Source organism: Quercus suber, unplaced genomic scaffold (assembly GCF_002906115.3).
Source record: "Quercus suber isolate HL8 unplaced genomic scaffold, Cork oak 2.0 scaffold_786, whole genome shotgun sequence".
NCBI lineage: Eukaryota > Viridiplantae > Streptophyta > Magnoliopsida > Fagales > Fagaceae > Quercus > Quercus suber.
Window position 1 is genome coordinate 120,198 of NW_027070222.1, and position 72,089 is coordinate 192,286.

At 35.0% G+C, this 72,089-nt stretch overlaps 2 protein-coding genes across 3 annotated transcripts in view; both read right to left on the reverse strand.

The window, feature by feature from the left end:
* Positions 1 to 46,304: 46,304 nt before the first annotated feature.
* Positions 46,305 to 54,943, reverse strand: LOC112018850 (transcription factor UNE12). Its single transcript, XM_024051416.2, has 7 exons — positions 54,031 to 54,943; positions 52,826 to 52,927; positions 49,870 to 49,986; positions 49,258 to 49,323; positions 48,244 to 48,309; positions 47,649 to 47,726; positions 46,305 to 47,070 (listed from the first exon to the last, which is right to left on the reverse strand). Exons 1-7 carry the CDS (start codon positions 54,427 to 54,429, stop codon positions 46,840 to 46,842), a joined length of 1,059 nt encoding a protein of 352 aa, XP_023907184.1. The 5' UTR covers positions 54,430 to 54,943; the 3' UTR covers positions 46,305 to 46,839.
* Positions 54,944 to 66,573: 11,630 nt separating this feature from the next.
* Positions 66,574 to 72,089, reverse strand: part of LOC112019354 (sec-independent protein translocase protein TATA, chloroplastic) — a 7,012-nt gene continuing 1,496 nt past the window's right edge. The window contains exons 1-2 of one of the 2 annotated variants that reach the window (XM_024051910.2): positions 71,142 to 71,638; positions 66,574 to 66,944 (exon numbers count right to left, since the gene is read on the reverse strand). In XM_024051910.2, the coding sequence (XP_023907678.1) occupies positions 66,810 to 66,944; positions 71,142 to 71,486 (480 nt within the window). In that variant the 5' untranslated portion in view covers positions 71,487 to 71,638 and the 3' untranslated portion in view covers positions 66,574 to 66,809. Of the gene's footprint in view, positions 66,945 to 71,141; positions 71,639 to 72,089 lie in introns of those variants that run through there. The other variant, XM_065767255.1, reaches the window with a different exon arrangement.

A 72,089-nucleotide genomic window follows, 5' to 3' on the forward strand; every position in this document is an offset into this window, starting at 1 on the left:
TAAGAAAACATAGACTATCCTCCAGACAACTTATGAAGGGACTAAGGCTGTCAAGGATTCAAAATTTCAAAGGCTTACCATGAGCTTTGAAGAAATTAAGATGGAGGAGGATGAGTTGTTGGATGAGTTCTATGCCAAACTGAAGGACATAGCAAACTCTAACTTTAATCTTGTAGAAACCATTCCCCAACCCCAGGTTGTATGAAAGGTGCTCAGATCTCTACCTGAGAGATTTCAAGCCAAGATCACCATTATTGAGGAATCGAAAGATATTGACAAAATTCCTTTGACAAAGGTGGCTGGCAACTTGCAAACCTATGAATTGGGTTTGACTAGGATAGGGAAATCAAACAAGAGCAAAAGCATGGCTTTGAAGGCCAAAAGCAGTGATACTGATGAGTCTTCTGATGATAAAGATTCTAAAATGAAATCCTATATCTCGAGGTAGTTCAAAAAGTTCATGAAGAATGTCAATGCAAAGGGATTTGGTAAAGACCGTAAGCAGTCCAGTTCGTCTCAGTTCAATAACCAAGACAGAGGAAAGAAGGCTAAGGAAGGTGGTCAGTACATGGTTCCCTCCAGACCAAAATGCTTCAGATGTCAAGGTTTTGGACACATGAAACAAGAATGTCCAACTTATCTCAAGACTATTGGGAAAAGCAAGGCTCTTGCCGCTACCTTGAGTGACACCAAGCTTGAGGATTATTCAGATGACAATGATGACGAGGGAATCTTGAATGCCTTCACTGCTATAGTTGATCCTATTGATGGGGTTTCAAAAGCAGTAGGTGATGAAGAGGACTCAATGGACTCTAAGTTTGAGAAAATGGATGATCAAGATGACATCCATACAGCATATGAAAAATCGCACAAGGTTTTTGAGAAGCATGAGAAACTATACAGGCTGGCCACTAAGAAGCTGAGTGATGTGGAACTTGATCGAGAAGAGCTTTCCACAAAGTTTGACGAAGCTAATTAGACTATTGGAGCACTGTGGTTTGAGAACAATTTCTTGGTTGAAAAGACCAAGAAACTTGAAGCGGAGCTGTTTTAAGTTAGAGCTCAATTGGAGAGGACTTCCAGTGCAAAAATTGATGAGATGCTTAGCTTTTAGAAATCTACTTCTGATAGAACCAGTTTGGGGTATGATTTCTCTTCTCCTAATATTGCTTCTTCTAGTACCACTGTGTTTGTCTTACCTGCTAATAATGTTAATTCTATGAACAATGAATGTAAAATTGATATAGCTAGTGAGAATGTAGACAAGGGCAAATCAATTTTAGGAGCACCCACTAAACTTGACAAGAAAAAGACTAAGAAGGGTAATAACCAAAACTCTAAATAGAAGAAGCAGCATCTCTGTCATCACTATGGAGCTTCAGGGCATACTCGTCCAAATTGCTACAAGTGGTTAGCCACTCAACAGAGCAACAGTATGATCTTATTTAGAAACCAGAATCAGTTTCCATCCTTTTTTGCTCCTCTTGGAGATCTTAACTTTAACAGTTTCAATTCTTCTCCCTCACCACCGGATCAAATGTTTGCTCAACAGAAAGGTTCCTCAAAGATGTGAAAGGAAAAAAGGCTCAAAGTGTTTTAGTCACTTTTTCTCTTCCTCCCTCTATTTTTGTTTATGCATTACTTTTGTGTTTTGCTTTCTTGTTTTGAGTCAATCTAGTTTTATGCTATGCTTTGCTTAATATGTTTTTGTTTGTTTATTTTCTGTTTTGCTTTATTTTGTTTTTCATTAAATTTTTTTTTTTGAAAAATCAGAAAAATATAAAAACATTGTGTGTTTTGTATACATTGGTACTTGTGTACTTTGGATGGCCATTGAAACAAAGTTTACTATATTTTGTATATTTTGTAGCTTAGATGAGCATCTCAATGCACAACTAAGCAAGTGAGCTTTGTGGCTCGTGTTTGTGATGAGTACGATTAAGTAAACTCTTATATTTAACACTCATTTTACTTTTTTTTTATGGAAATGACTAAAAAATCCTAAGAGAAAGACATAAACAACCATCTCACCACTAAACCTCGCCAATCATGAATAACATCTGTGTGCTTCAACATGGCAAAATTATGATATTTAAGCTTAACATAATTGGGTGTTTCTTCTCTCTCTTATATGTCTATGCATGATATGCTCAAAAGAAAAAATATGCAAAGAATAACAAAAGCAAAAAGAATCAAAATGCTTTGCATGCGTGTTTCTAGGAGATGTGGAAGTTATAAGATGTACCTCGAAGGTGATAGTCCCCATCAAGCAGTTATGATTGTGTGTGAGTCAAATTGATTTTCTCATATCTCAAATCATCATAACATGAGACACTTATGCAATCTTGTGATATTTTCACACACAACACGCAAAATTCTTTGCTACTTTTGATACATGTGCATGTACAATGTGATTTAGCCATCACAAGGGATATATGTGTTAATGTGTGTTCACTAAACTATCTTGACTTGTTTTTGAAATATAAAATTGGTGAGACTTGTTTAGTGTGTGTGTGTGTGTGTTTGGATCTTAAATGCTTTGCATTTTTCTTATTGATGGATGTTTTTAACAGCTTAATATGTTGATTGGATCCTTGGTTGAGTAGCTTGCTTGATTGCATTCATTTCTGTGTTTTTCCTCTCTTTGAAAAACCTTTTCTATCAAGCTCGATAGCTTCTCGATAGATCTCGACAACTAGCTATCTATCAAGACCCTTAGACTATGTTTCTCGACAGATCTTATTGCATCTTCGATCCTTCGAAGCTTTCTGGAATTAGTCCCGATAGCTTCTCGACAGATTCTCGATCCATCGAGAAAGTTTCTATCTAGCCGATAGCTTCTCGACAAAACCTTGACAGATTTATCTATCAAGAATTAGTGCTCGATAGAATCTCGATAGATCCTCGATCCATCAAGACGCGATTTCTTTAAATAGATCTAGCGCGAAATTAAATTCATTTTTCTCCTATCTCTCTCAACAGAAACTTGCCCTTTCACCTCCCAAACACTCTCTACTCTCTCTAAACTTCAAACCCACTTGGATTTCGGCCTAGTGTGATCATTTCTTCTCTAGTATGATCTCTCTTTCCTTCATTCTTCATGCATTCCACACATTTAAACCTAGGTTTTGGGTTTTCCTAAAATTTTTAGGGTTTTGAAAATCTTTGAATATTTTATGAAATTTTTGGGTTGGGTTTTACTTATATGTTGTTATATGCTTATGCATTGCATTACATTTGCATTTTCACAATGTTTTATGCATTTAGATGTGTGTTTATATGTTGGAAACTTGTGTGCTGGTAGGATTGGATTGGGCTGAGCCCATGATGAATTTTTCTTTGCACGTCACATGCTCATGCATTATTCATGCATACGTACCTTTTCTCTCCCATTTTTGGTACTCCTTGTTGATGGTGCTTTTCTATTTGTCTCCCTCTCTCTCTCTCTCTCTCTCTCTCTCGCGGATAGTCTGCGCATGGCATCCAAGCGTAAAACCACTCCATCCTAGAACCGTCTTCGTTCCGAGGTATCATCTTCTGATTCTACTCCTCTTCATGTCAGGGTCTGTGATGAGAAGGCCCATCAAGACTTCTCGAACAACTTCTCCAGACGTGGTGTTCATTCGAAGCGGTATGTGATTCTATCGGATTTTTTCGATACTACTCTACCCACTATCATTCACAGTCAGGGTTGAGAATCTCTATGAGAGATATCTGTAAAATGTCTCTCCCTAATCATACATGAGTTTTACTCCAATATGCACGGTTCTGATTCTTTTGTACCTCGGTTTATTACTTCTATTCGAGGTACACGTATAGTAGTCACTCCGAAGCTACATGTTCCGAGGGTATCGCATCCTGATTACCTCGGATGTCCATGTCTATGGACTGTGTCCAAAGACGAACTTCTGTCTCTCTTTTGTGAGACACCTTCTTCATGGGGTGATCTTCAAAACACCTCATGCTCGAGCTTTGCAAAAGGTCCGGGGTTCCTTAATATGGTGATGACATTTGTTCTCAATCCCTTGTCTCACTATAACTCCATTACAGAGCCTCATGCTCGGTTTTTGCTTTCCCTCATTGAGGACCTTACTATAGACTTCTCTCTCATTTCATACTCTCCCTTATAGATGTCTATAAGGATACGACGACCCGTAATAAGTTTATCTTTCCTTCTACTATCACGAGGATCATTCATCATGCCTCTGTCTCCTATCTTGAGTATTTCACCGTCATGGGTGCGATCAGCATAGTGTCTGTTCGATAGAGTGAGGCCCAGCTTCAATTGAAGCGGCCATAGACCTAGACGACAACTCCTCCAACCCATTCTGCTCAATCCACCTCCGTTCCTTCCTCTTCTTCAAGTGGTGGTATGACTCTTAAGGTGATTGTGGCGCAGTTTCAGCGCATGGATGCTCGCCTTGACATTTTCACTGATGAGATGAGTCATGTGACCACAAGTATGGGTCGTATTGCACGACGTCAGGCTCGCCTTCGTGGCTTCGTTGCTTCTCCCGAGGCTTCTAAGGATGAGGATGTCGATGACGGTTTTGGTGATGATGAAGATGATGCAGATGAGGATGCTAGCTCTTCCAATGATGAGGAGATGACTACTTCTCAGTGACTTGCCCTTTGTCATTTGTGACAAAAAGGGGGAGTAATTTTGGGTATGAAAGTAGTCGTGTACTTAGGGAGAGAGTTAGCATAAGACTTTTTGATAGGGGGAGTTTTATTTTTTTTTAGGGATGTAGTGAGGATTTATGTATCTTTTCTTTTCTTTCTTTTTAGATACATTATCTTTTTGTATAACGGTCATGTGACCATTTAGTGATAGCAAACATTGTACTCAGTTATATATATATATATACACATATATGATGTTGTTATCATTTTCACCTATCTCTCCATGTGTTGTTTCTTTTCTCTCTTTATACACATGTTTCTTCTTATGTATGCAATCTTTTATTTCTGTTTCACACTAAGTTGCCTTGATGTGTTTTGTTTAAAGTGTTTCAGAAATACAAGTTATCAAAATCTATCATGCCATGAACTCTCTTCTTGCAAAGTTTTTCAAGAGTTTTTGTTAAGATTAGATTTTATTGTATTCAACAAGTGATTAGGAGTTGAGTGATTTATGACTTCTCTCATACTTCATTTGTTTGTTGTGGTTTTGTCATGGATTGCCAAAAAGTGAGATTGTGAGGACATATGTAGAACTTGTTAAGAATATATATCACATTGAATTGGCTAATCCTTTGACAAAATGCACTTTATCTATAATTGAGTAAATCTAGGATGTGTTTAATACTTCAAAGAACAAGAGTTCAAGTCTAGTATTGAAGACATGCAAGTTTATTCCAGAATCAAGTGAAGAAGTGATGTTCATTAAAGCTCGACAGATAGCTCGACAAATGTATCTATCGAGATTTAATATATGATTCTCGACAGCTCTCGACAGAAGTTGTATCTATCGAGAATTATAAAATTCAGATTTCCAGATCTATTTTTCATGCATATCCAAGCTATTTGTGTAGGGCTTCTTTTCTCACAACCCTAGAAATATATAAGGATTATTTTAAGGGCCGTCTAAGGTAATGTAACTTGATGCAAAGTGATTATTCACTCAAATTGTGACCGGAGACAATTTGCCCTTGTTCATCTTTCTCTTGAAGAAGCTACTGCGTCTTTGCGCTAAGGGTTTTGTAACCAAGGAGTTTCTTGATCTTCATCGTCTGAATGAACTAAAGAACTTTGCAGCCAACATCTTTCTCAAGTTGGTGTGTTAGTTATGTACTAGGATCCGTGCATCTATTGGTTAGTCTTGTACTTGGAGCCATGCATTGAAAGGAGAGATTGTCACTACATTACAAGTCCAATTATGTATTGGGGTAAGGGTTCAACTGTAGTTTAGTAAAAGGTACTAGGATTCCTTTACTTGTAACCACTTATTTTGATAATAGTGGATTCTCGGGAGTAGTGACCTTAAATTCACCCAGTAAGGTTTTGCCTCCATGGTTTTCCTCATTCGTAAACAAATCACCTATATCAAATTTTTATTTTTCTGTTGCATTTAGTATATTTGGTGAATTTTTTGTGCTATCATGCTTATTGCATGTAATTGAATTTAATTAATTTCACTTGTCTAATTAATTGATTAATTTACCAAATTGATCAATACATTCTTGGCCTATCACACACATACTATGCCTATGTAAGGCTCTTTATTGTACAGTGTTAAATACACATAATATACATCAATATATAGACTATTCAGTTTCTATTTCTCACTTTATATCTTTAACATGCTATCAGATCCATTGCTCTGACCTTCTGGTACATGTGGTCTTCTCTAGTGTCCTCCTACTACCCTTGCCTTCATCCAGTACACATTGTCAGAAGTGAGCTATCACTACCAAACCTCCACCAAACTTTACATCCTTTGCAACTCTCAAATCTAGTCCTTTTGTTCATCAAATTGCCAAACTAAAGGCATAGATTGATAGATTGGACAATCCCGAGAAAAACCCAACTAGAGTTAACTCAATTTGAAGCTCAACACGTCCTCATGCACCACCAGAAGGTTCAATATCACAACACACGCATCCATGTGCCACCAACCACCTTCACGTGCCTCACGCCTTTGGATTTGCTATGTCAGCTCTAGTAACATCATCACAGGTCAGCACTGTGACATCATCACTCTTTCCCTTGCACTCTTATATATAGTAGGTCAGGGATTGAGATCAAGTGCAATACTTAGAGTATTGCACCAGAAGCAATTACTATCAATGGTTGAGATTAATAGTTACAAAAAGTAACTTTCAATCTCAACCTTTAACTATTAAAAAAAGTTAAGAAAAAAATTAACAAAAGTAAAAGTTTAAAAAAATGAAATGTGAAAAAATTTTGTAATAGAGAGGATGGTAAATTACACCCGGTGCAATACTGCAATACTTAGAATATTGCACCGGATCTTAGTCTGTAGGCCAGCATGGTTTGTCACAATCCCACACGTTAATCACCCTTTCTCTCCTAATCACCAAGCAATAATGTGTAGTCACGTTGGGCAACAATGCACGATAGCCGATAGGGACCAGTGTTTCCACATGTTTATCGTTTTATTTGACTCTAAAAAGGTCAAAGGAAGACTTGCTTTAATTTCTTCTAAAAAAATAAAAAGGAAAAGATGAAGACTTGCTATTAATTTGTTAATCATCCTTTCTCTCCTAATCACCATGCAATAATGTTTAGTCACGTCGGGCAACAGTCCACGATAGAAAAATAGGGGACCAGTGTCTCCATATGCTTATCTTTTTGTTTGACTCTAAAAAGGTTAAACGAAGACTAGCTATTAATTTCTTCTAAAAAAATAAAAAGGAAAAGACGAAGACTTGCTATTAATTTGTTCGTCAGTCATTAAGGACCATTGCCATTGTGTTTTAAGGAGCCAGGATAATAATTTGTCACCTTCACAGGGACTGAATAATATTTTAATAGGAGTAAAAGTACAAATAAACATATTTATACAAACCAGTATTATTTAGTTAAATTTTAATAAAATATTAAAAAAACAAGATACAACTAATTTTATTAAAAGTTTACAAACTAATGTGGTATTAAACATAATTATTGCCACGTCAATAATATAATAAATAAATAACACCAAAGTTACTACCAATTTTATTAAAAAAATGATTAAGAGTTTTGTACCTCAGCGTAATGGAATGGTCATGGTTCACATTCTCCCTCCTCAATTGTTGTAACCACTGATTATTAAAAAAAAATTGCTACCAAATGTTTAAAATTTGATATGACAATAAATTAATGTGATTAACAACATAATAAATAAACGAAAAAGTTATTGGTATCCTTAGGTCATTAGTTTTAGAAAATATTTTTATAAAATTTTAATGGAAAAAGAAAAAAGAAACTAACTTTTTTTATATTTTTTATTTTTTCTATAAAAGTGGTATTAAAATTTTTCTAAAACTGTCAATTAATAGATGCCCTAAGGGCACCCATTAACCGAACTTATAAATAAATTTCTTAATTACATTTTAGTTGTATAAGTCATATGTAGTAAAATTTATAAAATTTGTGGCATCATTCTAAATTAATTTCTTGGACGAATCAGTTAATGAAAAGACACAAAATAAAAGTTTTTGAATTATTTTCATTTTCTTTTGAAGAAAATAAAATATTGTAGCTAGCTCGGTTTCCCAGAATTCACAAATTGAATAAAATTCATATTTATCATCTAATTACATGTCAAATATTTTTTGAACTAAAAAAATAATTAGTGTTAGCAAGACCAAAAAAAAAAAAAAAAACCAAACTTTTAATTATGGGTCCCTAACGATGAAAAATTCAAGTCAAACAACTTAACAAAATAAGTCATTTGAATAATAATAAATAGTCGCTAACCCGTGCAATGCATGGGTAATTAAATAAAGAGTAATTAAATAACCTCACATTAAAAGAAAAAGCTAAAAGAATCAGTGAGAGAGTGATTTTCCCACCATGAAAATGAAAAAATAAAATAAGAGATTGAGAAAGGAAAAAAAAAAAGTGTAATGTTGGAAACTAGAGCAACAAAGACAATGGGGAAACTATTTGCAAAGGATTGCAACCTTTGTATGTTTACTTGACTCAAAGCCAAAATGCCAATTCAATTTTGCAAAAAAAAAAAAAAAGAAAAAAAGAAAAAAAGAAAACAACAACAACAATTTACAGCAGCCTCACTACACAAATCCACATTTTGCTCTAATTTATTTTGCAAATCAAACACTATCAAGAATTTCAATAAACACTATTGCCACAGCTATCTCTGTTTTAGGCATTTAATTTAAACATAAGCCATACAACAATAACTATCACAGTTGCTCTGCTGTGACAATAGTGACCCAAGCATTCTCCTTCTAGAATCTTATCTTTTTTCTTTAAACTTGCATGTCAATAAGTAAAAAGGTTTTCAAAAGTGAATTCAAGTAAAAGTCACATTTACACAAAATCTAAGTAACCTAACTCTTTAGGTCTTATAATTAATTAAAAGAACAAAGTTTAAATAGATTAATAGACCAAAGGGCCAAATTGGATGCAAAAACACAATTTCACTCCTACTAACAAATAAAAAGAATATGTAAGAGGGAAAATCCTAAAATTAAAGTAAAAACATATCTAACCATTTTGAAAACTCCAAGTGACGAAGAATGGCAACTCCCCAATTCAACAACATCTTTACCAAAGAATGCCTATTATGACACATAAAAAAATGTACCTCCTTCATCACAGAAAAATTCAAATAAAAAACCCACCAAAAGGTACCTCCTGCTCAATCATAAAAGGATTTTTGAGCCAATCATAGCCTCACTCTCAAAACAATTTTTGGATCCAAACATGTTCCAATTTTTTCAAAAAAAAATTAAAAGTCTTTTGCTAAGGTTCATGATATGGAAGAATTATAGCAGGTACCATGAGCTTAACCCGTCAGCTCCTGCTTTGGCTAACGGGTCAGTCACGACGGACGAAGGCATGCTGACGGGAGCAAGAAAAACCGATGGGCTGAAGGCTCCAGGTCTAACCAATGGCAGTTCGAAGCTCCTGGGCTACTCATAGTGTAGCAAGAAGCTGACGCCAACTTGGCTGAAGGAGAGAATGCAAGCTGACGGTTTCAAGGCCGACGGTTCTATGAAAACCATGACTTGGTCACCATGCATGGGTAATAGGGAAGTTGCTTGTATTCCACGCCCAGTATCAGAGTCCTATAAGGAAAGGATCCCGCAATCTACGCTAATGAGGAGTCCTATAAGGAAAAGACTTCTGCTCCAAGGAAAAAGGTCAATCCTCGACTACTATAAAAACCCCAATACCCTCACAAATCACGGTACGCATAATTAACCCCTCTCTAGCACTCTAGAGTTGAAAGAAGTTCTAACTTGACCTTCGGAGGGTATTTGGCCGGCACCACACCGGTGCTCTCTGTTAGGCCTTCTCTTTTTTGTTGTGCAGGCGTCGTTTTGAGCGTACAAGCATCGTGCAACTCACTGGTGAGATTTTCGGCATCATCAGTTGGCACCGTCTGTGGGAAACGATTCAAGGATTAGGCCACACTATCGTTTCCCGAACTAAAGGATTGCATGGTACTCACTCGCTCAATGGCGACTATTAATGACGTACAAGAAGAGGAACCACCCACGACTGCCCTTAAGAGGCAAGTTCGGACCCTCAGTGCCGTCATGGAGCGTCTCACCAAACAGAACCTCGACTTGGAGGGACAGCTGCGCTAGAAGAATGCAGCACTAAATGATCGACCAGAAGATCAGGAAGGGACTAGCGCTCCAAACAGGAATTAGGAGAGACCTGAGGGCAGCCACGCCCCAAGCAGACCGGAAAGGCAGCACGTGAACACGCCATCCATCACGGATGCAACTCCGCCATATATTGCCACCGAGATGCAGGCAATGAGGGAACAGATAGAGGTCATGATGAACGCCCTCAAGGGGTGAGTCTCCAGTGATCTTGACGATCTGGTCAATCGTACCGACTCGCCCTTCACTATGGCCGTGAACTCCTACCCCCTACCCCACAAGTTTCGCATGCCGAGTATAGATAGCTATGACGGGGTGAAGGATCCTTTAGATCACCTGGAGACTTTCAAAACCCTCATGCATCTTCAGGGGGTGGCAGATGAGATTATGTGCAGGGCCTTCCCCACAACACTCAAAGGCCCCGCAAGGATATGGTTCAGCCGGCTGACGCCCAACTCTATCAGTACCTTTAAGGAGCTAAGCACCCAATTCATTACACACTTTATTGGGGGACATAGGTATAAGAAGTCCACGGCATGCCTAATGAGTATCAAGCAAAGAGAGGACGAGACGTTACGATCCTACATAACGCGCTTTAATAAGGAAGCACTATCGGTTGACGAAGCCGACGACAAAATACTTGTAGCGGCCTTCACAAATGGGTTGCGGAAGGGCAAGTTTTTGTTCTCTCTATACAAAAATGACCCAAAGACCATGTTGGAAGTACTCTACAGGGCTACTAAGTATATGAATGCTGAGGACGCGTTGCAGGCCCGAGAAGAGAAGCCGAGGAAAAGGGAAAGGCAGGAAGATGCGCGACCAGACCAAGGGAGAAAGAGGCCCAGAACAGGAGATCGAAGAGACGAAAGGCGCTCTAAGCCACTAGGGGGAAGATTCACAAGCTTCACCCCGCTGACCGCCCCAATAGATCAAGTCCTAACGCAAATTAAGGACGAAGGGGCTCTGACTTTCCCTGGAAAACTGAAGGGGGATCCTAACAGGCACTCCAGAGACAAGTACTGCCGCTTTCACCAAGACCACGGCCATGACACAGCCGACTGTTACGACTTGAAGCAGCAAATCGAGGCCCTTATAAGGCAAGGGAAATTGCAGAAATTCGTAAGCAAGGAAAGAACGGATCCAGCACCTCCAGAACACCCTCCCCGACGAGACAACGACCGTCCAAGACCTCCCGTTGGTGACATACGAATGATTGTAAGAGGGATCACTACCAGGCCGTCCAAAAAGGCTCGAAAGACATACCTCCGGATGGTCCAAAACGTCCATTTGACGGGTCCAGTGCAAAATGTAGCCCATAGGGAAAGCCCCGTTATCGAGTTCTCGGAAGAAGACGCGCGACGCCTTCACCACCCGCACGACGACGCGCTTGTTGTCAGCCTACGGGTGGGGGACTACAACTTGCATCGGGTGTTGGTTGACAATGGCAGCTCGGCAGACATCTTGTACTACCCGGCATACCAGCAGATGAAAATCAGCAGGGAACAGCTGGCTCCAACGAACGCCCCACTTGTCGGTTTTGGAGGTGCAAAGGTGTTTCCGCTGGGCGCGGTTACGCTGGCTGTGACAGCAGGCGACTACCCTCAGCAAATCACAAAGGACGTAACGTTCCCCGTGGTTGACCATTCGTCCGCCTATAATGCTATCTTAGGGCGACCCACCCTCAATGCGTGGAGGGCGGCGACTTCAACTTATCATTTAATGATCAAGTTCCCAACAGAACACGGAGTCGGAGAGCTACGTGGGAATCAGATTGCCGCACGCGAATGCTACATAGCCATGATGGAAATGGATGACCACCTCCAAACTATGAGCATAGAAGAGCACCGGAGCGCAACGGAGCCAGTCGAGAAGCTTGAAGAGATACCCCTGGACGACTCCATGCCTAATCAGACAACAAGGATTGGAACCCTTGCAAGCCCCACAGTCCGGCAAACACTTACAGCATTCCTCAAAGAAAATCAGGACGTCTTCGCCTGGAGTCACGAGGACATGCTAGGAATAGATCCTTCCGTCATGGTGCATAGGCTAAATGTATCACCATCCTTTCCGCCCATCCGACAGAAGAAGCGAGTCTTCGCCCCAGAACAAGATCAAGCCATAACTGAAGAAGTCCGCAAGCTACGAGAGGCAAATTTTATTAGAGAAGTCTACTACCCCGACTGGCTAGCAAACGTAGTGATGGTCAAGAAAGCTTCCGGGAAATAGAGGATGTGTGTAGAATTCACCGATCTAAACAAAGCGTGCCCTAAAGACAGCTACCCCCTCCCGAGAGTCGACACTCTAGTAAACTCTACGGCTCAACATCAGCTGTTAAGCTTCATGGACGCTTTTTCCGGCTACAACCAAATCAAAATGCACGATGAAGATCAAGATAAAACGTCCTTCGTAACTAGCCAAGGCCTATTCTGCTACAAGGTAATGCCGTTTGGTCTAAAAAATGCGGGCGCAACTTACCAAAGGCTTATGAACAAGATGTTCGCACGGCAGATCGGAAGAAACGTCCAGGTGTATGTTGACGATATGCTGGTTAAAAGCCGAAGGGAAGAAGATCATTTAGAAGACCTCAGGGAGACGTTCAACACCCTTCGCTCTTACAATATGAAGCTTAATCCAGGAAAGTGTGCCTTTGGGGTGACGGCAGGAAAATTCTTAGGATTCATGGTGTCCCAAAGAGGCATCGAGGCCAATCCTGACAAGATCCTATTAGGCTGAATGCCATCTCATACAAATAAGAGGCAAAAATACAAGAAACTTACATGATTGCAAGCTTTTGTTCTAGGAGATGTGGGAGTTATAGGATGTAACTCTTTAGGTGATAGTCTCTTTTAAATTCTATGTGATGAATTGTGTAGACTTTATGATTAATTGCTATTCACATATCACCTCACATGTATCTCAAGCTTTTGCTAGTTGCACACACTACACAAGTTACTCTTTGCTAAACTTGGTACATTATATTGTGTGTGATTTTGTTGTGGCCATCCAAGATTAAAAGTTCCTTGATTTTGATGCAAAATATGTTTCAAGTTTGAAAATTTTGAAAATATCTTGAGATTTGTGCACAACATATTTGTTGCTTAAGAAAATTTCAATGGGAGAATGATTGAAATTTGTTTTGAGAAAATTGGGTTCAAAATTTTGGGTTTTGAAAAAAAAAACATTCCATCTCATACTCATGCATTTTGCTTTCATTGGTTAATGCTTTGAGGAGTTGTTTTTCAAAATTAGGTTTGTGTCTTTCAAAATTGTGATTTTTCTCAAATTTAGTGAGTCTCTGCCAAATTCGATCGATCCAGTGTGTTTTTCGATCAATCGAAAAAGTGCTTTAATTTGTTTAAAAATGACTGTTTCATTCGATCGATCGAATGTATTTTTGATCAATCGAAAGTCGCGAATCAGGTTTCTAAAAAGGGTTTGTTCTTGATCCGAATTGGGGCTTTTGTGAAATTGAGTTGAATTTGATGAAATTGGCTTGTTGTATTGATGAAATTAAGCATTATACTCTGTGNAATTCATCAATTTGTTTAAAAATTTCAACAAGTGGTTTTCAATTTTTGGGTTTTTGATAAAAATTCTCTGCTCAAGCCAATTTTGTCAATTTAATCTCAATTGAACTTAATTGCTTACTGCATTAGTACATGCATCATGGCATTGTATTTGTTCATGCATCATATAGATTTTCATTCTCTTGTTTTTGTTTTTTTTTTTGCTAACTTGCAGTTTGCCATTGGTTTTTTTTTTGTATTTTTTTGGTTTTCTTTTTGTGTCTCTGTCCTTTCCTTAGCATCATGCCTAGGAAGACTAGAGCCCGTAGGACTATTCCCTCCTCTTCTCCATCCCCTCCTTCCTTTGACCGTGAGAAGTTTCCGAATGAGAAAAACCAAGAGATTTTTGAGAAGCTAAACCTTAGGAGAAAGATTTAGGCTGAGCGTTCTGTTCTATTAGATGAACTTGATCCTGCCATTAGGGAAAACTTTGAGCGTCGGGGCTAGTTACCCTTGGTGGATATTTCTGATCCTCCTCCACCTTCTTCCTTGATTAGAGAGTTCTTTTCGAACATCTCTATACGTATCTATGATTCCAACACTTTCGTAAAGAGTTGGATATGAGGCGTAGAGTACACCATTACTCCTCAGGTAGTGGCTAATGCTCTAGGGTTACCATTGGTCCGGAATCCTGTCTATCCGTATGATGAGTCTCCCGAGTTGAGCGACGTTTTGTCTTACATCACTGGGACTACTGTCCAGTGGGTTTTGATCATAGGATCACTTCTGCTGAGCTCTCTGGGTTGCACTATCTGTTCTTTAGGATAGCTTGTCATTCTATCTGGCCCATTTCTCATGTTCACACCATTCCTCTTGAGATGTGTGTGTTTTTGTACGCCTTGGTTACTAATACTCCTATTAGTTTTCCCATCTCTTTCTTTGTTCTTTGAACGATGTTTATAGGAGTTCATCTACTACTCATGCTCTTGTTCATCCTATTTTCATTCATAGGATTTTGCTTTATTTTGATCTTAGTGGCTTCCCTTCCTCTGAGCCCGTTCATGTGATAGCTCCTATAGGTGCGTCTTTCTTAAACAGAGGGCCGCTCATCTTCGAGCTGGTTCTAAACACCCTAGGTCTGAGCCGTCTACTAGCGCACCTCTTCCTTCTTCTTCTACAGGTCTTGCTGGTGAGGATGTTCCTAATCCAGTTGGTGATGATGCTGCTGCTGCTGATGTTCCTCCACCTCCTTTGGTCGACTTTGATGTTCGTCGTACTTTGGAGACTGTCATGACCGTTCAAGCGGCTCATGGTCAGATTTTGGTGGACTTACAAGATGAGATTCGTGCTCTCCGAGCCGACTTTGCGCGTCTTCATTCACCCTCACCACCTCCTTTTGATGGCGACTTGTGATTGCCTTTGGCATTCCGTCACAAAAAGGGGGAGTGGAGTTTTGACTTGTAGAAGAGTTTTTATAGTTAGGGGAGATTTTTTTTTTGTTACTTTTTGTTTGTAAGGAGCTTGTGGAGTTTTTAAATTGTATCTAGGTGTTTCACTTTGTATATCATTTTTGGGGATATTCATGTTAGGGGGAGTAACATTGATTGATATACATGTTATATTCATTGATTCTTGTTGCTTTGTGATTCACTGCTTATTGATTTATATTTATAAGTTATTCATTCATATATGTCTTTATTTTGTGTTGTATGAATCTTACAAGAATGTTATACCTGTTGTTTTACTCTTTTCTGTCACACATGCGTTTATGCGTTTGTTGAGTATTTCAGGAATATACAGGTTGATTCAACTAAGCTGCTGTCTACACTTGCAACCGATGGATAGTAGTTAGGGTTGAATTTGAGTTTATGAGCATTATCTTTGTAAAGGGCCTTTTACTTGTAAAACTTTGAGCTTTTAATTAGGGTTTTGTCACGGATTGCCAAAGGGGGAGTTTGTTAGGTTCTAAAGGTTTAGGAATTTATGTATTTAGAACTCTAATTTGTAATATTGACAAACCATGATCAAAACGATATGTTTAGTCTTGTTATAGTGTGCTCAAAGTTGTTTAATTATTGTAAAGTTGGAATCGAGAGACTGTAGATGCATTGGAGCATTTCGGTCTGGCTCGATCGATCGAAGAATAGATTCGATCGATCGAAAGTCGACTAGATTGCGTTTTCTGCAGAATTTCCAACTCAGCCCTAACTCATTAAACGTTTAGGGTTTTATGTTTTTGCCCTAGGTATATAAGGCAAAACCCTAGCCACATTTTTAGAGTTGCTCCAGTTGTATTGTTGCTCATACATTGCTGTTTTGTGTAAATCTTTTGTGAGATCTAGAGGAGCTTTCCTTTACACAAAGTTTAGGGTTTTCAAGTTAGAGATAGTATCAACATCTTGATGATCAACTTGGTTGCTACCATTGAAGCTTAAAGAATATCAAGCGTGGGTGCTTGTAGCTGATTAAAGAATTCAAGAAAGAAGGAGTCCGTGAATTCGGAACTTGCACGTGATCGTGTCAGTAAGTTCTACTTGTGGGTAGCATTAGGAAGTCGAGCGGGGAGCTTGTAGTCCTTTTGTATGAACTTCGATTCTTTCATAGTGGATTCAGGTTTGCCTTGAGGATCGGTGGGTCAAATCCCCAGGTTTTTACCGTATGGTTTCTTGGGTGATCATATCATTGTGTCTTTTATTATTTCGCTACTTTATTATTATTTTTTTTTTGATATGATTATTTGATTGCTTTAATCTAGAATTGCATAATTTGACTAAGTAACAATTTGGCTAATTAATCTAGGCTAACCAATCTGGTTGTCTAAGGGGTCTAAAACTGTTCAATAAGGGTGATGTTGAGATTGATCCACAACAGCAATAAGAAAAGCTTTATTCAATTGCTAAAGGTAGAGAGAAATGGGTTCACAAAGCACTACAGAGATATGGCTTTGAAGATATGGTTAACTTTGCTCTCATAACTAGCAGTGGAGATCCATTGTCTTACAGGGATGTAACAGAGATGGGGTCACTACAGAAGAATAAGATTTGGGAATCCTCTAGTATGTTGACAAAGCCAGTTCCAACAGACAAGTTCAAGCACTGCTTGGAATTGATTGGTGTTTGCAGCTTGTGAGCCCTTAAGGGCTAAGGTGGAGGTGATGGAGGAGTTTGCTCGTGTAACTTGATCAATTCAAGCCAAGGTGGAGATTTATTGATGTGGGCCGTGTGGCTTGTATTGCCAAGCCCAAGTCAACATAAGTTGATAGAATTCCATTTGTAATAGGAATCTCATTAGCCGACTTAACATATGTATCTTTATATATGTGATTAGGTGCGGCAAAGTTAATTGAGTAGGGTAATTCCTAAAAACCTAGTAGCAGCCACATAAGAAGAAGAATAGCGTTTACTTGTCTTATGGGTGAGAGAGAGTTAGGGTGTATTGGGATTTGGGTTTCTTGAGAGTGTTTTTGTGCACTATTGTATCTCCATATTTTATAGTGAAATTTCTTCGTCGTCCCGTAGAGGCAGGCAGTTTGCCAAACCACATAAATTCTTGTGTTTTTTGTATGTGCTTGTTATTTGATTTCTACTTATTTACTGTTATTAATTTGAGTCCTAGGGTGCTATTTGCACATCAATATATTTGAAAGAAAATTTTTCTTCTTTATTAAAAAATTAATATTCCTTATTAACCACAAAATATATTTCTTATCCACCCAAAAAATAAGTATGAAAACCACTTATATATAACCAGCATTGCAAGAGTGTAGTTTAACAACAATACTACCTCCCCAAGGGTTTTAAAAACAAATTAGTGCAATGGCTGCTAGGTTTACCTTAATGGAGCTAAGCCCAATCAAGAGTTGGACCCAACCCAACCATTGGTTTTTAGAATATAGACTTGGTGATCAGCCCCACCCAAAAAGAGGCCTGTTAGCCCCCTGCCCCATTCAATTAGGATAAAGCAGCCACAAGGCCCACAATGCTACGTGGATAAATAAAAGTTAGGGTAAAATACTATTTTGATCCCTAAATTTTAATAAAAGTTTGTTTTTCATCCTTAAATTTAATTTTTTTAATCCCTAAACTTTGTTAATTAAGAGTTTTTTCAATAGTTTAGAGACAAAAATAGAGATGAAAAAAGAATTTTTTTCAATAGTTTAAAGATGAAAACAAAATTTTAGTAAAATTTAAGGACATAAATAAATTATTTTTAATTGTTTAGGGATGATAGGGATGAAAGATGAATATTTTTAATAGTTTAGAGACAAAAAATGAACTTGTTAAAGTTTAAGGATGAAAAACAAACTTTTAGTAAAATTTAGAGACCAAAATAATATTTTATCCCTAAAAAATAAATAAGATGGTTATGAACACAGATCTTCTAGCTGAAGTTAAAATATTGCTTAGACCAAGTGTGAAATGCAACATAAATGAGCTTTAAAAATTGACTAACATGGTCAAGACTCGTGAGCTTTGTAACTCATTGACGTTAATTGATCTTGGTCAAAAGAATTAGGTTTAAATCTCTCTTCCCCACTTGTTAACAATTTTTAATTTGACATTGATTGATCTTCTTTGCTTAGAGAATTAGTTTAAAATTTGTTACGAGTGGGTGAATGGGTTAGCATTGTAGTCTCCCCCAGTTGTTAACTATTTTTAATTTAAAAAAACTGACCAAGATAAGATTGACGATTTTTGCTAAAAACAACACATACACCCATTCTGTCAACGCAACTTTGTTTGTTTGTATTTTTTTTTTTTTTGTTTGTTTATGAAGATTACAAGATACAACACATCCAAAAGGCCTAATCAACCTTTAGGGCCTAGAATGCAATCAAGAAACCAATACAAGCACCCACTTCATCTCGACACGGACTTTTTTTTTTTTTTTTTTTTTTGAAATGGAAACGATAGAATTTTTATTGAAGAATCTTAACACCAAGACAAAGGAAAAAATACAAGCACCCACTTCATCTCGACACGGACTTTTTTTTTTTTTTTTTTTTTTGAAATGGAAACGATAGAATTTTTATTGAAGAATCTTAACACCAAGACAAAGGAAAAAGGGGACCTGGGTCCAAACGTCCAGTCAATAACATGCAAACCCAGACTTTCAAGCCGCCCGTAGTGCTTAGCTGGGAAATTCAGGGTAATAAAACAAAAGAAATACAATACTCAGAAAAATCAATCCCTGTTCTGAGTTTCCATCAAACTCTGATATTCTGACAGCAAGGTTAAAGCACCTCCAGCAATAACTGTCGGCTGCAGCTGCACCCTTTCAAAATAGTATTTGTTGCGCGCATTCCAAAGAGCCCAGGCAGTGACTGCCCATTCCTCAACATCTCCACGTTCTAGCCCATACCTCAACTTGCACATAGGTCACACGGGCTCTTACATAAGTTGTTTGTGATTCGTTTGTATCACCGTTGGATAAAAATTCATCATGGCAAAAATGCTTATTTAAACAATCTCAAAATTTGGAATGTTGTGTATCAAATATATGACGATCGCTCCTAAAAAGAGTAACGGTATAAACACAACAATTTTCCTAATTTTTTTACATTAATTGAGTTAATAAGCTTTTAGATTTTTTATCTTGATCTACTATTAACATCATTTTTTTTCATCTACTATTAACAATTGCAGTCTGGTCGGTTGTGAGATATTTTGTTTCGATGGCTTTAGGGTTATTGTAAAAGTTGAAGCGAATAATGGGCAAAGTAGCAAACGTGCCATAGGAACATGGGTGTGTTGCCATGTCCCGGAAGAAACAAAGATGGTTTAGGTATGCAAGACCCAATTGGAACTCTTGGAAGTGCATTAGATAAGTGCACCACATTAGGCTGCATTTACTGGACACTGACCCGACCAACCATTTAGGTTTGGAGTAGATGATCACGGATGGCCTCATCATGTTGCGACATTTTTTAGCCTTCCAATTTTCCCCTCCCTCTTTTTTGTCAGAGGTAGGTTTGTGTTCTCTGGAATGTGTTGTATTTGCCATATTTCGGAATAAAATGTCATTTTGTTTACACTTATTTACACCTTCTATTGTCGTTTATTGTTACTAAAATTTAAAAATCTATTCACTTTGTTCTTTAGGTAAAATATAGGGAATGATCCTTGATTCCGTGCTTACTCTCCTTTGAAAGAGGGGCAACAAGTCCAAACTTTTGAATATAATCATAATGCAATTAATGGTCTACACGATGGTTGTAGAAGAAAATATGACATCTTTTTCATTAAAAAAAAGATAAGAAAAAAAGAAAGATATTTTGTATCTTCTTTTTTTCGTTTGTCATATAATATTTGTTTAATTTAAAGAAGTTTCAGAAATTCTATCTCACAGGATGAGATAGAGAGAAGACTTCTATATCTTATATAAACTCAATTACAGAGTGTTTGTGGTCCATTTTAAGGACTTGTACAGGGCGGCTACAATCAAGTAAATAGACAACAAATATGGAATACTGCATCTTAGCTTTCTTAGAATTGATAGAGTGATTCCCCTGAAAAAAAGAATTGATAGAGTGATATGCACCTCTATTTAATAATTCTAGAATCATGGAGGAGCCTTTTCTACTACAGCTGCAATTACAGTGCATGATTTGCTGGTCTACTCATTGCTAGAATTATTGCTAGGGATCATGCTCTATGGGTGTAATTCTAGAGAAATTATTATTTATATTCGGAGGACTGCTGATGTGGTTCTCCCTGACTAATTAGATGATGTCATCTATGCAAATGTATGTGTTAACTTCCTAATCAGCACAAGAAATAAAAAATAAAAATTATCAGATGATGTTACATTTGCATAAATAACAGTATTTTATTGGTTGAGAGGTCAGAGAAGACCATGTCACCAATCCTCCCACTGGACGACATAATTTCTCGTAATTCTACCATTGTTACCGCAAAAGAACAACTACCATGTGCATGTAGTATGAAATAGGTTAAAAAGATGGTCCAGAAAACTGAAATTATTGCACAGTTCGTTGATTCAGAGCAATCACTGTCTAGGACATGCACTAGCTCATCACCGAATAATATAAGTATATAAATATGGACTAATTCGGTAAGCATGGACTTAGAGTTCATAGAAAGGGTACAAAATATGTCTCTGACAGAAGAAGAAGGGGAAGAGATTAAGGTAGGGGGAACACACAGGAACAAAACTCTTGAAGAGTGCTCACTCAGCTTACTGGGACGTTTCCTCACATCCCGCCCTTACAACCAAACTGCCGCAAAATCACTTCTAAGGTCAGTATGGAAGATGGGATCTGACCTGAGGATTGTGGACGTAGGGGAAGGCTTGTTCCAATTCAAATTCACACTCGAAAGCCAGCTGAATTGGGTTCTCAACAATGGTCCATGGAGCTTCGAAAATCACCCTTTGGCCCTTCGGAGGTGGGAGAGGGGTATGACAGCTAGAACAGTGGAATTCCAACACATCCCATTATGGGTGCAAGTATGGGGACTACCTTTCGATCTCATATCCGAAGAAGCAAGTAAGGACATCGGTGGAGGACTGGGGAAAGTGGTGGAGATTGACAATAAAGTGTTCTCATCTGAACAAGCACGGTTCGTCAGAATTCGAGTTGAACTACCTATAGATAAACCGATACGTCGGAGTGCAGTTGTTGTCAACCCGGAGGGAGACAAGGTTCGGGTGGGTTTCAAATATGAAAGGTTGGTGGGATTCTGCTATCAGTGTGGTATAATTGGGCACGAAGCAAGGGAATGCCATGGTCCAAAAACGCATGATCACGGTGAGCTTCCTTACGGCGAATGGCTGAGGGCGGGTTGGAAGGGATCGGCGACCAAGTTTAGAGGAAGAAACACCAGACTTGATACCGAGGGACACCTGAGCACTAATAGTTCGCCGTCCACCAAGTCTCCGGCGGCAGGGAAGGGCGATGGCAACACAGCTGGCACCGGACCTGAACAGCCACACGTTACGGTTAATCCGGGTGCGAAAGTAACGGAAGTAATGCATGAGGTCAGCGATGCAATTATGGATATAATAAATACGGAATCAATGCCCCACAATCCGGAAATAATCATTCCTCAAACAGAAACTGCATTAACTCATGATGAGTTGGCTGGGAGAATGAAACCGTCCAACCATGCAACGGATGGGATAAGAATGGAAACCCAACATGAAACGGATCAGTTGATCAACGTTCCAGTCAGTTATGAAGCTGAGGAAGTGGACCACGACACACCACTTAAACCTTCACGTGGGATAGCACGTGAGACTTTAAAATCCAACGCGGCTAAAACATGGAAAAAAATTATACGTGCTCAAAACCCTACTACACAATCACAAACAGAGGCGGCTGTCTTGGTGGGTTCAAAGCGGCAATTCCATGGGGTTGAAACTGATATTGAAGGGGTGCTGGTGAACGGGCAGAGTAGGGGTGGAAAGCGTGGAAAGTTTGTAGTGGCAGACAATGTAAACGTTATCCAAACGGCGGAGGCTGATGAACAGCCCCGCCGAGCACAATGAATCTCCTAAGTTGGAACTGCCGTGGGCTTGGGAACCAGACGGCAGTTGAAGTACTCTCTCATTTAGTGAGGGAGAAAGCTCCTAAGGTTTTGTTTCTAATGGAGACAAAACTATCTGTAGTCGAAATGCGGAAAGTACAGGATGATTTACCCTATCGGTGTATGGTGGCTGTCCCAAGTGTGCGTAGAAGTGGTGGTTTGGCTCTTTTATGGATGGAAGAGGTGGAGTTGCATGTCCAAACCTACTCTCCCAACCACATTGATTCCTTGATAAAGTCAGAAAATTCAGTTTGGAGATTTACCGGTTTCTATGGGTGGCCAGAGGAGCAAAGGAAGCATGAGTCATGGACTTTACTTAAACACCTCCATTCCAGGAGTACGGCACCATGGCTGTGCTGTGGAGACTTCAATGAGATTTTAACAATGGAGGAAAAGCAAGGAAGGCGCATACGACCTCTAAGGCCAATGCAGGAATTTAGAGAAGCACTTCTACAATGTGGGTTAGTGGACTTGGGGTTTCAAGGTAATAGATTCACGTGGAGTAATGGTCGAGAAGGTGAGGGTTTTGTCCAAGAAAGATTAGATAGGGCTTGTGGAACTATTGAGTGGAGGGACCTATTTCCACATGTGCAAGTCACCCATCTCCAGGCTACATATTCGGACCATGTGCCCATTCTTATTTCAACACATCCACCAACAGGTCATAGGAGAAGAAAAAGGCAGCCAAGGCGTTTTGAAGAAAAATGGTCCACACATCCGGAATGTGAAGGCTTGATCCGTGAAGTTTGGGGTAGGAGTACACGAAATGGGAGTCCAATGTTTAAGCTTTTTGAGAAAATCAAACAGTGCAGGGTTGCATTAGTGGAGTGGAGCAAAGCCACTTTTGGAAATTCTAAATCCAAATTACAGGTGATGCAAGCAGAACTTGAAGAGCTTTCATTGCAAAATAATGCCAACAATGCCCAACGCATTAGCACATTGAAATCTGAGATAAACACTATCCTACATCATGATGAGCTTTCTTGGAGACAAAGGTCCCGGTCCATTTGGCTACCTGCTGGTGACAAGAATACAAAATTTTTCCACCAACGGGCAAGTCAACGGCGGAGGCGAAACCATATATCAGGTGTTCAGGATGCAGATGGTGGTTGGAATACATCGGATGAACAGATTGCCCAAGTAGCCGAGCAATACTTCAAGGAGCTCTTTACCACAGCAAACCCTACAGATATGGGGAGTGTACTAGATGCGGTGGAGAGACGTGTCACCCCAAACATGAATAATGCATTATTACAAAGGTATACACCGGACGAGGTTAGGAGAGCCCTATTTCAAATGCATCCCTCAAAATCTCCTGGTCCTGATGGTATGTCACCTTTTTTCTTTCAAAAATATTGGAATATAGTTGGATCTGATGTAACTGAAGCTATCTTGTCAGTTTTAAATTCTGGCCATATGTTGCGAAAAATGAATTTTACTCACATTGTACTAATCCCAAAAAAGAATGATCCAAAGCAGATGTCTGATTACAGGCCCATTAGTTTGGGTAATGTGGTAGCTAGAACTCTCTCTAAAGTCTTGGCGAACAGGTTGAAGACTATCTTACCGACCATAATATCGGAGGCCCAAAGTGCATTTGTTCCAAACCGGTTGATAACTGACAATACCACTGTGGCATATGAACTGTTGCACAGGATGCGAAATAAGAGAAAGGGCAAGGTGGGACAAATGGCGGTGAAGCTTGACATTAGCAAGGCCTATGACCGAGTGGAGTGGGGTTTCTTGCGGAACATAATGATAAAATTGGGCTTGGATTGCAGATGGGTCAATATGGCAATGGAAACAATCACCACAGCATCTTATTCCGTTATTATCAATGGGGAACCTAAAGGTTTTATCTCTCCCTCAAGGGGAATAAAACAAGGGGACCCGCTTTCGCCATATTTGTTCCTATTATGCGCAGAAGGACTATCGGCCTTATTGAGGAAAGCTGAAGAGGTCCGATCTCTTAAGGGAGTTTTGTCTAGCAAACATGGGGTACGTATTTCACACCTTTTGTTTGCGGATGATAGTCTTTTGTTTTGCCAAGCAACAGTTGATGAATGCCACAGACTGCTCGAATTATTGGGAAAATATGAAGGTGCATCTGGACAAGCAATAAACAGACAAAAGACTTCCCTCTTCTTTAGCAAAAATACGAGGAGGGAGGTAAAAAATGAAATTCAGCAACTATTGGGTGCACGAGTCATGACGGAATGTGAAAAGTATTTGGGCCTCCCAATGCCAAATGGGAAGTCGAAGGTGGGAAATTTCAAGGAGTTACAAGAAAGGATCACAAAGAAAGTAATGGGGTGGAAGGAAAAGTTTATCTCAAAAGCGGGTCGTGAAATCCTTATCAAAACGGTGGCTCAAGCTATTCCAACCTACTCCATGGGTTTATTCAAGCTCCCTAAATCCATTTGTGACAACATAAACTCTCTTTTGGCTAGATATTGGTGGGGCCAAACCGGTTCGGAAAAGAAAATCCATTGGATAAGTTGGAACAAGTTGTGTACATCAAAGAAGAGAGGAGGGATGGGGTTTAAAGACATCCATGCTTTCAATCTTGCGATGCTAGCCAAACAAGCATGGCGCTTAATTCAAAATAATGGGTCCCTATTCTATAGAGTTTATAAGGCAAGGTATTTTCCAAACACGTCCTTTTTGGATGCCGAGTTGGGGAATAACCCATCCTTTGTATGGCGCTCTTTACTGGCTGCTAGAGATATCATACATGCTGGCTCTCGATGGGAGATTGGGGACGGTAGGAAAATACAGGTGGCCACCCATAATTGGCTACCTCACCCCCCGGTTTTTATCAATGCACCACCAGTGAATATGACAGTTCATGATTTGATGAATGGGGAGTCTAAGCAATGGGATAGGGGGAAGCTCCTTGCTACATTTGATAGACACACCTGCGAGACCATTCTCACCTTGCCTCTCAATCACCAAGTCACACAAGACAGGTTAGTATGGATGGAGAATAAGGCTCACACCTTCACTGTTCGATCAGGGTACCAGGTTGCTTTACGCCTACAACAGCCAAATCGTGCCGAACATTCATCGGTGCAAGCTCATGAAAACACATGGAAGAAAATATGGAAGCTGAATGTGCCACCTAAGGTCCGCACTTTTCTTTGGAGGGCATGCTCTGGTTGTCTACCAACAAGGCAGAATCTGCACAAGAAACGAGTCAGAATCGAAGAACACTGCGTGCTGTGTGATCACCAGACTGAGACAGTCAGCCATATATTATGGGAGTGTCCACTGGCGCGGAATGTATGGGCGTTATTCAAAGGAAGTATCCAGAAATGCAGCAATGAACCCATTGATTTCCTCCTCCTTTTTCAGAAAATGCAGCAAAGGCTCAGTCTAGTGGAGTTGGAGAAGTGGGCAACAACAGCTTGGATGATTTGGCAGGCTCGAAACAAAGTAATCTTTGAGAAGGTGCAGCTCCACCCCAAGGTCATCTTTGAGAGTGCACTAAAATGGCTTGGGGAGTACCAACGTTTAAATGATGCACAACGGGTATAACTGGGACGTAGTGCAGGAGTTTCCTCTTTTCCTCTATAGATTCAATGTAATTGTATTGTTTGTGAGCCATCACAACATGGTTCAGATTGTGCTGATGGCCCACCCAAAGGCTAGACGTTCTGGTCTAGTTGTTACACTGTATACTTGCTTGTGAAATAAAATTTCTATCGCTTTTGGTTTCAAAAAAAAAGAGAAATTTTTGCAACATTCTACAATATATAAGATTTACATTGTACTAACTCACCACATCCAAGATTGCGTGACCATGGAATTATTGTTTGATATATGGTTTTATACTATTATAAAGCTTTCAATTTGCATACAAACACGCTCGTTTTCACACCGAAATTCACTTGGATTTCAGCACTTTCACAAGAGTTTATCATATGTACTTAAGCATGTTGTATCAACTTACACGCTAATCACAAGTTGACTCTTAAATAAGATATAAATTTAAGTGTGGGAAGGGTTGTCCCTAATTATTCTAAATATTTTCATTCAATTTTCTTTTCAATTAACTAATTAATAAACAAAAGCCCCTATATTTCACTAGAATAAAAGGGAAACCGTAATTAAAACAGAGAGAGACACAGATAAAGACCAATATGTGCTTCTGTGTCAGAGTGGACTTGGGGAGTGATGATCTCTGTCAACTGGTATATTTCATTCACATTCACATATGGAATTCACAGTTTACACAACCAATACGGAAGTAGGGATTCGCAATAAAGGGGGAAGTAGGGATTCTATCTATTCGATGTGCCAATACGGAAAGTAAATCAGTTTCTAAGGTCTTAAAAAATAGGAATTTAAGAAATACAAAACAAAAAAAATATTTTTACTAGATAAAAATCTCATCTCAGTCAGAAAGTTTTGAAAATCTTCATGAAGAAAATTCCTTAAGCCTTCAAGGACCTTTCTTTTGTTGTTTTCTTTTTTCCCTTTCTGACACCATTCCAACAATGAATAAACCTGTTAATTAGCAGTCCATAGAAATCTTGCAGATATCTTTTGCCAATTGGGAGCATGTATATACGAGCTCCAATAATTGCATCTTTTCTTCTTTGTTTTTTCTGTTTCTTTTTTTTTTTCATTTTCTCTTTATATTAGACAAAATAAAGGCGCAATAAACTAAGAAGCGCAGAAGTGGGGATTAGAGAGATTGCTTGAAATATATATAATATTCCAAGATTTCACAACCAAATGCATATTGAATAATTGGATTGAGCTTCTCTAGAGTTTCTAGAGTACTCTATCATATAGAATTCTATTAATCTTAACCATTCATTTATAATAAAAAATCCAAATATTTCCATGTCATTAATCCACTAACAAATTCCCTAAAATAATGGTTTAAAAAATAACTACTCATCAATGATAATTATTGCCCTACCTCTTTTACCTAAATTAGGTCTCTAAGAAAACATGAAGTCATCTTCTCTTTCCCCTCTTCATTTTTCAATTTGTTCCACAAATCCTTTTGGTTGTTAATTTCAAAGCATAGGTTCGAGTCGTTCAACTGAAATGGGACATAGAGAAATCATATTTTATGATCCTAGGTGCCAATCATGTACTTGAAAAAAAAAAAAAAAAAAAAAAACGTGCATATGCTTAATTATAATAAAATTAATAGATGTGAGTTCTAATTAGCTCAACTGGTAAAGTCTCTAATGTTTGAATAAGAGATCTTTAGTTCAATTCCTGCCTACACCAAAAACTTATTGATGTCTTTGTCTAATGATAAAGAACTATCATCAAGAGTTGACAGAATAAAAACTCAAGTGTCTCTACCATTCATAAATGATATATGCTTCACGGTCTACGTGCATAAAAACTTTTTTTCATTTTCCATAAAAACTTTCTTTAAATTGATTATTAACGAGTGCCCTAAGGGCACTCGTTAGCATTTCCCTTGATTATTTTGCATTTAAGGTAATAACTATCATTTATGAGTAGTTATTTTTTAAAATCATTATTTTTGTAGATTTGTTAGTGGATTAATGACATGGAAAAATCTGGACATTTTGTTATAAATTTTTTTGAGAATGAACAGTTAAGATTAATAGAACTCTACGTGGTAAAGTATTTTAGGAACTCTAAAAGATCTCAATCCTGAATAATTACAAGTTCACAACCATACAATGGTTCATATGCAATATTCCAAGACTAAAAACAAAAATATATCTCAAAATTACACAACATTAGCAAGAGACAGGCAAAGTCAACACAACTATAGCTCTCCAAGCTAGTTTAGCTTCATACGAAGGGATAAGCAGCATTATTGGCTTCTGAAAGGGAAAGATAGTCAAGTGCAAGTCATCAAAAATAAATTTTAACCTAATCACTAATAAGTGTATCTAATCTCTCAAAAAAAAAAATTCGTGTACCTAATCTCTTTTTGTTTTTGACTCTAAAATGCAAATCTATTTTAGTTTTTGACAATTTAATTAGAATCATTTTTTTTAATGTACTTGAAGGAAGGAAATAAAAACATTAAAACTCATTCAATGAACTCTTAGATTTAACAAATTAATTTGTAGACTTGGCGGGTCCCTCGCCTCCACTTGCCGAGCTTTTGCTTTCTTTTTTCTTTTTCATTTTTCTTCTTTGGTTCTTACTTTAAGGAACAAGAAACACGTGAATGCTAAAGTTTGTTCTTAAATTATTTAATTTTTGAACCAATTATGATACACGCATCAAAATTTTCGTAGAAAATTTCACACTCTCTCGCATGCACTTACTAGTTACTACTCACGTCACTTGAGTCTATCATACAAAGGTTAAAAAAATAAAAAATAAATATTTTTTTTGAGAAACAAATAAAAAATAAATATGGATTATGTGAACAATTCGATGCCTATAAGCATATTATTGGGTTCAATTATGACTAAATTGCAATTTGTACACTTACGGTTCAGAAATTTTTTGATTTTGTATTCTAAAATTTTAAATTTTTGATTCATACTACTAACGTTACAAATTGTTTCAATTTAAGTCTTTTTGTTAATGTGACATGATGAGGTGTCCCTAAATTGTAATTTACACTCTTAAAATTTGAAATAATTTTTTTATTTTGCCCTTTAAAGTTTTGAAATTTAGATTTATAAAACTATATTATTGTGAGTTCAAGTAGCATTTAATAAACATCTCATCACAATACAAGGACAGAATAATTTAAATCCAAATGATATATAAAGTTAAGAATATATATTTGAATTTTAAAACTTTAAGAAATAAAGTCAAATTTACTTCAAATTTTGAGGGTGTAAATTACAATTTAATCTAGTACTAGCCTCGAACTCGCAAGTGATAATTATTTTATGGTGGTTTTATTAATTTTTTTTTTTTTTTTACAATTTAAACTAATCTAATAATGAGTAATGTATTTTGTAATTATATTTTTTATTTATTATAGGAACAATGATAAATGCAATATAGAAACAATCCAAAACACCAAAAAAATGTAAACTAAAAAAAATTAATAAAACTTAACAATGATTAATTGAACCAATATTAGGATAAAATTTTGTTTTTGATAATCTATTAAGGTTATTTTCTTTGTAGAAATTATAATTTCGGCCACCCAAAACATATTATCAAATAAAAAATTATTAGCAAAATCTAAGAATTAAATTTCTAATCATGCACTGTTATAAAATAATAATAATAATTAAAATAAAATTGCAAAAGTTAAAATTTGTCACCTCTCCGATTATTTTCGTTTGGCTAACCTTTGCTTTTCTTTAAATGAATGACATTATAGAGTACTTTTAATACAGCTATTAAGAGTACTTTATCCACCATAAAGGATTAGAAAATAAACAAAAATTAGTAAAATCTCATAGTTTAACATCTAAATTGACCACTATAAAAAATCATGCATGTAACAAAATAAATACCAAATTATCAAAATTATGCTGTGTAATAGAATAATATTATATTCTTATACGTTATATTTAACTCTTTAGAACGCAATAGGATAACATTTAACAATCAAAGAAAAAAAATTTAAAAAAAAAAAAAACGACAACAACAATTTAAAAAATAAAACTAAATCGCATTAACCCAAAATAGAGTTTTAAAGAATATAAAAAATTATCAACCTAAAGTAGAGATGCAAGAAAAAAAAAATCCACCAAAAAATTTAGAAAGAGAGAGAGAGAGAACCTTTTTTTTTTTTTTTTGTGAGAGAAAACTATGCATAGAATAGAAGAGATAATGACAAATTTATAGTAAAAATGTGTGAATAAGAAAAGACAAAAATAAAGGAAGATAAAGGGAAAGAGGAAAAATGGTATTAATGTAGAGAGTAGTAGGGAGATGAAAAGGTAAAAAAAGGAAAAAGATTGAATAAGTAGTGGGGAGATGAAATGATAAAGGAGAGAGAAATGTTGGAGAAGTGTAAATATTATAAAAAAAAAAAAAAAAAAAAAAAAAAAAAAAAAAAAAAAACCTAAAGCTTGAAAGGCTTCAACTTTTTTTTTTCTTCCTTTAAATTGAAAAGGCTCACACCCTAAAGCTGAACTGAAAAGGCTTTGGGTTGGGCTTGATAGTAAAACTAAATAAATAAGAGATGAGCTAGATTAATTATATAGATTTATTATAGGATAATAGTGGAAGTAAATAAATAAGTAGTTGGCTGGATTTATTATAGGGTGATAGTAGAAGTAAATAAATAAGTAGTGGGCTGCATTCATAGGACTGAAAATTGTAAAAACCATTTTAAAATTGTAGAACAAATTATATTTATAAAAAAAAAAATGATGTGGCAGCTGATGTGGCGTAGCGTTTAATGCTGCGTAACGTGAGAGCAGCAGCATTAAACGCTACGCTTCAGCTTTTAGTAATATATAGATTATTGTACTTTCCATTATACTATACGTGACAAAACTAAACGTGGGCTTTTGGGGGGCCATGGTCCACCCTCCCCACAAAATTTGAAACCAAAATTAAGAGTTTGTCTCCAACAAAGTAAGAAATCCACCCTCCCCACAAAAAGGAATTAACCAGCTAGCTCATTAGTCTCTAAAAACTAATTTCCCAAATGGCCTCTTATTAGAAAAGGTAGTTGTTTTTAATAAAAACAGCTATCCATGTTCTTGTTATAAATTAAAATGAACATTAAGACGATAAAGAAATGCATAAAGAAGATAGTATATAAACTTTATTCTTTCTTTTTTTTTGAGAGATTTTCAACCTATGGCGTCCGCTCCTGATGATAGCTCTTTATCATCAGACTAAGACACCAATCAGTTTTTGGTGTAGGCGGGGATTGAACCCCAGATCTCTTATACAACCATCAGAGACTTTACCAGTTGAGCTAACTGGAACCCACAAAACTTTATTCTTTAAGTGGTCATCCACATAAATTATTATCAATCTTGAATACAATTGTATCTTCCTTTGTAATTAGCTCACACACACACACACACACACACACATACACATATATATATACACACACGTTAAGAATCAAATGGAGAGAACTCTTAAGAATGCAACGCCATGCATTAAAGAATATAACTCCATCCCTTTATGAAAGTAACATCACAAACTCTTATAACTTCATACATTTACAACACTCCCCCTTGGACAACCGCTCACAAAGAATATGCCTCGTTAAAACCTTACCAAAGAAAAACCCCATGGAAAAAAAATTTTGGCTAAGGAAAAAGAGTACAATATTCTTGTATAACTTCTAGTACCTTCGGATTGCCTCATTAAAACCTTGTAAAGGAAAACCCAGTAGGAAAAACCTTAGCGAAGGAAAAAGAGTACAATCTGCACATATCCTTTAAAAAATTTACTCCCCCTCATGAGATCATAGAACTTCCAATGTCCATGATAAAAATATCTTTAAGTCGACGTGTGCCAATGTTGTGCACCATTTTCTTAAAAGTCACAGTTGGTAATGACTTAGTGAACATATCAGCCAAATTATCACATGATCGTATCTGCTTGACATCAATATCACCACTCTTCTAGAGCTCATGTGTATAAAAGAATTTTGGTGCAATATGCTTGGTTCTATCGCCCTTGATATAGCCTCCTCTAATTTGAGTAATACAAGCGGCATTATCTTCATATAATATTGTTGGACTATTTTTTACTGATGATAATCCACAGTTCTCACAAATATGTTGAATTACCAATCTCAACCAAACACATTCAAGACTTGCCTCATGAATTGCAATAATCTTTGCTGATTTGAGGAAGTAGCAGAAATTGTTTGCTTAACAAATCTCTATGAAATAGTAGTATTTCCATAAGTAAATAAATATTATATTTGTGATCGCCCTTTGTGTGGATCAAAAACTTAACTTGCATCAGCATATCCAACTAATTGTGGATTTGATCCATTTGGATAAAATAGTCCCAAATCAGTTGTCCCATGAAGATAACGTAATATATTCTTAATTTCATTCCAATGTCTTCTTGGTGCGGAAATTTACCTTGCTAGTAAGTTAACTGTAAATGCTATATCAGGTTTTGTGTAATTTGCAAGATACACCAAAGCACCAATTGCACTAAGATATGGTACTTCAGGACCAAGAGTTTCTTCATCATCTTCTTGTGATTGAAAAGGATCTTTCTAGACATCAAGTGACCAACCCACCATTGGAGTGCTCAAAGGATGAGCTTTATCCATGTAAAAATGCTTTAGGACTTTTTCTGTATACGTTGATTGGTGAACAAAAATATGTTCAATTTGCAAGCCAAGGCAAAATTTTTTCTTACCAAGATCTTTCATCTCAAATTCATTCTTTAAACAATTTGCTATTTTTGTTAACTCTTCTAGAGCCCCCACAAGATTTAAATTATCAACATATACTATGATGATAGCAAATCTAGATTCTGATTTTTTTGATAAAAACGCATGGACAAATTAGATTATTCTCAAATCCTTCTTTCAAAAGATATTCACTGAGACGATTATACCACATGCATCTGAATTTCTTTAACCCATATAAAGATCTTTGTAACATGATAGAATATATACTTCGAGATGTAGGATTATATGTTTCAGGCATTTTATATCCTTTTGGGATTTTCATGTAGATATCATTATCTAATAATCCATACAGATATGTTGTAACAACATCCATTAATTGTATATCCAAATTTCTTTTGCTACCAAGCTAATCAAAAATTTGAATGAAATTCCGTCCATTATAGTAGCATATATTTCTTCATAATCAATACCAGGTCTCTACGGGAAACATTATGCTACAAGTTGCGCTTTGTACCTTATAATTTTATTTTTCTCATTTCATTTACGCACAAGTACCCATTTCTATCCAACAGGCATTACACCTTCAGGTGTTCAAAATACAGGTCCAACAACTTCACGTTTAATTAGTGAATTTAGTTCTGCTTGAATTGCCTCTTTTCACATTGGCCAATCATTTATACATCGACATTCATCGATGATTTGTGGTTCATATTCATTATCATTACTTCTGGTAATATCAAGGGCAACGTTATACGAAATTATGTTGTCAACAACAATTTTATTTCTATCTCATATTTCTCCTGTATACACATAATGTATCGAGATCTTGTTATTTTCAGGTACCTAGTCCTCTTCAGGGGATAACTCATCTGGAGGTTCATTTTCAAGAGATTTTTGTTCATAAATTTTGGATAGATTAATTATTTTGTGGCCTATTTCTTGGGTATAGCCTCTTTAATGGTTGCGACTTATTTTTTTTTACTTTTCTCTTCCAAGGAATTTTATCTTTAACACCAACGGTCTTCCATGCTTCAAGTGTGGCTTTGATTCATTTGCTATTGTATTAACTGATTGTCCTACAGAGACTTCAATCCGTGCTAAAGAATTAGTAGCTGGAATGTGAGATTTACTATTTTCTTATTATTAGTGAATACATCTGGTAATTGATTTGCAATTCCTTGCAAATGAATAAGCCCTTGAACTTTCAATTCACATTGATTTATATGAGGATCAAGATGAGATAACGTCGAAACATTCCAAGTAATCTCACGTTGTGCTTTAGGCAACGACTTTTCTCCCCCTAATGGTGGGAAGATTATTTTATTAAAATGACAATCCTCAAAGTGTGCCTTAAAAACATCACCAGTTAGAGGTTCAAGATATCTAATGATAGATGGGGAATTAAAATCCATATAAATTCCAAGTCTACGTTGAGGACCCATCTTAGTGCATTGTGGGGGTGCAATAGGTACATATACAGCAAAACCAAACATGCGCAAGTGAAAAATATTTGGTTGTTGGCCAAGTACAAGTTGCAATGGTGAAATTTTGTGATAAGCAATTGGTCTAATGCGAACTAATGATGCAACATGTAAAATAGCATGACCCCAAGCAGAAATTGGTAATTTTGATTTCATAAGCAAAGGTCAAGCAATAATTTGAAGTCTCTTGATAAGTGATTCAGCTAAACCATTTGAGTATGTGTATAGGCAACAAGATGTTCAACATCAATTCCATTTGACATGCAATAGTCATCAAAAGCTTAAGATGTGAATTCACCAGTATTGTCTAAACAAATTTTCCTAATTGGATAATCAAGAAATTGTGCTCGCAACCTAATTATTTGAGCAAGAAGCCTAGCAAATGCAACATTTCTAGTAGAAAGTAGACACACATGTGACCATCTGGTTGAAGCATCAATTAAAACCATAAAATACTTAAATGGACCACAAGGTGGGTGTATAGGTCCACATATATATCATCTTGAATTCTTTCTAAGAAAGATGGACATTCAACAACAATCTTTGAATGTGATGGTGTAGTAATTAATTTACCTTGAGAACATGCACTACATGGATAATCACTAGGTAAAAGAATTTTCTGGTTCTTTAAAGGATGTTTGTGAGAGTTTTCAATAATTCGACGCATCATTATTGATCCTGGATGTCCAAGGCGATCATGCCAAAGCATAAAAACCTTTGGATCCGAACACTTTTGGTGTATTGCAACATTTGTTTTAACTGTTCTTATTGTAGTATAATACAACCCAGAAGAAAAAATAGACAGTTTTTCTAATATGAGCTTCTAGCCCGAGACTATTGAAGTAGTATAAAGAAATTCTTCACTGCCTTCATTATTGGTTTAAATATGATAACCAAAATAATTTATATCCTTAAAGCTAAATAAATTTCTTCTAGATTTAGAAGAATACAAAGCATCGTCAATACAAAATTTTGTGTCATTTGGCAACATAATAATCACTCTTCCAGAGTCTTCAATTAAGTTCGATGAACCTGATATAGTATTGACATTGGCTTTTGTATAATATTAAATTTTGAAAATATTTCTTATCTTTAAGAATCATATGAGTTGTTGCATTGTTTGCTAGACAAAATACTTTGCTAGTCATCTTGGAATTAATTTTTACCCGTAAGGCCCATGCCACTTTATATATGCAAAACATAAATTAAATTTTATTACTTTAAACGTAAATAAAACATATCAAAATAAAAATACTTAGTATAATGCGATAATATAGAAAAAAAAAATTAATTTGTATGGACATTTCCATCACCAATCAAGTTATCAATTTTTCCATCATCCTTAAAGAAATTAGAGACATCAAGATGAGTCATATCAATTCCATTTGGAAGATCAAGATAATTCATAGGATCTTCAAAATCGTTATAATCAACAAAGTTCATTTCAATTCCTTTCCCTTTTCTTTTATGAAGGCTTGGTATAGATCTCCCAAATGTTTAGGAGTACGATAGGTACGTGACTAATGACCTTCCATGCCACACCTATAACACTTATTTTCATGGCCCTTTGATGGTTTATTCTGTAAACCCTTGCCATTTTTATTCTTCTGATGGTAAGGTGTGTTATTCCTTTTTGATAAATTATGATTACTGCACTCTCTATATTGGTTGTTCCAACCACGTCCACATTCACACCCACAATCATTATTTCCTCCATGTTTTTCAAATGAGGTTTCATTCACTTTAGGGAATTAGGTATAATTGTTTGGGTGATTTTTTTTTTTTTTTAATAGCAAAAGCTCATTGTCTTGTTTAGCCACTAGAAGACTATTAGTTATAATACTTTTTTGAACTTATGTTCTCAAAATTGTTGCTGTAAAAGCACATTTGAGGCATGGTAACATAATTTAATTATTGGCTAATTTTAAATTGTCAAATTATAAATCACTTGCACTTTTGGATTATTGCAACTTCAAGTGCACATCATATTGAGCTTTTACAATGATCAAGTTCTCTTGGAATTTGTATTTCTCCCACAAATTTATGGGATCTTTTATTATAAAGTACTCGCTTTTCATGGAGATGATGGTGAATAAAAATCATTGTTTTTACATGATCTTATTAGGATTCATGGTTGCCATCCATAATAATATCTCCAAGATTTAAAATATCAACATGGATCTCATCAAGGATCCTTGATACATAATTAGTTTATTAATTTATATCCAAAATTAATAGACATGTGTTACATATAAATTTAATATGCTTGAGATAAAAATAAAAATAATCTTATATTAAGCAAGAAACCAATAAGATTATAATCCATTAAGTAAACACTAAAATTTTAAGCATAAAATAATGTGATGACAAATAGGATAATTATTAATTCTTAGAAAGAAAACTTACAGTGAGTTGAGCGAACTACACAAATAATCTTTGATGTTTGAAGAACAATATGAGTACAACTTCCTTTTCAAAATTGGGTAGAAACTCGTGCTAATAACGTGTTATAAATTAAAATGAATATTGAGAAGATAAAAAAATGCATAGAGAAGATAGTATATAAACTTTATTCTTTAAGTGGCCATCCACATAAATTATTATCTATCTTGAATACAAGTGTATCTTCCTTTGTAATTAGTTCACATATATATGCATGTTAAGAATCAGATAGAGTGAACTCTTAAGAGTGCAATGCCATGCATTAATTAAAGAATATAACTCCATCCCTTTATGAAAGTAACATCACAATCTCTTGTAACTTCATACATTTACAACAATTCTTTCATTATAGCTTTATCCTAGCATTCTCATTGGTGGCGCTAATAATTTAGCTTTTAGTAACTCAAAAAGTTATTTTATCTATTTTAACAACTCACTTTAAAATATACCCAACATCAAATGATCTATTTTTTTACCACTTCATTTAAGTATTCTTTCTTTATTCTTTTTTTATTCTTCCTCTATGTCTCTTTCTCTCTCTTCTCCGAAGCAAGAACAACCAACAAACTTGCACATCTTTCTTCTCAACTTAGCAAACCTACACCCACCACCACCAAAAATAAATAAATAATAACACTAGCCACCACAACCCACTAACCATAAAATCCACTAAACCACCAGCCTCTCAACCATCACCACAGCCACAACAACCACTGCCACCATTAGCACCACCCACAATCGCAACCCCCAACCACCAAAATCATAACTAAATCACAAACCCAAAATTTCAACTTTTAGTTTTAGTGCGTCCTTATACCTATAGAAGGTCAAAGAGAAAGATAGGGAAAGGGTTGGTTTTAGTTGAGAGGGAGAAGAGGGAGGTTGGGCGAGAGAGAAAAAAGAGAGAAGAGGGAGAAAGAAAATTTTTTACTGAGAAAATAGAGAGACACTAATAAAATAATATGTTTTTTTTTTTTTTTTATCACTTGTAGCTACAATGAACTACTATCTCTAGCAATTCACTATAGCAAGTTTGTAAAAAATTATAGGTTTACCACTACTAATGTAGCTTCTTCTTTTTTAGTATGTTTTGGGTGATAAAAGGGCATTTTAGCACTATCAATGTAAATGCTCTTATTTGGTGAGTTATGGGTGTTGAGTTCAAGTGGTGAGTTTTCAACAATAAATAATAATTATAATAATAATTTATCTTGGAGAAATAATTATTATTTTGAGACTTTTTTTTTTTGGTTAAATTTCTAATTGTTAGTCAATACTTGAAATGTTAAATGAAAATCTTAAATAGATGAGATTTAATGTTAAAAGTGATAGTACACACTACACACAAATAAAATTTTGGTGATTTTTTTCCCATATATATCCATACCAAAATCAAAAATTTGTGTACACTTATCAAAGTTTATAAAGATGATAAACTCTTTTAAAAACTTATTATTTTTAATCACGTGTGTATTCCTATTTGTATTTGTGTTTTAGATATCTCATTATTGATGCATCAATATGATATTCCTCCCCCACCTAACACCAAACCAAAATTTCTATCTCCTTGCCTGACTACACTGTTGTACTATTGTAGTATTAAGGGTGTGTTTGTTTGGAGGTAAAATATGGTGGATAGAAAACTTTGGAAAGAAAATGGGACGAAAAACTTTTTTGGAGTGTGTTTAGTTGGATTGGGAAGAAGGAAAATAAATGGTGAAGCTCGAGTGTTTTCACCTTGGGCCCACCAAAAACTTTTCTCTCCAAAATGGAGAGAAAAATGAAAGGAGAAAATTAGGTTACTCAATGGATAAAAATGCCCATGTGCACTTACACATGGAAAATTCGTCCAATTCCTTTCTCTCTTTTTTTCTTTTTCTTTTTTTTTTTTTTCTCCTTTTTTTGTGCTTTACTAGGTAGTGGGCACGTTGCCTCTCCCTTTTTCTTTTTCTTTTTTTTTTCCCCCCTTTCCTAGACGTAGCACTGCATTGATCTTGTGCCTAGTTCTGTTTTTCCTAACAGACCAGCTTATAGAATGAATCCGAAACAGCATGAAGAATTGGTGGCAAGTTAAAGAGTTGGTGGCAGGTTGAAGAGTTGATAGCAAAAGACCTTGTAAGAGAGAGTATGAGTCCTTGTGTTGTTCCAGCCCTCCTTGTTCCCAAAAAGGATGGCTCATGGCATATGTGTATTAACAGTAGAGCCATAAAAAAAGATTACCATTCGATATCGCTTTTCTATTCCGCGGTTAGATGATCTTCTTCACTAGCTTTATGGAGCTATGGTTTTCTCAAAGATTGATCATCTATGTAGCAGTTATCATCAAATCAGATAAGGGTAGGTGATGAATGGAAAATAACTTTCAAAACTAGAGAAGGGTTGTAAGAGTGGCCTCTCTAATGCTTCTAGTACTTTTATGTGCTTAATGAATCATTTCTTTAAGTCATTCATTGGTCACTTTGTTGTTGTGTATTTTGATAACATCTTAGTGCACAACAAGTCTCAGCATGAACATATAAAGCATCTTCATGAGGTGTTTTGAACTCTTCGAGAGCAAAAGTTTTATGCAAATATGAAGAAGTGTCATTTCCTAACTGATAGCCTTGTGTTCTTAGGCTATGTTGCTTCAAGTGATTGAATCAAGATGGATCCAAGCAAAATTGAGGCTATACTTAGTTGGTCTGTGCCAAAGTCTCTCCATGATATTAGAAGTTTTCATGGGCTTGCTTCTTATTATCGACATTTTATCAAATAGTTCAACAACATTATTGCTCTTGTTACTAAATGTTTGAAGGGAGGAAAGTTTCAATGGAATGAAGAAGCCCAAATGAGTTTTGAGCTGCTCAAGAAGAAGGTGACAAAAGTTCCAATTTTGGTACTTCCATATTTCAACAAATTGTTAGAAGTTGATTGTGACGCTTTAAGTGTGGGAATTGGTGCTATGCTCATCCAAGAGGGTAAGCCTATTGCTTTCTTTAGTGACAAAACTAAATGAATGCAAGAAAAAATATTCTACTTATGATAAATAATTCTATGCCATTATTCGTGCCTTGGATCATTAAAGTCATTATCTCCTTCCAAATGAGTTTCTACTTCATTATGATCATGAAGTTTTGAAGTATTTGAATAGTCAGCAAAAACTCAACAGTCGACATGCTAGATGGGTTGAATTTCTTGAACCCTATTCTTTTTTCTATCAAACACAAGTCTAGAAAGCTAAATCAAGTGGCAGATGCCTTGAGTAGAAGACATTCTTTGCCAAACACTAAGGAGGTGTGGGTGTTAGGTTTTGAAGTTCTCAAGGAGCTATATAATAATGATCCAAACTTTGGTGATGTGTGGAAAGATTGTTCCAAGGGTTCTATTAATCATTTCTTGAAGCAAGAAAGTTTTCTATTCAAAGACAACAAACTGTGCATCCCTCAATGTTCTTTACAATGAGCAATTATTCAAGAAGCTCATAGGGGAGGTCTTGCTAGACACTTTGGAAGAGACAAAAATTTGGCTCTTGTGCAAGAAAACTTCTATTGGCCCAAGTTGACTTATGATGTAATGTCTTTTGTGAGAAGCTGTAGAACTTGCCAAATTGCTAAAAGTCATAGTCAAAACACTGGGTTGCACACACCATTACCAGTTCCCAAGGCTCCATGGGAAGATGTTAGCTTAGACTTTTTTTGTTGAATTTGACTAAATAATAATTCTTGTTAAACATAATGTTTAAAAAGAATTGGTAAATTATGTTTAACAGACTTTGTTTTGGGTTTGCCTCAAACTCAAAGAAACAAGGATTCTATTATGGTGGTGGTTGATCGTTTTTCAAAGATGACTCACTTTGTTCCTTGTAACAAAATCACGGATGCATCTTCTATTGTTGATTTGTATTTCAGAGAAATAGTCAAGCTTCATGATGTTCCAAAAACTCACTTCTAAATAGTGATTCGAAGTTTGTAAGTCATTTTTGGCGTACTCTTTAGAGGAAGCTTGGAACTACACTACAATTCAGCTCTTCTTACCATCCACAAACAGATGGACAAACTGAAGTTGTGAATTTAAGTTTGGAAAATCTTTTAAGAAGCTTTGTGGGGAAGAACATTAGACAATGGGAACTTCTTTTGGCCCAAGCTAAGTTTGCTTATAATTGATCCACTAGCCAAACTACTGGTCATAGTCATTTTGAAGTAGTTTATGTCCTTAATCCTACTGGATCACTTGAATTGACACCACTTTTTGTTACCAAAAATTTCAATGGTGATGTTGAAGAAAGGGCGAAGGAAATAAAGAAATTGTATAAACAGGTCCAAGTAAGATTGGGAAGTAGAATGAGAAAATTGCAAGCAAGCAAATAAGCATCGAAAACCAGCAACTTTCAAGGAAGGTGACTTGGTTTGGATTTATCTTAGGAAGGAAAGGTTTCCCTCCAAAAGATCTTCTAAGTTGAAACCTAGAGCTGATGGACCTTTTAAGGTGTTGCAACGGATTGGTGAAAATGTTTACAAGATTGATCTGCCTAAAGATTATAGTGCTTCAGCAACCTTCAACATATCTGATCTTTCTCCTTAGTATGAAGATCAAGAAGACCAAGTGGACTTGGGGGCAAGCCCTTTTCAAGCAGGGGTAGTATGACACTAGAGTGTCCCAAGATCTAGCAAGCCCAAGCTGACGTCAGTCCATGCCTAAAAGCTTTCCTTAAAGATCATAATAACAACCCATTATTTTAAAACATTTTTATTATTAATTAAGGCAAATTGTCTTTATTTAGTGTCTCCCAAGATGAATCAGACTTTATGTTTTCTTTCTCCTAGGCAGGCAAATACTTTATTGTGTTTCTAAGTTCCTAAGAGTCATATCTGACTTTGGTCAGGTTAAGTGAACGTATTTATTATTATTTTTGTTTTCCTATGCTTGGGGGGTTGTTCCAAGCTCTATTTAACCCTTTGGCTAAATCAAGTAAAATTCAGAGTGTATTTTCAGAATTAAAAGAACCTTTTGTTTTTCAGAAGATGGATTCCTTCTAAATTATCTCTTATCCGTTGGGTGGATTCCTTTGCATGGCAAGTATCAATTTCTATATCTCTTGGGGGGTGTTAATCTGTATCCCATAGAGTAGTGAGCCAAAATAGTTTTGTATCCTTAGTTAAATTCATTTGGGTGGTCTTATCTGTATCCCTTTGGGTTTACTTTTGTGGTGAGCTTATCTATTCTTTAAATTATTGAGTGTTTTTCTTATCTCATAAAACCAGAAAATAAAAAATATATTCATCCAGCCTATTTCCATTTATTATATCAATTAAGTTTAGGTTGCCCTTACAAATCTGGTATCATGAGGTAGAGCGAAAATAGAGATCAAACTTAAGATCTTCTACTTTGATACCATAATAAAATACAAATTTTTCAAAAGCTTAACCAATTGGAAATTGTAAATTTAATCATTTAACCATAATAATTCTAGCATTAATCATAATTCTAACATAGCTTTTGTTTATTAAGTTTATTAATGAAATTATGCCGTTTATCCTCAGAATAAATAAACTATTCATGGGTAAAGGATAAGGGAATAAGGCGTAGACACGTAGTAAATATGATCATCTTTTATGTATCTATAGTTCTTAAAAAAAAAGGGCTAATGCACCATCTCCACACTATTGAAGATGATAAAGCATGGTCTTATAATATCTGGAATTTTTTAGAATAGGACAAATAAATTATAGCATCATGCACAATGAATTTATGCTTTTATTGCATTTTTTTAATGGCTGTAATTTGAAATTTCTAATAGTAAAGTGTTTAATTTGAAATTAAACTTAAATTATGGTATTTAAAATGTAATTTACCACAAATTAAAAAATTACTTCTTGAAAAAACAATCCCAAAAGGGCCTTATTTTCCCTGTTTTAGTCGAGGAAAGGTTCTAATTTGGAGCCTTTCTGGGCCACTGGCCTAATTTACACTAACTTGGGCCACAAATTTTAATCAACTCTAAAATATTGCTTGCCAATATTTTACAGCCAATACTTGGATTGGATTATTGCCTATTGATATACTTTTTCTTAATAAGAAAAAAGAATAAAAAAATTTTAACCTCTCATGGATGTACAGTTCTTGTGGTATTTGAATGATACAATGAAAAGTACGTTTGATTTTGCAAAAATATTGCATTTGTTTCTGCCTTCTAGTATGAGTATGAATAGTTTTGCCCTGTAGGTCCACAACCATTCTAACTCTTCATGTTAAAGATGGCCCAAAAGAATATATATGATTTTAGTTTTCGGGGAAAAAAAAAAAGAATATACATGTTTTAAATAAAGATTTTAGTTTTTGGTCTATTTTATCCACTTTGGTCCATTAAATTTATTTCGGTCTCCTTTGGTCCAATCGGTCCATTTTGGACCAAATGGGCCTTTTTCAAGAGATTTGGGTCTTCATTTTTTTTTCTTTTTATGAGATCTGGGCCTTGAATTGAAAAAAAAAAAAAAAAAAAAAAAACTATTCGGTTGTCTTATGAGTTTTTGGCTCAGAAAAAAAAAAATTCTTTAATTTTTGGTTTGAAAATTAAAATATTTTATTTTATTTGGACCAATCTCTTTAGTTTTAGGCTAAAAAATACAAACAAAATAGGCATAAGAAATTTAAAAATGGGGCATTAAAAGGAAATAAAAAAAGATAAATATTCAAGTTTCAATAATATAGGCATTATACTTGTATTAGGAAACCAAATGGTACAATTATAAAAATATAAAATAGTTTAAATTAATATAATATGTTACCTACGTTCCATGGAATGAGGGTGTATATTTAATTATTTTAATATTCTTGGATATGTTCAAATTAGTCAACCAATTATGGAATGTATATATATATATATATATATTAAAAGTCATTTTAATAATATCTTCTCCATTTATATAAAATAATATTAAATTACTCTTTTTTTTAATTAAATTACTATGTATTGTCGTTGAAATCATAAAAATAGAAAATAATTTTAAATAACATATGCACTATTTAACCTATAAATTATATCTTACATTTTTATAAAATAATTATATTAAATTTTCTCAGACGTCGTGTGGATTTGTAACTAGTTTAAATAATTCCCATCTACCCTTTTAAGACTTGTAGCAATAATGTTATAACTCATGTTATTTAAAAATTATTAAGATGCTCATAATTTATATGTTGTAAAAAACAAAAGGCAAAAATGTACATTCAAATTTCAAATAACAAAAATAACATGGACTAATTAACTAATATTCCATTATGAAATAAAAAATAAAACAATACTAATAGCTTATATATTGAGAACAGTCATACTTCTTCAAAATATATATATATATATATATATATTGGAAAGAATCTGGAATTATTTACAAGCCATAGGTTTTATATTATCGTTAATCTTTATTTATTGGGTAACTGGATGTGTTAATTATTCCAAATGTATTTATCATAAGATATCCTCCACAGGAGTGGCAATCAATGGAGCCACCAGGTTTGAAAATAAGCTGGTATCCCTGTATGTATGTAGGTGTCGGTGATAGGACTCTCGTTGGGCTATCAAATCTTCTTTTTCAACATATGTAGTTGCGGACGGACCACTTTATATGACTCACTGTGTTTTATCCTCCTACCCATTGACTATTGTGTTTGTCTTGTATTTTCAGCAATAGAATTTCTTGTACTAAGATCATGGTTATAGTACAAAGACACAGAAGAATCATGCCCAATTGCATTGGTGTCAAATTTAATAGACCTCTAGACTCTAGTAAACCAAAAAAAATTAATAATGGAAGTATTACCCTATGTGAAAACACTATTTTGCTGTACTCCTGAGAAGGAATGAGTAAGTTTTATTAACAAAACTACAAGCTAATCCGATGTACAATCAAATTATGAACAAGCAGAACTTAACAACAGCAAAAAAATACAACTTAGTGGAATATAACAGGTAGCCTTATCCTCTAAGTGATTTATTTAGCTTAACAATATTAAGATCCATTTGGTTAGACATTCTGGGAGTTTAAAAAAGCATTTTAAAAACTCAAAACTATGTTTTGTAACTACAACTCCTCATAGTTTTTTTAAACGCTTATTTTAAACTCAAAACACCGCTTTCCAACAACTTGTACAAGCGCACCCTAAGCCTCCTTTCTAAAATATTGTTAAGGACACTCTCCATCTACCACAAAAGACTCTGTTCTTAGATTGAATTCTTCACCCCTTTACAAAACTCAATTCAAGCTCAGTTCACATCCAGTCTTGATCATTTTATTTTATTTTTGGATTCCCAATCTGATCATTTGTGGCATTGCATCCTTATTTTTTATATGACCATCAAGAACTAATATTATAAATTTCTGCAGCCAATGTTAGCTTCCAAAGAATGACTCTGAAATTGTTTCCCTGAAATCTTTGATTCCCCATTGATTGACCTCCTTCCAAAGAATAGGCTTTTAGTCAAAGAACACTCAAAGAGAGTGTAGCCTGACTGGTCTCTACTCTCAATGAAGTTTCTACATAGCATACATGGAGTGTCTCCACTGTAACTACTTCTGATTCAAGGTTTTTTCTCTCATTTTTTTTAAATACAAATCTAGTGTCCAGCTAGCGCAATCCATTTATAGTGGTCATTGGTAAATTGCTTGAAATATGAGGATGAAATATATTCACAATATATGTGCATTAAGAGGTACATGTTAACCTCAGGGGGATAGCTAAGTGATTCCTAAGGTCTCATGATATCCATGAGATCTTGGATTCAAAACTTCTTGCTAGTATCTTGAAACCACCTCCAAGAAATTCTTCCCTAAAATAACTTGGTGTGTGTGGGATAGAGGGATTGCATACACCAAAGGGAATGATTAGATACTCGAAAAAGTTTGAATGCCCTCATTTGTCAACAAAAAAATAAGTGAGATATATATTAGTCCCAACCTATTTCAAATAGGCCAAGCCCGCAGGTCCAAAGTTTCCTTGCATTTTGTTGGATTGATGAAGGAGACAAATAGAAGAAGCTTATAGATATTATTGTCAAGGCAACCTACAAAGGATTATTTTAACCTTCAAGGTAGCTTAAGCACTTGCAAGTTGCAACTTTATAAGCAAATATTCAGTACTCACTCCTTCACAATAGAGTGCACCCTACTTGCATAACATGTGGTTCTCTTATGATTCATTTGCACCACCTAGGTTGGATTCGGGTTCGGGTTCGAAAGCTCAGTTACATGACTTGCATCTTATACCTTGACCTTGAAAGCTGAAGTCATATCTGGTTCCCCAGAAGAGGCAAAGCATTCTAAAAAATTTTACAACTACATTTCATGAATTTCCTGGCAGTTTATATCTGCTCGAACAGTTTCTCAGTAGACACCAATTCAGCACATCAAGAAAGCAAACACAATACTGTATTTTCATTACTGATTCATGGAAACCAATTGCAGACTTAACAAGAATCTCAATTCTAATTGTACAATAACTATTTAATGTCCAATAAATTAACATTCAAAACTCTACTAGTTTGTTTGGTTATAGTTTGTTTGGTTACAGCCATTCAAGTCCAGGAACAAATGATTTTTCTTTTCTCAAGTAAAAAGTGAATCGCATGGAGTGAAAATGACACCATCAACTTGCTAGAAAGAATTTTCTATTCTCTCTCCTACTCTCCAATAACTTTCCTTTGATCAATAATCATTCACTAAATTTGAAAAGGGGCTCAATTCACTTTTGTATAAAAAAAAAGCGCTCATCTATAAATATTGAAAGAAAAACAATAATATCTTCTTTTGAAACCAGAAGCTTCCAGCATAACTTTATGAGACAATCAACCAAATCTATTTCAACTTGCATTAAAAATCTCTCTAAATACATCATACACATACCCATCTGTCCCTTTTAAATGCCCCACAACCCATTCTCCAAAAAAGAAATAAAGGAGTCACTACCACCAATATTTTGGTCATCAACCACTAACCCCACCACTGATACTAGAAGAGGAGCACATCCATTCAGCTTTGGAAAATTCCTTCCTGGACTTGACTATGGCAAGGACATCAAGTGCCTCGGGTATTTTCTTCCGGGCATGAGAAGCACTCCTAGTTTGACGAAACTGGGAAAAAGAATGAACAGTTACTCTGACCTGATTGTTTCTCCATCAAGGAGTTAGAATCTACACTATAAAATACTCATTGTGATGAGTAAAAGCTGGACTAATACAGGAATTTGGGACCCAGAGGGACACCGCACACTGGGAGTCAAAGACGGGCACGTGCAATTGCACATTGTTGTTGGGGTCTATGAAGGGGTGTTTGATTCGGGCTTAACAAGTGTTGGTGCATCCGGTTGATGTGACCGAAAAATTGTAGAAGCAAGCGATATAGGCATGATGCAGAGAGCCTTGGACTGAAGGAATTGCATGGCAGCTCCTACATCTTCTTCCATCAGCTTTGCTACTTGCTGTTCTGTGCCATCATTTGACCACTTATCCCAAGCTTGCTGATTTGTTCCACCTTCAATGCCCTCACCCTGCATTACACACATATCAAAAGTGAATATATAGAAGCAACAAACATGAAAATACTAGAGACAGAAGGAGGCAGACAATTTATTGAACCATTTTTAGATTCAGACCAGAATGGCATGTCAAAAACTTTTATATACAACAAAGTAGGTCATGCATAATCAAATGCAAATACTGATTTAATTAATCACCTAAACTGTTAGAATTATGATCAAATTCACTCTTTCCTAATAACAATGAATTAAAGTATCAAAGCCGATGGTCTTGAGTTCAAACCATATCTTTAAAATGTTAAAAATCTCAAGTGTTGGGCCGCATTTATTAAAGGAGAGTCTAGGGGTTGTTAAAATTACGATTAAATGTTTAAATTCACCATTTTCTAATAGTTTAAACTTTTGGGACAATCGGTATTTATCAAAATTGAAATACCAATGTATGTTTCATTGTAGGTAAATACCTGACTATAAGATTTGTGCTCATGGTACAAGTAGGTATAAACAAGCAACAAGAAAAATAATACAAATGAAAGAATACCAAATCAGAAAAACAAGAATTTGAAGTTACAGCTCTTCCAGTTTGTTACCTCAACTGATGAAAGGGGTACATCAGCTACAAGCTGAGCTACTGCACCGGCTCCACCCAATCGACTCATGCTCAAAACCTGTGTCAAAATGTCAATGGAATCAGATATGTATTAAATGAAGAAACATAAACCAACAAGAAAATCAAGAAAAATAAAATTAGTCAATTACAGAATCAAGAAAGTGGTAACGCTGTTCACATCCTTTCCTATTTAATAATGACCTCATTGCAGACTGAAGATTCTGACACCATAGAAGTTACCTCATGTTTGACATTGTCACTGCTTTATATAAAAAAGTCTTGAAATTCTTCAATAATGTCTGTGATAGTCAACATATTTGGGACCTACCTTGTAATAAAGGCATTCTAAAGACTATGAAAGATTTTACCACTCAATAGTTAGGAAGTTGGTACAGGTTTTTGAAAACAATGACAAGTTCAATAAATGCTCTAATTATGCGTGGAAAAACGGAATTGTTATAGACATCCAGGAGAGCTGTATCTTGTCCAGATTCCTAACAATAATTGAGGCTTAACCAATCTCAGAAATTATTTGAGAAATATTAAAGAATACAGTGGATCTTCTCCATCAATACCTTCACTTGGAGCCTTAGAAACTTCACATAGTCCACAATTTCGTCAAGCATTGCTGCCCTATCCGTCTGCACAACATATTATTGGCAATTATTGTATGTAAATATATCTCAAATACAACACATATTTCTAATATGGCTGAGAGAAAAAAGAAAAGGACCTTAAACTTTTCTTGTGAGGTATATAAAATGAATCATGAATGTCTATAACATCTACAACATTTACAGTTACAGTCCAACTACTAATGATTTTATCTTCTGGTCAATCATCACTAATTTCGAACTATTAATCACAATTCCTAGAATGCAGTGTTTCACTGCCAACAGATAGTTAGATGTTAATTACCTTCATGGCAATTTGGCACCTAAGAACTATGTCCACCTTTTAACTTTACAAGAAAAGAGAAAGAAAAGGAACCATATTCTGGAAATTTCTTGTGAATTAAATTTCAGTAATCAACTTATGAATCATATGATGATGTTTAACATTAGTATGAATCTGTAAAACAAACATAACAATTTAGCCAGATAGTCATTAGCATTTTTGGAAAGTTTGCACTGTACTCTTCCTGAAGTCAGGCAGATCATCTCTTCTATAAAGAATGATGCTACCACACGATTGACAGAGCACTCTCTACATGAATATGCAAATTATTCGTTTGTGTCAATAGTCAGGGTCAAAACTCGCACATCTGAGCTAGAAATTTTAAACATAGAATCTTGACAAAAGAAGCAAATCATTTTTGCCTGTAAAAGTATCATTTGGTTAAGACAAGATTGTTTCCAGAACATGCTAAAACAATAACCTAAAAAAACACATATTTATGAAAGTGAGCCTCATTAAATTTAAAATCCCTTTCTTTTGCTTCTTTTTCTTATCATTAATTGTATTTGCTTCGTTAAGTTCTTTATCAATAAGAGTAACTAATCTAATATTTCTTTAAACCCAATTGTAGATAGCATTTTTCAATAAATAAAAAGCGAGGCTATAAATAGCTGCGCTGAGAAGGCACTAACTTTGTTGGCACTGGGAACCAATTCTTGCAAAGCCTTCATTCTTTCTGCAATTCTTTCCCGACGTAACTGCATAGAAGAGAGAAGCAAAAGCTGGTATGTCATAATGAATTTTTGACATAGATAGATTGTTAATATCATCAATATTACTAAGATTGTAACATCAATCTTAATACTGTGGAGCAACATAGTAATGCATATTGCTGTAGAATAGGGATGGAATTAATCTTCATTATGTGTCATCACTAACTTCCAATCTTTATTCTTTAACCTTATTTTCTTTTCTTATTTTGCATTTTATATTTATAAACCTCATCTTAACATATAATACCTCAGAGTAAAGGGGAACCGTGGGACACCACCATTTGAAATAAGTTTAGCATTTTTCAATTACTACAAGCAGTTAGTCAACCCCGTATTTATGCTACCAGTGAAACCACTTTACAGTCTTAACAAAATTCCACAAGTGAATAACAACCAGCTCTTTGAGGATGACATCTTAGAATTATGTTCCATCTTAAATGTGGTGGAAATTGTTGCTTTACTTATACTGATTCTTGACAAAAGTGAAACCTAACATTGAATAGTTCTCTTAAAAACAGTTATCAAATTTACCCGTTCAGCAATACTGTGGGGATCTGTGGCTTGCCCTCGTCTTGCACGCACCCTTGGGCGGATTCCAGGTGGATGTGGTGCAGCAACACCCGGCCCATGTGTTGGTTGGCTATGGAACTGTCATATCAATAATAGAGATTGTGTCAAATAATAAATAATGGTAAACATGAAAAGTAAAATGCAAGAAAATCCACCAAATAAGACCTACAAGCTTCATAAAACAGAAATTCCAGGAAAGCCATCAACTTATCAACGTGAGAACACTATATATATAATAAAATTCACAGGAGACTCAAAATCAGTTGATTAAAATTTAAAATACATGACGAATCCAAAGGATTGGAAGATACTTGTGTAATTATATTAGCAATTTAACTCTTTATGTGTATACGGCAGTGTTATTGGCAATGTAGTCTAGTAATGTTCATGGCCAATCAAAAGACATCCATCCCTAGTTGATTACTAAATGGTTGTCAAATTAATGCACAAAAACTGAAGTATTGTATTCTCATGAAATCTCACATTATATCATGTCGAATTACTTGTAAGCTTCATCATAATATTCCGGTTTATAATTTTTATCCCATTGTGATTTGACATCATGGAATCAATAGGATTCTCTCTAGTCATTTCAAAACATTCTTTCAATTATAGATTTGAATCAGGTTCATATAGACATACCATGGTGGACAGCCATCTTAGGGAATCAATAAGCATGTTCATGTTAACATTTTGGGTAAGATCCCATCACATGGTTACACTAGGAACAAAGAAAAAGCAACAGAACATTTTGCACAAGGTTTTGCCTTGAATTTGAATATGGGGCATCCAGTTGCTTTGGAATGACCAAATCCATTATAGGACCAGTCAAATTCAATACAATCTCACACAAGAACATATTCAGCCACTTTCTTAATACTTGACCCAGAATCCCAGCAAAGAAAATGCATTTGCAAGCTAATATAAGATAAGTTAGTTGCCTTCACATTCAATACAAATTAAACTAAATTTTGACTCTTTTATTTATATAAATAAAAGTTGTACCAATCAATTAAAAATATTGAAATATTCAAAACTTCAAATTGAAGACCCCAAATTTTGGCAAGGAAGTGCGCAAAATAGTATACACTATAGAGTAGTTTGCCTGAACCAATCTTAATTCCTCCTTAAAAGTCAAACATTTGGCCTATTCCATTTCCTAGGACTCAAAGAAAATTGCAAACTAGTCAACCCAAAAAATGCGCGTGCCCACACGCGTATTGAAAATTTCGGAGGCGCGTAGAGGGAGCTCCTATTATCATCAACCTTTTTAATAGTGATTGACAATGAATACCACTACAAAGTCCCAAAAGGACCAAAAAGTCCCTCAAAAAGTATTATGACATAAAATTTCACAGCTGCACACGCTTAGAAAACCTCACACGTGTAAGAGACCATACCGTCACTCTCCACTGGAAAAAGAGAGGCCCCCACGCTCCCTCTAAGCGCGTTGAAAGCACAGCCAATTATTAAAACTTTTAAAAGCAATAATATTCTTTCATAAATTTAACTATTCAACGACCATACCCGTACAAAAGGATTTAAACAATAAAAAGTATGTTAGAAAATAAATCTCCTTTTTCCGAGTGAATAAAATATATGAATTTGCTTTATGGAATAAAAGAGTGACTATTTTTTAATAATAATATAAAGAATTTGGAATTCAGGCAAAGCACCATTAATTCTTGATTTTTTTTTTTGAAAATTATTATTATTAGTAAAGTGAAAATGTCATATTCTTGTGCAAAGTGAGGATTGACCAAAATGTGAGATGCTTCTTACAAACGCATCGAATATAAACATTACTACAAGACTACAAAACTTTGTACTCCACGCGACACATGCCTAGATTGAATCTTTGATCTTTTGTATGGCTTTTGGTAAAACATCTTTTCAAACTCGAATGGGACTAAAGCACCACCTATTAATTTATTATTTTTAACAAAGTCAATTCCTAGTGAGATTGGAGACTTGAACTTAATTTAATCAGTGAATTGGCACCCACTTTTTCATTATTTTGCTTTTTAACTTATCTTGATTATTTTTTACAACTTTTTTATAAGTAGACCTTTTCAAATACAAGTTTATTTTACTCAACTATAGGCAAAAAGCCAAATTTCCGCATATCAAACGGACACAGACCCTTTGGTTTGAGTTCTTAAAAACAATCAAAAGAATTTATTTATTTATTTATTTATGTTTTTGGTTATTCCAATGTGCACGATTCATGCTCTTTTAGTTTAACAAATTATAAAATTAATGTGAGATTTTATTGAAAGTTAATATAATTATAGGTGTTTGGTTGATTAATATTGTGAGACTTTAAAAATGTCGAGATATCTCAATTCCTATTGTTGAAGAGCTACAAAACTCACATATTTTGGGTACTACCATATTTTGTAAAGTCTTATATACGTGATTCAAGCATCGCCTCCCCCGTTACTATCTTCAAAAAATAAACTAACAACTTTTAAACTCCTATACCTACCTATCTCCAAAAAATAAACTAACAATTTTTAAACTCCTATGTCTTGCACTTACCGATTAACATTCCTTATTAGGTCATACTAACCATAATGACCGCATGAAGTGGTTTATCATCATTAATTTTACATTAAACACTCAAAATTTTTAAAACTAATACCTAATTTCTTAGAACCTATCGAATTTTTTATAATCACCTTCCTTAAGAATTCAAATAGATAGGCCATGAGTCTTTTTAATAAAGTTTTAATAAAAACATTCTGTGTTTAAATTCTCTTTTATATGTATATATATATATATATAAACTAAGGAAAATCTAAAATTCTCGAGAGTCAAATCTTACCAACCGAGCATTACGAAATAAAAAGTTGATGGTTAAAAAAAGAATTTGGGCTTTAAGAATTTGGGGGGAATTGGGTTCTAAAGTAATTACCTGGTGTAGCTGGGATGGAGGTGGTGCTGTTGGCCGGAGTGACTGAGCTTGCATTTGTCCAAACGCAGGAAACAAACTTGTCATGTGCACCGAATCTCTTTCCTGCCACAACCAAAGTACAAAACACTAAATTCTCCAAACCCCATCATTTTGCAAACATATACTCTTTAACAAAAACCCACCATTATTATTTTTCTTTTTCTTTTTTATCTTGGTAGATAACGCGTCAAATTAAATTACTAGGAAAACAAGGCAACAAATTTTCAAATCCCCAGCTACAAACTTAAGTGAAGGGAAATATGGGAAGAGTCTTTCACATCTATACCCAAGAGGAAAAGGAAATGGGAATGTCAAATTCACAGCCAGATCACAGCTGAAAGTTTATGAGAGTTTTCACGTAAAACCCGGAAAAGGATTTCAAAATTTATGAGCAAAAGAAAAGGCGAATAATAGCAGTATTTTCTTTTAGCAGCCAAAATATCCAGCTTCCATGGTTTTCCTCACTCCTAAGAACCCAGTATTTTTCCCAAATATGGCATAAATAATAGTAAAGAGCCCCCATTAATCTCATATTCCCATTCTCTCTTTACACCACAACTTTGTCCTCTAAGACAAGTCCAAAAATGACAACCCAAAAGCCAATTCAAACAAGCAAACAGGTTCATCTCACGAGACCATCACACTCCCCATGAGACACTGAGAGAAAGAGCTCTCTATCAACATAAAAATCCTACCCTCAAACAAATACAAAATGACATGAGAGAGAGAGAGAGAGAGAGAGCTCTAGGGCATGACAATTTTACTTTTACCAAAAAGATACAAATATGACATGTCAAAAACAAGTGTGTCTACCGTGTAGTCCATTCGACACTTCCCACAAGAGAAAGAGAGAGCAAGGACATGAAGTTTCACCTCAAAGTTACAAAAACGACATGCCATGTTGCCAATCCGACTAAAACCAATGGACTCGGACTCTTCCAGAGTCAATCTCCTATAATCCAATTGACACTTCCAAGTCCCAACTCTAAAAAAATAGAGAATGGAATGGGGACAGACAAACAGTTCCACGAACATGACACTTTTAACCTCACACAATTAAAAAAATGACATGCAAATCCTACCACCAAACCTAGACCAAGCTAGCTAGCTCGCTCTAGCTATAGCCCAACCCACACACAAACCCAGAAAAGAAAAGAGAGACTTACACTGATTCCATGAGTGGCAGAAGAAGAAGAACCATTATTAATATGACTGTTACTATGATTACCATCAACAACCTCTTCTCTAAACCTCTCCTGCCTCAAAAACCCACCATGCTGTTGTTGTCGCTCTAAGTTCAACCCCATAGGTGGTGCCATACCCATCCCTAAGTTCATCCCTCTCAACCCGCCGCCACCACCACTCCCACCACCACCACCACCATCTCCACCACCACCACCACCACCACCACCAGACCCCAACTGCAAAACCATAGGCATGGACCCCACTTCTCCACCTCCATACCCAGCTACTGCTGCTGCTTCACTGGTTGTATATGTAGGCTGCACAGCCAAGATCTGCTCAAAGAAATCATCACCTAAGCCCTCTGGCGGATTTCCCGCCATAATATCTATCAGTATTATCACCCACAAAAAGAAAGAGAATTCCAACCAACGCTACTCTTATACTCTATAAGCCTGTCAGAAACAGTAGGTTTTGCAAGGCTTTGGTATATTTACTAGGTTGTGTGTTTTTGCTATGTGGGTTTGGGAGGGAAGTTTGTGAAGTGACGAAATTAAAGGTGGGGCTATATGGGGTACCTTGGGGAGTCCGAGAAAAAGTGGTGGTGGTGGTGGTGGGTGTTGGGGAAATGGGTGGCAGATCCGGCGCCCGATAACCCGGAAAGTGGATTTGGGGTTCCAAGAATTAGTGTTTTTGTTAATGGTTTTTCTACTTTGTTTTATAATTTGGTACTGTCTTAAAAGAAAGAAAGAGAGAGAGAAGTATGTTCTCTGGTTGTGAAAACGCTCGGTCTTTTAGCTGGGGAGTGGGTTTTTTTGGCTTTTGGGTCTGACTAGTGAGTGGTTTCTCTGCTGTGTTCTGTGTGTGTGTGTGTATCTGTGTGAGATACATGGTTTTAAGAGAGAAGAGAGACAGAGACACGGACGAATGGGAAAGTTGGACTGTTTTTCTTTTCTTTTTCTACTTTTTTAATTTTTATTTTATCTGTGCGATGGAGTACCAAATAGAACCACGCGCTTGTAAAGAGCGTGATGTATGTTTTTCCTTCAATTATATTTTGGAGAGTATAAACACATTCGGTAAAAGATTTTGCGTAACGTTGTTTATATTTTTTGGTAATATTTGTAGGTGAAAAAATATGTAAAAATACGTGTAATATTATTTAAATATTAAAGGCGTAAATGCTCTTTTCGTCCTTACATTTTGTAGTCATTTCTATTTTGGTCCCTACATTTCTATTTTACCAATTTTAGTCCCTAATCCAATTAACGCGTGTTATTTTAGTTCTTTCCGTCAGCCACCAGACGGAAATAGCTAATGTGATTAATGGACTGATTAAAATATTAATAAAAATATACCGTGGCTCTCGTCACCCATGCCACATGGGTTTCTTGCCCCTTTATTCACACGTGACCCTCACTACAACCACCTATGACTTCAACTGAACCCCAAAATCGGTACACCTTCCACCTTCTCTTTCTATGAACCCCCATGTGCCCATGCAGTTTCCTGCATATTCTTCAATAGGCAAGATGTTAAGCAGTATGTGCACAAGTGTTTTCATGTCTCCACATATAAGGCCAATTATAAGCCAGTAATTGCAACTATCAATGTATAGAATATGTGGAGGCCCAGTGGTGTCCAACCTATTTAACCTCCTATCAAAAGAAGACCACTTAGCAAGCCCAAGAAGAAGAGAGCAAGGGAGGCTAGTGAACCAGCAAATAGGACAGCTGGTATCTTCAAACAGTATAGGACCTGTGGTAAAATAGGACACAATAAAAGAAGTTGCAAGTGTGAGATCGGAGGAAACTCTTCCCTACCAGGCACCACAAGTAGAACCAATGCAGCCAATAAGATAACATTCTACAAGATTCTGTCAAGTAAATGTGTGAGAGTTTTTACATATTACATGTCAATAAATGTGGATTTCTTGTTTGTAGACCAACAGATGCAAAAACTATTCTAACATCAATCAGCTAACAGGACAAGCTCAAGCTTAACCAAGCTCAACCACCCTATTTGCACCACCTCAACCATTTGTATCATCCCAGTCCACCATGCACACCATCACTCCTGGTGCACCAACTCAGCCATGGACAAGCTCTCCCAGTCCATTACCATCATTCCAGTCCAGCATGCACACCTCCAGTCCTTGTGTATTTCCTCAACTATGGACATACTCTTCCAGGCCATGTGCAACATACCAAACTAGCATGCACTTCTCATCCATCCCAAGTGCACCATACCAGATTAGCATGCACTTCTCATCCAACCCAAGTGCACCATACCAATACAGCATGCACAGCTCTGCCACACCTTTTTCACCACCCCAATCTAGCATGCACAGCTCCAGTCCAAGTGCACACCAAACCCCCACAGGATCATCCAATCCAATTCAGTCCAACTCCAATCCAATTACACCACCCAACTGTCCAATTCCAAGACTGAGGAGGAAAAGAATGGTCATATCAGAGACCCTGAATGCTTCCAAGAATGCATCTAGATACATGGGGGCTATCAAGTTTGCTAGGAGTCAGTCATCAATGCATGCTCCAAGAAAAAATGAATAGCTTGTTGTTTTATATCTTTTGATGAATGGCTTGTGTTTTGTATAATTATAACAAAGCCCTTATTTTGTATAATTGGTATTAGTTAAACAATGCCCTACTGTTTGGGTTAAGATTAGCAAATGAACAATGGCCTTTTGTTATTTAAACATACTTTTGTTTTTTTTTTTTTTTTATGATAACTATGAAGATGTTTGGGTTAAGTTTGACAGTATGTTAATTAAGATGTTTTGATTTCAAGATTGAGTTTGTTATTTCCTTCTGTCTTGTTTTATATGTGTAGTATAGTGCTTTCTTGGAATATGTTATTTGTTAATACCAGTTTCATTTGTTGCATGCACTTGGAAATCTGCTACTTGGTTCAACAGGGACATTTCCAATCCACACATCCACACATAGAATGAGGAAGGTATTCATTTATTTTTCAACAAAAAGAGTACAAAATAAGCAACAGGTGTGTCATTGCTAATAACTAATCCTACCAAAATAGAGCACACTGCCAACCTTCCATACATAAACATTGCAACCCTCCATACATAAACATTGCAACCCTACATGCCCTACCAAGCACAGCAACCCACACAAGTTATTTTCACCCCCTACCTAGGTAAACATAGAATTGCAAATATCACCACTAACAATGCCACAATTACAACTAAAAACTTCTCTCTCTTCTTGCAGTCTGTAAGCTCAGCCTTAAGTTTGATGATCCTTTGCCTTTACTGTGGGATAAGCACCTTACCACGTTCACATATCTTATCATCACGTCATTGGAAGAACCTACACTTTCGCCCCACCTGAAACGCAGATAATGCTCCGAAAAATGAAAAAATGGAAATCCATAAACTATTGTAGCAACAATTTGAAACAACATACTGAAATTAACTAAAACCCACTTAAAAAATTTACTGAAATTGATATACCTAGTAGTTTGGACAACCATAGAACCTTCTGCCAGGGTTGTCTTCAGTCCACGCCACAACTAGGATAGGTTTTTTATTATAGTAGCACGTCATTGGTGCTCTCCTCGTCACACTGGAACTTGTTGAACAGCTTGCTTCCATTGGGCTTCGAAGATTGTTTGTTTTGATCGTGGTTTGGGGAGATGAGGATTAGCTATGTGGGTGGAGGTTGAAGCTCGAATTTTGGGAGTTTAGGGTTTTCTGGTACTAATTTGGGGGATTTTGGGTCTCTGGTACTGATTTTGTGGTTGTAGTGAGGGTCACGTGTGAATAAAGCGATGGGAAACCCATGTGGCATGGGTGACGTGAGCCACGGTGTATTTTTATTAATATTTTAATTAGTCTATTAGCCACGTCAGCTATTTCCATCTAGTGGTTGACGAGAATGATTAAAATAACAAGCGTTAATTAGATTAGGGACTAAAAGTGGTAAAATAGAAATGTAGGGACCAAAATAGAAATGACCCCAAAATGTAGGGACGAAAAGAGCATTTACACCAATATTGAAAACTGTTGTTTAAACAACGATAACAAACTGGCCCTAATATATTTAAGACACGTTTGCTAAGAGCATTCACATCTGCATAATATTTCCTAAAAAAAAATTTGTATAATAAAAAATTGTGTAGAATTTATATAGTTTTAAAAAAATGACTCATAACAATCCGTGTATAATTATGTAAATTTACAAATTTTTTATAGTAATTCTATAAATTTATACTAGCATTATTCATTTTATATTTAATTGTTTATTATTTCTTTTACGTATTTTAACGATGAAGGAATAGAGTGGGTGATGTTTGTTATATGTGAAGAAAGAGAAATAATTATAAAAAAATAATATCTTAATGAAATATAGTGTGAAATAGATAATTTGATGTTGAGTGTTTTGAAAAGTGAGCATGTATAATAGAAAATGTAGGTTCTTATGCTAAACCAAACAGACACTTTTGCACGAGTTGATGTGAATGCTCTAATGCTAAGCAAATTTGGGCTAATGCTAATCAGGTTCAAGACTTTTCAAAACTAACCAATTTGGCTTCTAAATCTAACTTAAACCCTAAATCGTTACTTATTTTTCTCATCTCTCTCACAGTATTATTCAAAGATCAAGTTTGTCAATTTTAAAAATTCTTTGACTTAACTGGCATTAGCCCAAGCCTTAGGGATGTTAACTTTATTTTACCCTATTTTGTAAAAATCCTGCTGAATTTTTTTTCATATACAAATATGATTGGATTTGAACTAAAATGTTTTAGGAATAAGTAGGATTCAATCTCAAATCTTCTGTCCAAAAACTAAAAATTTCACTGGTTAAGCTAATTAGAACTTACAAATTTCTTTTGAATTTTTTGTTTTTTGATTTTTTGTGTTGAGCACTTTTTGACAAGAATGTTAGCTCTTGGCCTAAATAATTTCGACCTCTCTCAAACTTATTTCAATTTCTCTTATAATTTTTCATTTTATGTTACAAATAAATTTTTCTCCAAAAAAAAAAATGTTACAAATCAATTAATTATGGATATTACAAGAGTTTAGTAACTCTATGATATTCATTGGTTTCTTTTATTAATAGAATTAGCATTTATATCCACCCTCTACCATTTGTTGTAATAAATAAATAAATACATTTCGTGTCTTACTTCTATATCTCCTCCGTTATTTATTTTCCATATTTACCTTCGTCGTTTATCTAAAAGAAAAAAATGGTAGAAAAGATTCTATATTTTATGATATTTATACATCACTATTATTGTTTTTCCTCACAATAATAGAGGATTTGAACCTTCTTTTTTTTTTTTTATTCAATTGTTACAATAAATGGAAGAAGGAGATTTGAGCTCACATTCTCCTCATAAGTTACAAAACTTTTGGCAAGGAGGATTGGAATCTTGATTCTCCTAATTGAGATAAGCGAGTAATACCACTAACTACAAAGCTCTTAATGTAGTTATTTTATTTTATTTTTTTCTTTTTGTTAGAGAATGATGGATCAGTTATTATAAAAAATAATGTTAAAGATACAAACTATTTTATAAAAAATTTTACAAACTGTTGATGTGACCAATGATTATTGGTAAACGAAAAAGTTATATTAATGGTGAGCTTAGATGAAAACCAATAAAATGTTGGTCACATCAACATTTATACCTGTAAAAATGTTGTAAAATAGTTTGTATTTATAACATTACTCTATTAGAAATGGCTTATTTTCAGTAATATTATATATATCCATAGTTCTCAGAACCGGACCGGACCGGGAGGTCGGACCGTGAAAACCGTGAACCGTGATGAAAACCGGTTTTTTAAGCATAAAGAACCGGGCATATGTGGCAATTCCGTGAACCCCTAAAACCGGGGTTGGACCGTATGAACCGGTCAAGAACCGTGCAGTCCAACCCTTTAACAATTTTTTTTTTTTTTTTTTTTTAAAAACAACTTAACACAATTTTATTCTACTTAATTAAATTATCCATCTCTTACAAGGAATAAAAAAAATTATAATTAAAATCCTTCAAAGATATTCAACTTTACTTCAAAAATTAATTATAAATTTTAATGTTTTCATGGTTATTATTTTATTTTATTAACTTTCTTATTTAATTATTAAATATATGCTTGAAAATAAAAGATATTCAACTTTACTTCAAAAATTAATTATAAATTTTAATGTTTTCATGGTTATTATTTTATTTTATTAACTTTCTTATTTAATTATTAAATATATGCTTGAAAATCATTAAATTTCCCTCACATATATAGATATATTAGTCAATTTTGCTAGCTTTATAAATTTAATACCTATATTTAGGCTTTAATTAATTATTAAATTAATTATGACGTCATCACGGTTCGACCCCGGTTCGACCTCGGTTCAACCTCAAAAACCTTGAACCTCTCCCTTTTACGGTTCAATGAACGGTCCGGGTCTGAAAACCTTGTATATATCATCCTCCATGTTGAAGAAATTTAATAAGCTATTAAATAATATAATAACATGAACATGATGTACAATCTTAAGCAAAACTCTTACGAATATATTATGTATTTTTATATAGTTGATATAAAATTGGCACAAACAGAAAGATCGATCGGTACAGTTCGTTTTAGTCTTTCTTATAAGAGCTTGGCAACTGGCAAGTTGCACCATATCCTTTGGTAAGAGTTGAAAATTGCTAGTGCAATAAACTAATGGCCATTATAACTTATTTCCCGTAATATAATAAGAAAATACATGATATCACAAACTCTCAAATAATAATTTTATGAGATAATTGAAAGTTAAAAATATTAGGGTCATTGTAATGCCTCTTCCACGTGATTTTGAGATGTTCATTCCCATCCGTTGCTCTAAAACGTGTTTTTAGGCTTTTAGCTATTTTACATCTCAATGTCTGTAGCAGCAATTAAAAAAAAAAAAATCCCCAAACATCCAATGCTCTAATCATTAGTGGCGGCTCCAAGAATATTTTCCAATGTGGTCATTAAGAAACTTAAATTATACAAAATTTAATAAAAATAGAACTTCATATATTGGCCATAAAAACAAATTAAAAAAAAAAAAATACATACACACACAAAGTCATAAAGTCTTACAATTTCCTTTCTGAATTTTCTTATTTTGAAACTTTTCATAATAGTCTCATTATCAATGCTGCAAATTAAATTTTTTTTCAAAATTTTAGTTCCATAAAAATTTTCTTAGGCTTTTTCTTTTTGTTTGTAAAGACCTAATATATTGTTAAGGATCAAAGTTTAAAAAAAAAGTTTGACTACAAACTAAGCTCTAATCTAAGGCTACAACTCTCATTAAGGGTGAGTTTGGTTCAACTTTTTGTAAAAATGCATAATGAAAAAGTTGAGTTTTCAAAAAGTGCAAAATAAAAAAGTGCATGTTCAAAAAGCTTTGGTAAAAGTTGTTAAAAAATGCTTTTTGAAAAAACTGAGTGTTATGCATTTTCAAAAAACTGAGTGTTTGGTAAAAGTTGTTAAAAAGTACTTTTTGAACAAACTGAGTATTTGGCTAGCACTTATAAAAGTGGCAGTTTAAAGGATAAATTACCAAAAATGACGATGTATATATAAGGGAGTTTATTTTATATATATATATATATATTATGTGAGTTTATTTCATACTTAAATCAACTATTTCATATACTTAAATCAATTTTTCTCTTTCTAAAAAAATTATTTTTTTCTCATCAATATTAGCTAATAATAACTTACCACTTAATATTTATTGTGAAAATATTGTAAAATTATTGTGATAATTGATACTAATTTTAATTTGAACGTACTATTACAATTATTTTTTTCTCTTTCTAAAAAATTATTTTTTTCTCACAAATATTAGCTAATAATAACCTACCACTTAAGATTTATTGTGAAAATATTGTGATAAAAATTGATACAAATTTTAATTTTAACATACCATTAAAATTATTTTTTTCTCTTTCTAAATAAATTATTTTTTTCTCACCAATATTAGCTAATAATAACCTACCACTTAAGATTTATTGTGAAAATATTGTGATACAAATTGATACAAATTTTAATTTTAACGTACTATTAAAATTATTTTTTTTCTCTTTCTAAAAAAATTAATTTTTTCTCACCAATATTAGCTAATAATAACCTACTCCTTAAAATTTATTGTGAAAATATTGTGATAACATTTCTTCTTTCTTCCTTTTTTTTCTTTTTTTTTCCCCCTATTTTTTTCTCCTCCACCCACGTACCCTTCTCTTCTTCTTTTTTTTAAAAAAAAAAAAAAAAAAAAAGACAATTGGAAAGCCGCTCTTTCACTTCCTCCAGAGAAGATGATGACAATGATGATGATGATGATGAAGAAGATGAAGATGATTGAAACATTGGGTTTGTATTTGTATTTGATTTTGATTTTGGGTTTGGGTTATAGGTTTTCAGTTAATGGTTTAATTTTGAGTTGATTTTGTTTTGGGTTGATTTTGAGTTGGGTTTGGGATGGGTTTTCCAATGGGGTTTGAGTTGATTTTAAGTTGTTTTTGGTTGATTTTGAGTTATTTTTGGTTTGGTTTTGTTGATTTTGTGTTTGGATTATCAAATGTTGAAATGGGTTTTGTTGATTGTGGTGGTAGACCGGGTGGACCAATGGTGCCGTGTTTATAGCAGCACGGTGAGGGAGCTGGCTTTGCGCAGAGCAGAGAGATGAGATGAGATGAGAGGAATGAGGGATTGTACGTGATCTGAAGACATGAGCATCCTTTATTTGAAGGCAATTTGGTAATTGCCCAGCTCATCCAACGGATATATCAAAACGCGCACCTGACATTTTGCAAAATGGACTTGAAGATAGCATTTAGGGAATGTGCGTTTTCTTCAAAGTTATAAAACGCAACTTTTTAATAAAAGTTGCGTTTTTTCACTAGCCAAACAGACTTTTGGCCCAACTGTTTTCAAAACGTGACTTTTGGGCTCAAAACGCCCAAACAAACGGGCACTAAATAAATTAATATGGTTACATATTTTGAAAATTAAAATGTTAAATTTTATATTCCTTATGTTCTTAAAACACATGTCAAATTTAATGTCAATCAAAAGTTGTTTACTATTTAATCTATAAACTTATTTTTTATGTATAATTTTAGACAACAAAAAATTCGAAATTTAACGAATTGAGTGATGATATAGCTATTGATATTTCATCTTTTTGAAATTTTGCAAATATGGATGACTTAAGAAGATTATTGAGTTGAGTTGTAGTCTTAATCTACAACCAAATTTGTTGCTAAATTTTGTCTGAAGTGTAATTATGTTGAGCCTAAAAAAACTTTGGGTGGTCCCAAATATTTTTTTAAGGAAAAAAAATCATAAAATTTTTAATATTTACATATAATAATCAATTTTTTTTCCAAGTCAGGGTGATCCTATGACCACCCTAGATTATACATGGAGCCGCCAGTGCTAATCATGTTGAGATTTTTGCTTTTTGCTAACATCTAAAAATAGGTATCCACACTAGCATATCTCTATATCTTAAACACCATTATTTTAGAGTAAAGTTTGGCTACAAAATTAGTTGTAGCCTCAATTTCACTTAATATCTTCTTATTGGATGTAAATTTAAACAAATCCACCCTTAGATTACATTTTCTTCTTATATCTTTCGTGCTTGCAAAATTTCTAGAAGTTCAAAAATCAATAACTATGTCCAACTATTAGATTTCTAAAATATGTAGCAGAATTATTATTTTTTATTTTTTTATTTTTTTAAGTTGTAGTCTTAGGCTATAACTAATTTTTTTGCCAAACTTTGTCTATTATCTTATTACACCCTCAATTATTTTAATCTCACAAAAAGAATAAAGTATAGAACCGATGTAGGATATATTATTAAAGTTGTAACGTAAAATAAAATAAAATAAAGAATATATAAATAGAGTGATATAAGAACAAAGCATGAGATATAGGATATATTATTAAAGTAGTAATATAAAATAAATAAATTAGTTTTTTGATAATTAAAAATGCAATTTTTTTTTTTCTTTGTGACATACTTGGATGTGAATGCTCCTGGTGCCTATCACATGAGAAAGTTTCATATATGCTGATTTTAAACAGCATTCCTCTCACTAATATGCGGGTCCATAATATGTCGGTGATAGAAATATTGTATAAGACTGGCGTAAGAGATATCATCCCCAATCGAAGAGAAGGAAAGAAACACACTTTTTTTTTAGCTGAACGAAAGAAACAACTCTCAAAGCGCGTGTTTGGTGTTGTAATTTGTAAACAATACAAGAGAAAAGCCATTGCTAAGCTACAAATTTGCAATCTTCGTTACTTTTTATTTTCTTTTCTTAAAGTGGTAATAATTTTTTTTTTGTCACCAACTGCAGCTAGTGGTTGTGCCCATTCCTTATTACTAAAATTAGAAAAATACTTATGGTGCGTACGAGGGTGCATAATTCCCGATACAACCCCTCTCAATTCATTCCTCTGGAAACTTCCACCCAATGGGGCCACCCTAATCATGTGGTTAAGACTTATTAAGAAAGTATTATCAAACTTTACACTCAAATGATATTGCCATTAAGTGGAAGGTTAAAACTTCAAAAGTTTGTCATCTTAAAAGTGTACTCAAAAACCATCCTCTCACCTCTTTTTGTTTTTTGTTTTTACTTTGCATATTTATTCGTGTCAGTTCAAAAATCAAGAACATAATAATTATGCCGGCTCGAGATAACTAAGCCTAATTTTTAACGAATAATGTTGTGGGTATAATATTTTTTAAATTTATTATTGATTCTTTTATAGATTCATCACTTTCATCGTTTTATTGATTTCCATTAACAAATTGTTTTTGATAGTTGTAACTTCTAGGTATATTGTAGAAAAAATTATGGCTCTAACCTTATTCATTTTCAATTGCATAAGGCCTGATCTCTAACCAATATAAATTGTTGGATTGTGCTCTAATGCAAAGCAAAGGACATTAAAAAAAAAAAAAAACAAACAAACAAATATCCCTGTTATAAAACAATAACAAAGGACATAAAAAAGAAATTAGCAAAAATAAACCTCTATAATCGAGCTTGAGCGGCTTAGGCCAACATTTATCAAATCGGAACCCAGTCTAAAACTTGATGATGCCTAAAGAATTTTGTCCAAGCTCAGTCATGTTACCTTGCAACTGGGCTGTACGGACCACGAGGCCCATTGCCACTAATAACCATAGTTGTAAAAAAACGGATTGAGTATTAACTAATTTCCACACAAAAAATGATTAATCGGAAAAAGAAAAGCTTAACAATAACCCTTTAATAGTAAAATAAAAATAATACTTTAAAGAGGGACTTCGATCCTCTTCATTTCATAGTCAATGTTTTGTTTTTATTATTTTATATCTAGCACACCGTTTAAATTTTAAATTTTAAATAATGTACCATTATCAAATTTAATGCCTCATGTATTGCACATAGGATGTTTGCAATGCGACGCGGTGCGATTTTAGGTTATTTTTAGCACTGCATTTTATGATGCGATTTAGCCAAAATCGTAACCGCATCGCACTTCATTTTTGTGGTCACATGTGTGGTGCAGTACGGTTTAAAATTTAACTAAAACTATAATAGCACTGCATCTCATTTTGCTGTCATATATGCAGTGCAGTGTATAAAATGCAGTTTGAATGGTTTGAAACCAGTATATTTTTTGAATTTTAGGCTTTTCCTACTTAGTCCAAAACTGATTTTTTCCTTTGTTTTGGGCTAAGTTTTAAACTATTGAACTAGTTTTTCTTTATTTTGGATTGGCTTTCTTAGTCAACCCTTGCTACGGTTATTAAACTTTTTTTTTTTTGGGAAAACTATGTTTACTGTGCTATTAATAATATATTTAATATTAAAAAATAACTATATTAATATATATAGAGGGTGAGGTGTGATGTGATTTGTGCAGTTTTTTTATTATAAAATTGAAAACTACACTGCACCATGCAGTGCGGTGCATTGTTACTGCCATTTTCTTGGCGATTTTGGTGCAATTTTTGTAATTTGTGCAGTTTGATAAACATGCCTAATTGCACATAATCTCAATCCAAAAAAACACTACCAATTTTACGTTTAAATAACATCCAGTTTTCTACTCATCCACAATAAAAAAAATATATATATATATATATATAAAATAACATCCAGTTTAATAACTCGGATATTGCACATGATCTCAAACCAAAAACACCACCAATTTTATGTTTAAGTAACATTAGAAGTACACTATTCTGTAGCACATTATAACACATATAAAGAAAATTGAGGGTGTTTTTTCACTGTACAACATAATTATCATTATGCCCTACAGCAAGATGACACATTTCCAAGAGTTGAAAGACTTTTGCCCCCCACTGGGTTGTACCGTCTTTGATCCATGCAACTATTTCTAAAAAATACTCGAGTATATTTTTTGGAAGACAAATTAGCTTAGGGAAGCAGAGAAAAATCAAATGAAAAATTGATTGGTTTGAAACTAATGGAGTAGTTGATTGTGCCGTCCTTCAATTGCTATGTAAAACTTGGTCTTCTGACCAATGTAAAGTTCTAGATAAGCTAGTTATGCCTTAGCAAGCATGATCTTAAACTTGAAGGAAATTTCTTACATGACCGATCTACACTGGATATGAATAATTTTACTAAAACCATAATACAATAGTGGAAAACTGAAACAGTGTACCAAATGGCATTTCTACAGATATCATACACTCTCCTTTGTGCTTGAAACCTTGATGTCTTGTTTCTCCTCTTCACTGACAGCCGTAGGTTTCTCCACAGGATTCTCTGTTATGGAATCAGGTTCTTTTTTAAGCTCAGACTCAAACTCTTTTGCAGCCTACAAGATTGACAGAAAAATCAAATACTTCCATTATAAACAAGAAAATGGCCAAAAACATTGGATGATAAAGATTCCACTAATTTTCAGCACGTGTGGCAAGCACAATGATTAATGATCAAGATTTGACCAAGAAATGACAATTGGGCAATAACATGTCAATGGAAAAGCCTCCTAAAACATCAATTTCTTTGTTTCTTTGTTCTGCCACTTTTGTGGAGTGCCCAATTGCGTATGTAACTAGTACATAACTAAACTATTTTTATGTCTGCGAGATTTCTGGAACTTGGTCAATCCATCATGTCTAATCGATTCACATTGGGTTTAAGACAGATTCACTATTCCTCTCCACTTATATCCCAATTGGCAGTTAAATGAGGCATAACATTTACTTGGTACAAATTTCAAACTACTGCATTGCATGATATTGAATACAATAAATGACCTCATTTTCAATTTCTACTGCAGCATAGGTTATTTTCAAAAGATTACAACAGCAGCTGGGTTGTCATAACACAGTATAAAATGCACTGATACAACATTCAGGGCCTTTATGTTTCACTAGCATCTCTCTCTCTCTCTCTCTCTCTCTCTCTCTCAGCCTCTATACCATAAAAAAAAAAAAAAAACTAATAAGGAATCTGTAATGTTCAGAGGGCCATATGTTGGGTTTTCCAGATAAGGCTACCAAGGTAGAAGGCAGAGAACTATCAGCCAATAATAAGTTGGAAACTTCATCTATGTATATCTAAACTTGGGTATCAAGAAGGAAAAAGCTGCAACTTGCAACATGATTCCATATCAAAGCACATTGCTTGCTGCACATCAGAGAGCATAGGCTGTGTCACTCTGTGTAGGCATTCATGTTAAGCATTTGTACACACGCTAAGTTTCACTCCTCTTTATCAATGCTCACAGAAACTGTAGGCATTTATTTTAAGTCTATGAATTGTTCAGTGATTATGAAGCAGATGCGAAATTTTATGCATTCTTTCATGTTTGTTTTTGGAACTCCTATCCCATCCTTTTCGAACAACAGAAAACAATCCTGCACCCTCCTCCCCATAAATTATTTTTCTGAATATAAGGGATGAACTTACATAGGGGGGGATATCGATGCAAATAAGATTTTAATTCAAGAATGAAATTCTTAAGAATGGGTAGAAAATGTCAGGTCAGCTAAAATGTTGTTGCCCCAGTCATCTACACAGCTTTTCAAGGAAAATACAACTTATTACATATATGTTTGCACTTTGCACCAATATCAACTTCTTCAGAACCCTTGTAGGATAAAATCTTTGGATAAAAATGTCATCACTCAATCCTGACCATTTAAGGAGAAAACTGCTTACTACATACATGTTTCCACCCTGCACCAATATCAAGTTCTTCTGATCCCTCATAGGAAAAAATCTTTAGATAAAAATGCCCTTACTCAGTCTTGTCCATTTAACAAAGATTCACAGTTCTCCTCATATCTCTCTCTCTCTCTCTCTCTCTCTCTCTCCCTGTTCTGAAAGCCTAACCTTTATACAAATCCAACCACAAAAGAAAAAGAAAAAGAATCTTCCTACAAATATCCTCTCTACACCATGAAAAAGATGAGCTGGTTGACTGTGGGTATCCTGTTCGATGTTTAACAAACCAAGCAGATTCAGATTCCCACCTTTCCGCATCATTTACGATATGGAAACTGCACCCTTTTCCCATATATCCCAAAAATGATGCCAACCTATCTCCTTCTCATCTGTCTGTCTCCATAGTCCCCAGCATAGAAAAGACTCAAAGAACCACTTAAAATGTCATTACAAACAGTCTATAAAGTCAATTCTATTAACTAAGCCCTAGAGCTGCCGTTTCAGTAAAGGAGCAGGTTCTCCAATTTGTGTGAGGGAAGGATAGAAAGACAGATGTGTTTCTCATCTTTTAAGTTTCCTATTATGGGAAAATCCAGACCATACCTTTAGACCCTGACTTGGTGTTATTATAGAAATACAGTACTATAAACAATTCTTTAAGACTTTTTTGTAACTATATTTGTATATATGTAACTATGGTTTTGTATTTCATATTAGAGCTATATAGGCTTCCACTGCACACAGGTCAATTCAAACAAATAATCAATGCCAGAGAAAATGGTTCCCTTTTTATTTGACAATTACTCCTGATTATGTGTTCTGATAAGAAACATCTTGCACATAGGGATACACTTCCTTTTTCTCTAATGTGGGTAACATGGGGGGGAGGAATAACTGTACATTCAATGGCATGAAGGTCTCAGTTATTGAGCTGAAATTCTTACAGTGTGTATATACCTCCTGTGTTTCCAGTAAAAATTATTACTTATCTAAAAAACAAAAAATTGCATACCTATACATAAGGTACAATTATTCCTCTTCCTTAGCCCCCTGAAAACGGTATGTGGATCTCTACCTCAGTTGTAGACTTGTAGTTTCAATGCTTCTATATGGTTAGCGTATGGGCTAAGAGTAAATACCAAAGTACTGAATACATGTCAAGTTTGTAAGGCCTTGAAATGGAGACAGATAATGGATGCTTTTATAGCAGGTTGGAGCACCACAAAGTACATGGCTGGACAAAAGTATCCTGTGTCTGTCTAGATGTTGCAAGCAGGATGAGCATTACATTGTAAAGCTGAAGATGAAAAAATCATGTGAACTTCATTGCCAAAGTCTGAGCCTATTTTAGCTACACCCTTCAATTCAACCTACCATACCCATGCCCCATGTCTGCACTGCATGAGATGGGTAAGGGTAGTATGGCTACCATACACTCCAAAATGGTAGAAACTCTTTGAATAACATAAGAATCTAACACTTGGCACATACTAGTATCCAAAGCCCCTACTTGGTCACTCAAGTCCATACAGCATGAGGCACAGCTTAATCAAGATACTGAATAATAATGCAAAGTTGTTATAGTTATGCTAAAATGTTTTCAAAGATTCAGCAGTCATTAGATAGCATAGGAATCATCTGCATGAAGTCCTTCCTTAGGCTTAAAGTCCTCTAAAAGTCCTATTGAGAGAGTCAGGAGGGAGGGTACCTAGAAAGCCAAATCATCTATTGTGATTAGTTTTCCTTCATAAAAAGAAACCTTACCATTATCATATATAAAGTAAGTTTCAGGAATTCAGTTTTACCAGGAAGCGCTAAGGAATAAGCTCAAATTACTGGACTTCCATTGTTAACAAAAAGCTGATTGGTTTGATTCATTTGAAAGCATTTATTCATGGTTGTTCTTTCCCTTAACATCTAATCTTCAAGCCTAACCTTCTCTCCCTCAAACACAGAGGGGGAGTGTCAAGGATTAGGAATAGGTCCTCACATTATCATCAACCAAAATATATTCTGAAATCAATTCCAGATGTTAATAGCAAGAATGAAACTAATCCATATATCACCCCCACGAATTCACCTAAAAGTTAAAACTAAACTGAACTTTGAAATACCAAAATAGATAATAAGTTAATGACAGCTGGTACGATCAAATATTTCACAGAAAACTCATGATATGACAAACAAAATGCAATCATATAGAATATCTCAGTACAAGACTTTCTTTCTATACCTTAGCAAGACATCAAAATTTAAAACAATTTCACAAGGAGCAAATGAATATGTATTCCAATAATACGAAGTTTGGACTTTGACAAGACATAATCTTAAATTCAAAGAGTTTCAACACATAATTATCTACGAAATCAGAAACTTCCACACAATTGACCCTTAAAACAACTGTTAAGTAAATTTAAGAGAACACAATCATTTCTACAAACACAAGTTTCAAGCTTTCTTTTTCTTTAATTCAGCATCCCTTTTTGCCCTCAATCACACCCCAATACAAGTATTAAGCTTCCTTCAGTTCAGTTTTCCATTTCTTTTGGAAACCAAAACAACATATAAAAACATAAGACAACAATTTTCTCTTCCTTTTTTTGTGGATAAGCCATAGGATACCAATTTTCTTTTCTCAACAACTATATTTTTTTGATAAGTTTTTCTTAACAAGTACATTAAGTTTCATTGTAAATCGAATTTCCCACATTATTGCATACGGAATTCTTGAGTATAAGATTCTTCCCTTTTCATTTCCCAGAGAACCAAACACCATTAAAAACCAAAACTTTCATTCATATCCCAACAAAATAAACTGACTCAATTTGAACTTACAAACCTGTTGGAAGCTCTTGACAGTCTTGCCAATACTCTTTCCAACTTCAGGCAACTTCTTGGGCCCAAAAACCAGAGCTGCAACTCCAGCAATAACAACCAGCTCGGGCACTCCAAGACCGAACAAAGCGTTACAAGTCAGACCCTTTCTTGCTCTCTCAACTCTGATCCTGGTTGCAGCTCCACCCAGTACCAGAGTGTTGCTGTTGGCCTTGGTTTTGTTGAACAAAGTGAGGGTGGCATTGCTGGTGAAGAAGGTGGATTTGGAAGAAGAGAAGGGGAGAGAAGGTGGGGTTACTCTTGGAATGGAAGTAGAGACGGGAGAGAGACAAATAGATGAGATCTCCATTGATTTTTTTTTGTTTTTGTTTTTTGGGTTATGGGTTTTGGAGCTGTTGCTGGTTGGAGAAGATGGATAATGAACGAGGAGGGTGAAGATGTTGGGGTGGAGGCTGCGAGTTTTGAATGGTTGACCAAGATTTTCTTTGTTTGGACTTGATTATGGCTTTGTGGGATGGCTCATGGGTCAGCCCGTATGGATGGGATTGAGATTCGGCGCCAGAGTTAAGGGACTGTTTGGTTAGCTGAAAGTCATTTTTGTTTTCATTTTTAGTTTTTAGGGAATCTCACTATTAAAAAACTGATTTTGTTTTTTGTTTTTTTTTTTTTTAAATACTAAGTATTTTTAACATATATACGGAGAGAGAGGAGAGGGGAGAGCGTCTTAAAGAGATTGACAGTGATATATATCCAAAAATGCCTAACTCTTGAATACACAGTACAAGTTTTAAACCTCTTTAACTCACATTTATTTTCCAATGTGGAATTAACCCACTGTTTTTTCTTTTGAGAATACTAAGTATTTTTAACACACACGGGAAGATGGGAGAAAGTCTTAAAGAAACTAATAGTAATGCATATCTAAAAGGGGAAACTGATTTAGTTTTAGCAT

Coding starts and splice junctions, on each gene's coding strand:
- LOC112018850 (XM_024051416.2), bottom strand. CDS start 54,429: ATGGCGGGAAATCCGCCAGAGGGCTTAGGTGATGATTTCTTTGAGCAG. Junction 52,928..54,030: donor CTGCCACTCATGGAATCAGT/GTAAGTCTCTCT, acceptor TGGTTGTGGCAG/GAAAGAGATTCGGTGCACAT. Junction 49,324..49,869: donor CCCACAGTATTGCTGAACGG/GTAAATTTGATA, acceptor TCTTCTATGCAG/TTACGTCGGGAAAGAATTGC.